This window comes from Colossoma macropomum, unplaced genomic scaffold (assembly GCF_904425465.1).
Source record: "Colossoma macropomum unplaced genomic scaffold, Colossoma_macropomum, whole genome shotgun sequence".
Taxonomy (NCBI): domain Eukaryota; kingdom Metazoa; phylum Chordata; class Actinopteri; order Characiformes; family Serrasalmidae; genus Colossoma; species Colossoma macropomum.
This window is the reverse complement of record NW_023494802.1, coordinates 2268221-2340309: the sequence shown is the minus strand read 5'-3', so window position 1 is coordinate 2340309 and position 72089 is coordinate 2268221. Positions and strand designations below refer to the sequence as shown.

The following is a 72089-nucleotide window of genomic DNA, read 5'->3' as shown; positions in this document are numbered from 1 at the left end:
CCAGAGCACTGTCCAGTGTGGTCTGTTAGAGGTATCACTTTAAAAGCCATTTAAAAGCTGTATTTGAACAATAGGACAACAAGTGTGTTTTCTGTTGTAGCAACATACAGCTGGTCTTCAGCCTGCACTACTACTGATATAAAATGCGTTAGTGACATGAAAAAAAAATAGTTCCCTTAACTTAGACAGCCCTATTTTACATATTTCAAAGATTTTATTCATGTGAAAATAATGTACATGTTTGAATTAAGTAAATTCAATGCACATAGCATGTTTCCCCATTTCGCACAGAGAGACAGAGAGAGAGAGAGAGAGAGAGAGAGAGAGAGAGCAGAGCAGTCTCTCTAATGGTGATTCATGCTCTCCGTCAGCTCCCTTGGCAGGCCCGGTTCGATCCTGTGCTCACTGCGCTGTAACACGATCCCCGCCAACATCATCATAACTGCATGTTGGTGGTGTTTGGGCACTGACTTATTGATTTGCCTGCTTTTCACCTACGAGCCGTGATGGATAGATCAGACTCGCTGCTCCAACTCCGAAAAAACAGAGAGGGGGGAAGAGCTGGAATGCATTTCTGCATTTCTGAAGGGGAGAGCGGTCAAAGGTCAACCCTCCTGTTTGTGCGGCACCATCACTAATAGATTTCGACACAGGACACACACTGCGCTGGACAGAGTTATGTAGAGTTCCGACACTGACTTCTCACTCATCAGCCTGAGGAAGCAGTGTTGAGTAATGGTGAATACAGCAAGTCCTCAGGACATTCACTGCACATAGTCTAATTCCTCCAGGACACAGATTCCCAGGCCAGATTTTGTTGTTTTCCCTACTCTAACACATCTGATCCAGCTCATCAGCTTATTAACCCCTCAGGCTCAAGACTTATTATCCATGAAGGGCAAAAAAAATGTGAATTTGCAGATCAAAATTAGATCTCATCATGGATCTTCAAATCAAATATGAAAATCAGGTCTCAACAACAATTATTATTATGGATGTTAAAGTCAGACCTCCTTATGCATCTCAGAATATTAAGGATCTGAAAAATGGATCTTATTATGGTTCCCACATTAGGATCTTATTGTGCACCACAAAGTCAGACCTCATTGTCATTCAGCATCTCAAAACTGGATCTTATCAGATCTCATTATGCATCTCTAAATCAGGCCTTACAAAAAATCTCATAATGCATTTTTCATTTGGAGTAGCATTATGTTTCTCAATATCGGATCTGATTATGTATTTCAAAACATTGATTCTTGTTATGGACCCTAAAATCAAATCTCACTCCAGATCTCAAAAGCAGATCTCATTATTGATCTCAAAATGGGATTTTCTTGTAGATCTCAAAATCAAATCTCATTATGGATCTCAACATGGGAACTTATTGCAGATCTCAAAATCAGATCTCATTATGGATCTCAAAAAGGGATCTTTTTCAGACATCAAAATCAGATCTCATGATGGATCTCAAAATGGGATCTTATCGCAGATCTCAAAATCAGATCTCATTATACATTTAAAAATTAAATCTCATTTCAAATCTCAAAATCAGATTTCATTACTGAAAATATCTCTTTAATTCAATATCTCAAAAATAAAAGATCTTAAATTTGGTTCTCTTCAAGGATTTTAAACTCTGATTACATTACAAACCTCACAACTTCATAATAAAATCTCATTAATGGATCTCAAAATCATTAATTACAGATCGCACACTCAGATCTCATTACTGACCTCATTACAAATCTCAAAATCTAATTTTAATATAGTCGTACGGCAACATATGAGATATGTGATCTGATCTCGGAGCACGTCAAAGTGGTTCAAATCTGTTTGGAAAGCATCTTTCATGTTTTTTGTCACATTTAGCCCCCAAAAAATTTGGGCCATGTGATTGCAGTCAGTCGAAAAAATGTAGGGAATTTAGGATGATCCAGTTAGCTCCTCTGTCGTCGGACAGGACTGGGATGTTTATAACGTCCCCCAGCCCTGCCCGTCCCACACTGCTGTCCTGAGGGGTTAGACAGAATCATGGCAGCGCATGCAGGAAGCTCCAGCAGGTCTCTCCGGCTCGCAGAGGAAGCAGCAGCGGCTGGCAGGGGAAGATGGCGCTGTATTGTTCTGCCAGCTGCCTGACAGGAAGTGATTTAGCACCGACGAGGCCTGGGGGGTTGGGGTCAGGAACGTAGCGACATGGCCCAGGCCTGCAGCTCCACGGCCGTAAGATGGCAGCATGAATCATGCCTGACCCAAACCTGACCTGAGGCCTAGTACCATCTCAGCCTCATCTACACCGCCCCTCCCACCCAAGCCCCTACTGCCGACACTAACATGACAAATCTGGTGTTTATTTACTCAAAAAAAAGGAGAAGGATAAAAAAGAGCAGCAGGGCGAAAGAGAAAATGTCGAGAAAATCAATAGTGGAGTTACACAGGCTTGGCCCCCAATCAGAGTTTTTCCACACAGGCTTTTGTGGGCGGCAACCAAACACTTTTTACACTACATATAGAGGGGTTGCTGTAGAGGCTTTAACTTTAAAATTATAATAACAAAGTGCAGATTTAATCAACTACATGTTAAATAATATAGCACTGCTGTTGAAACAAAACCTTGTATCTCCAACATGATAACTTTACAGGAGAAGGAAAACACCTTCTTTACTTTTAATGTAAGTCAATGGAGCCAGACTTTTTTCCAAGTCATTTTTGGGCTGTTTCTTTTGGTCCTTTCATATGAAATTTGCACACAATGTAAAGGGCAACAGGCTTTTTGAAATTATGCCAAAAACTGAAAAATGGAAATATGAGGTTTTGTCCCAACAGCTTACATATAAAGATATATAATATTATGATTTTAATTAGATGAAAAGATACTGGCGTGCCTTGTTTTGTGGGATAAAAACTTTTTTTGCCATGTTTTTATCATTTCTTGACATCAAAATAAACATAATAATGTCGAAACTGTCAATATAGAATGTAAATCCAATGTAAGTGTTAGTTACGTGATGAATTACAATGTAATAATGTATGTAATTACAAAGCTATGTTCAAACAGTAGAGTAAAATGGCCAAAATAACTCTGGGAAGCAATGTTGCAAAAGTAATACAGTTTAAAATTGAATGTAAAAAAAAGTGTACAGTCAGCAACAAACTTATTTACATTAACTACAATGTAATTAAGTTGTAATTACATAATTATGTCAAATTAGTAGAGCAAACCAGTAACAATTACTCTGGACATCTAAGCTGCAGATAGAAGAAGTTGAAAGAAAACTTGCCAAGGATGCCACTAATTACGGAGATGATTGTATATTCACTTTCTTGTAACTCTAATATGTAAATACAGATTAATTACACTGCTAGGTAATAAAATTCAGTGTGGTGCTGACTGAACATTTTTATTGCCTTGATTGTTTGGTTTGGCTCAACCTCAAAGGTTCCATTGTTAAAAAAAAGAATACTTTGAATATCCATAGAGTGACACTTTATGTAAAGGCAGGACAGTCGGCATGAATGGACGATGGGGTTACTATTGATTGGCCCAGATTTTGACGGACAGCAGTGAAAGAAATCCATAGAGGCCACCTAACCCTCAAAAGCCTTCACAGTCCCACGCAAAATCGACAAATCAACACATAAGGCCTTGCTTCAGGCTGACAGAGATGAAAACATGCCCTAAAAGAACACAGCCATCAAGGTTCCTGTCATATCTTACATCATCCCGCCAGCCGCCAGTCAAAAGAGGAAAAAAATAACCAACAACAACCAAACAAAAAAAAAAAGTCAAAGCCTTGGCCGGAGGATGAAAGTGTGAGAAAATGGGAAGTAATTCTAAACCATTTTCTGCCCAGGAGCACCTTCTACACATACGCACTCCTCCAGCCTTAGGAAGACAAATGGTCCAGAGCCAATGACGGAGTGGCTGGCCCACAAATCACCCGCACTGGCCGGTCCAAACCGCCCCCCCGCCGGCCCCCTCCATTAGTCATCAGCACGCAGGGAGCAGGCCCGCCGCCGTAATTAGACAAGGACAAATGTGCAGCCGCGGACACCGGTGGCTCCGGCCGCTAAATAAGGGGCCTGTTACCATCCCGGCCGGTGGGCGGAGGGGTAGGGGGGGTGAGGATTCCTCCGGACCATGGCGGGACCCACTCGTTTGTTATTCGGTGACCTGAACACCAACGAAAGCCAAAAGCAACACCCTAATACGCTGGTTTAGACCCTGACCCTCAACCACCCGATGGCTGGCCAGGGTAGAGGGTCAGATCCAGGACTGAACAAGAACAAGAAACGTGTGAATGGGAATACAGTCGTGTGCAAAAGTTTTGGCGCCCCTGGTTGATTTTGTCAGTGACAGGGAACACACTTTAACACACTGGGAAAAAAATGGAAATAAAACATAAAATATGGCTGTAGCCTGTGCAAAGGTTTTTTTTCCAGTATGATAAACTCAGCTAATAAAAACTGTGCTGTAAAATTTAAACAATTATGACCCATTTAAGTGTGTTCTCTGTAGAGGATGTGAACTTACTAAAAAACATTTCATTTGATGAGGGATATTCAAACTTTCTCCTACGACTGTACAACTGATGCCTTTGCTAAAGAGCCAACTTTTGAAGAGTGCTAAAGGTTCTACACATTGAAGGTTTTCTTTCTAAACTGTCAAATTACGTGGGTGTTCTTTCAACTTTTAAAGGTTTTTGACACATCCTTTACAAAAATAGTTCTCTGAAGAACTATCCGTTAAAAGGTTCATTAAGGAACCAAAAGTGGTTATGCCATGGTATCATGCAAAAATCTTTTCTGATATCTTTATTTTTAAGGGTGTGGAGCAGAACAATATTGTGTGGTGTGTGGGGTCTGCGCAAGTGGGACAGAAAAATGTACTGTCATCTGAGACCAGTCATAGACTGCCTTCTTTTGACTTATGACTCAGAAGTACATTGAGCATGCAGCTAAAAGTAGATCCTCCCAGTTCGGACAGCAAGTCTGATAAACAACATTATTTACAGACAGCATGCATATATTTTCATTTAGAAAGAGGAAACTCTGCAAAGATAAAGTTTATCATAAAGTAATTCTGTGTTAATCCTTTTATGTGTATTTGTCTTCAACTTTCAGCTTCATGTTCATCAAAGTGTCTTTCTTGGTGTGAAGAGTAGACTGTAAATACTGATCTGGCAGTTTACTTATCCAAATTATGGTTGTAAGATCATATTCAAGCTCTTTTGGTCTGAAGGTGGTTCAAACACCTGAAAAGTTTAAGTGCTGACATCACAGCAAGGAGAGGAAATGAGTGGCTGTTGGCTTTATTCCCAAAGTAGAGCTTTTATCAGTGAAATTATCTTAAATCTAGTCAATGTATCCAATATTTGCTCATTATTAGACTGTTGTAAGTTTATTATTGATTTAACTTGTTTCTAGATGTTTTCTACTTGAGTAATGTTCAAGTAAAATGACTATATTGGCAGATAATTTAGCTTCTTATAAACTTATACTTGAAAAAAGACAAATGATCTGCCAATGTACTGAAATCATTTTACTTGACAAAATTACTGTAAATTAATAAATACATGTCAAGAAAAAGGTAAATAATTCTATAATAAACTTACAACAATCTCATAATGAGTAGACTTGAAGAGTTAGTATTACTGGAGCAGCCTGCTAGTTTGTGGACCTGTTAGCTACAGTTGTATGCGAAGATTTGGGCTGCTTTGACCAAATAACTTTTTTTTCTTGCAAATTATGGCATGTGCAAAAGTTTGGGCCCCCTCCAGTTTTACCATCTCAGAATTTAATTAACTCGTTAGGCCTTAATTGACTCGCCAGGACTGGTCATACATGTCAAGGACTGTCATTAGGAATTAATGAGAACTGTAGAGCATAATAAACTCTCTGACTCCTCAAACCTGCTAACACTCCACAATCATGGGGTCCTCTAAGCAGCAGAGCAGGGGTAGGCTTCTAGCCCACAATTTACACTGAGATGTAATTAAGAAATGGCAGTTAAGAAGAGCTGTGGAGGTCAAGGGGAGATCTGGAAAACTAAGAAAACTCAGATAGAACTGCTTGTACGCTCACCTGAAAGGCAAAGCAAAACCCCCATCGCAGAGCAAAGCACATTCAGGAAGGTTTGGCAGGCATAAGAGTGGGGTGCACCATTCTACTGTGCAGCATTGCTTGCATAAACATGATCTTCATGTAGAAGTCATCAGAAGCAAACTCAACCTGGGACCTCATAGCAAAAGTAGCAAGCTCTAAAAAATATGATTAGTATTATAAAAAGATTATTTGTTCTAAAAATATTTGTAAACAATTTGACGAAGTAAGAATTGTTCACAGTGGTGGTGATAGGAACAAGACCTCACAGAAAGATATTATATGAAATGGTTATGAATACACTGCCTGATGTCTGAGACATTGTTTAAGAGGCTTAAAACATATCTTTTTAAAATACATTCGTAGTAGAAGGGAACATGCAGGGCAGAAAAATAGTCACTGAGGAACACTTATTTTTTTCAGATTATTTTACCATCACCATCATTACACATAAAACGAAAAACATATGTAGGTTCACTGGTGGTTTTGGATAGTAAATAAAATGGCTATATTTGTGTCACAAACATGGTGATCCCTGGTTCCTATCACCACCACTGTAAAGACATCTTTTGATCATATTTTAACCATTAAATTGGCCAAAATTCAGAAAATTCTGCGATTCCCCATTAAATTGAAACTTGATATACTGTCTTTTAAGCTCTCTGTCCACAGCGCACTGCGGTGTAAACATCCCCCCTGACCATACGTCATCTGTTTCTCCTCAGATTTAACCAAAATAAATAAATAAAAGCAATGAATAAGTAAATTAAAGTAAAGCATAGCCAGAGCAATAAAAGGTTTCAGAGTACATTAGGGGAAACATTAGAAGGAGGGAATTAGCAGAAACGCCAGGCCCAACCGCATCGAATTACACTCCACGCTCGGCCAAACAGAAACTGCTATTCTCTGAAAAAGAGCCGAGGCCATATCCACAGAGGAGCAGTGAGTAAAGATTGTTTTGGGTGACCCATATGGGCGGGGGATCGTGGCGTTTGGGGCCGAGGGACTGGCTGGTACGCCCGCACGGCTACGCTGGAGCAAGCACTATTGATTCCCACCTAATTTCCTAATTATTTTCGTATTGGATTTCGGATTTCATAATCGTCATCAGGACACATTAAAAGAAACCCGAAACCCAAGCAGGATTTTTTCTGCCGCGGTAAACATTTTTTTTGTTAAAGTTATAAAGAAAAAAAGGAGCTGTGAAATGAAGCTGTATATTCAATTTCGCTCCCCAGCTGCTGGGCTGACCCTTCTGTTTTTTTTTTCCAAAACGCAGAAACTCCTTCGAAAGCATACGCTGCGACAAACAGTTGTGCTTAAGGAAAGAGAGAAGATGAAAAAAATGAAGATGTTGTGCTGACTGCTTTGCTAATGCATATGTTTAGCATCGCACATTTTCTGCATGATCTGCCGCTGCATACGTACATTTCTATTCCGCAAATTAGCATGCGCTGTTCTGCTAACTTTGGCATTAGGGATATGCATGGAGAGGCCTGCAGTGGAGAAAGCACAATTTTACCTCATTTACAGCTCCATATACTCAGTAGCATGGACAATTTATAAGAGACTTTGTTGCACTTCTCTGACTATTTTCAAATGCTAATACTTATTAGCACTACTAGATACTGAGCGCATTGTCCAAAATAAAGTTTCCTAAAGGGTTCTTGGCTTGGATGTGTGCTACAACAAAAAAAAGTTTAACATTGTGTGGAGTTTATAAACTTTAAAAGGGGTCTTAACACTGACACATCTCTTTTACAAAACTGCCTGTCTAAAGAACAAGAGCACCATGCTGATGATGGTAAAATAGCGATAAATCTGAAAGCCTAAGTTATCCTTGGGGACTATTTTGCCTTCTAATGCCCTGAATGTACCCCTCCACCATAAATGCACTTTAAAAATATATGTTTTAGACCAAAATCTATCTTAAACAATGTCTCAGACATCAGGCAGTGTATTTATGAACATTTCATTTTATAACTTTCTGTGAAGGGGCTTTACGAGCTGGACGTCTTGTTCCTATCACCACCACTGTGAACAATTCTGTTAGCTAAACCTTCCTGCAGGTGCTTTGCTCTGCGATACATACAAGCAGTTCTATCTGAGTTTTCTTAGTCTTCCAGATCCCTCCTTGACTTCCACGGTTCATCTTAACCGTAATTTCTTAATGACATTTCAGACAGTGGAAATTGTGAGTTAGAAGCCTTCCCCTGCTCTGCTGCTTAGAGGAGCCCGTGACTGTGGAGTGTTAGCAGGTTTGCGGAGTCACTCTACAATTCTTGTCAGTTTCTAATGACCTGTATAACCAGTCCTGGTGAGTCAATTAAGGCCTAACAAGTTAATTAAGTTCTGAGATGTTACAATTGGAAGGGGGCCCAAATCTTGCTGCACATGTTGTGTTTCTTTTTTACTTCTAATAATCATATGTAATGTGGTAAAAGCAGCCCAAATCTTTGCATACAACAGTGAATGTGCACCACCATTAGCTTGGTGTTAACATAACTTTGCAAATATCATAGGGGCGGAGCTGGAATTAGCAAAACTTCAGTAATGGCAATTGACCTGTTCAATTGCACTGACCTGTCTTGCTTCTATGTTATAAATTAAATGCATGTTTACTGGACTAAGATACTTTGTTGATCTATGGCGTTATTACGAATCTATATGATATGTAAAACATGTACCAGGGCATTTACAGGATGCATGTGTATCTGATTAGTCAGACCAAGTATACACCCATGAGTCATTTTCCTATTGCAGTGGCATTACATTTACTTACTTTCAGTATGGCTTTAGCCTCCACTATCGCCGGACGTGCTTGGGGTCATGCTCAGCTGTCCTGACAAACATGATACAGGAGAACTGTTGGGAAACTGAAGGTGTGACTGGGTGTTGCAACTGGAATTTAGTCACCATTTAGCTTACACCCTTCCACAGAACTCCGACAAGCCACTTCCTCTTACAGAGGAAACGAAAGGCCGAGTGTTCCTCAGTTTCGAACATGCAGACATCATGCTGACAGGCTGTATCACTCATACAGCTTTCATTTCCAAGAAAAACACTGTTGATATCAGACAGTTCTGTGTTTTCGTGTGCAAATACGAAAGACATTTCTGCAGAACAAAGAATGAAAGAACTAGACTGTGATGTTGAGCTACAGCCAGAGTTGGGCAGAATACTTTGTAGTGATAGCTGAATACTGAATATTCTATGCTGCATGTATTCAGTAATGTATTCCATTGCTATACATAAAAAGTAATGCATTCAGAATACAATTAGGATGCATTTAGTATATGAATTCATAAGACACATTTGAAAAAATCCTGTTGTTATTTCATTCACACTGTTTGGTTTTCTTCATGTAATTTTTCTATTAAAATGTTTCATGAAAAATTCACTCATTGAAAGAGGTTACAAAATCCTCCATGTTATTTTGGCTCTTATCACCTGCTTCACTTCACTGAATTTATTTTTCCACACTTCCAAAGAAGTTCCACTTCTTAGAAGTTGGTTGCATTTCTGCTTTTTATGACACATAATTCCAGCACCATGTATAACTGATGATATCCTGCACATCAAGGCCCAATCTCATTTCTTATACCTTATAACCAACAACCTGTTTTCGAGTGTTCCCTTGCTCCTTGGAAATACAAGGGGTAGTGGTTGGAATCTTCCCCTATGAAATGGGGCAACCCTTAACATTGTTGGTTGAGCGTCACATGCAGGATGGAGAGACAGTCATGCCGAACCAGCGGGCTGAGTAGCTGATAAGATAAGATTCACCAACCATCAATCGATCAAACAAGTGACCAAATAACAATTAACGCAAATAAAAAAGAGCATTACTTCATTTACAGGCTGCTGGCAGTGCTCTGTAGACGACACAGCCAGTCTGGAGTGATAGCAAAGAAGGATAAAGTTCAGCAACCTCACTGCTGGGCTTAGGCTAAATTTTTAGGCATCATATTTTTTTCAAAAGTTGGGTGGGGGTGGGGGTCTAATGTGGTATGAAAACATGTAAAAATGAGGGATTGTCATTTACAAATCAGCAATAACAGTGTAAATTAGCTAGCTAGCTACTGAGACATCAGCACACTACTAGCAATTTTTTATTGTTATGAAGCATAATACATAATTCAGTGAAACCAAATAAGTTGATGTGAACTCAATCGACCAATCGCTGTTGTCTCTGGAAGCGGCACGGTGACAGCCAAGCTCAGCTCGTTATCCTCTGCTACATCGCATCTCATTGTTAAGAGTTTAAAAAGTGAAAGAATTACACTGACAGTCCAAAAACAACACAGTGTATCCCCAAAGACACCTGCTCTCTTCCGGAGAACAGTCGCAGGATGCTGTGTTTCCAGGACTAAAGGACAGACGGGCGTCTGGGGAAAAGAACGCTGGGAAACAGAGTCCAGCTGTGGTTCAGAATGAGGATGAGGGAAGTGAAAGCAACGGAGCATCCAACCACAGAACAGCTGAGAGAGAAGCTTCACAACTATTTACAAGGCTAGTTGGTGACATGGTGAGTCAGATGCAGAGAAATATGCAGAAGAAGGAACAGAACTGGGTGTGAAAACATGTCAGAGTAACAAGAAACAAATAAAGCATAAACAAACATCAGCCACTCAGAAACTCATCCCTAGTAGTCCACCTTGCTGGTGTACAGACCTGAACAACAGCAGTCTCATAAAGTGGTCAGTGAGTGGAAGTACAGGTAGATCTTTCTAATAAAGTGGCCAGTTAGTGGAAGTACAAGGTTGGTGTTTCTAATAAAGTGGCCAGTTAGTGGAAGTACAAGGTTGGTGTTTCTAATAAAGTAGCCAGTGAGTGTAAGTATGAGGTAGGTGTTTCTAATAATGTCAGAGGTTAAAAATATGTGTATATGTACAGTGTTAGGATGGACATCGGTCCAGATTACAGTCTTTAGTTACAGTATTGTGGCTCAGTGGTTTGGGTGAGTATTTTTGGGCCGACTGCAGTAGAGCATATGAAAGCTGTGTGTAATTACCCTGAGTGCACGTCTCGGGCCTTTTCCCAGCACGGCTCGCCTGACGTTTACCATTTCCCCATCTCCGCCTTTCTGAGAATCACTCATACATCAGCTATGCTTTTGACACCAGCCTCGCACGCCCAAAAAAATTATAGGACAGACGGATGGATATATGGATAAAGAGAGAGAGAGGAGCTGAACGTGACCAAAGTGAATGAGTGTTGTTGATTCCTCTGTGCCTTTACTTAGCATTTAAAAGTCTTAATTATTGCTGACTGAATGATGTAAATTAATGTGAATTATTTCTCACTTGTAGTTTAATGAAACCAGCAGAGAATTTTTATTCTAGAGATTCTAAACTTTCGGTTTATACCACATTATTGTTTGTAAGCAAGAGAAGGACCAATAGAAATGGTCCAGGGTTAGTTGCAAAAAACATGTTCCATTAACTTCCATTCAAAGTTAAGATTTTTCCCTGTAAAAATACTATTTTGGAGACTCAACAGCAACGAAATGTAAATCATTCTGAAAATGGAAGCTAAGATCACACTTAATTGTAGTCCATGGAAAAAGTACACTCCTAAAAAGGATGGTTCAAGGGTTCTTTAGTAAAGAAAACAGTTCTGTATGAAACCATGAACACTGAAAGAACCATTTGCATGTTAAAAGGGTTCTTTTCAACATGAAAGAGTTCTTCAGATTGATGGAGAATGTGCTTAAGATGGTTCTATGTAGCACCTTACTAAAACCCTTACTAAAAAGGGTTCTATTTAGCATCAAAAAGGTTTGTACTATGATTACAATGTCAAGCTTGTAACAAAAAACCCTTTTTGTTGCTATATAAAACCCTCTTCAAAAAGGTGCTATGCAGAACCATTTTCTTTACTAAAGAACACTTGAAGAACAGTCTTTTTTAAGTACGTAGTCATTAATGTAAATAGCAACTTTAACTTTTATTTAAGCTGCAAACTAGTTTCAAGTTCTGTTGCTTATTTATTCATTATACATCTGACATCATAACAACAAAGGTATAAAATGTGTGGCTTTTGGCTTCATTCCCATAGAAACTATAGAAGAACCACTTTGGGTTCCCTAAAGAACCATTAAAAATGAGATTTGTGAGTGTGAAAGTGTGACGAAAGGTTTAAACCTTTTAAAGGTTTATCCTTAAGAATAGTAAACCCCCTTTTTGGTACTCTAAAGAACCATGCATTAAGGAATCATATACAACACTGTGGAAAGAAGTTGTCATGGTTCTATATATGTATAGAACTGCTGCCTTTACTAAAGCACTATGGAAGAACTTTTTTTTGATTCGGTGGTGAAGCTTCTACACCAATTAAAGAGTTCTCAAACTTTGGATGGGCAGACTGGAAATGAACTGAAAATCTCCTCAGATGACCACTTAAGTCCCTTATAGTCACACTGCCATTGTGCCAGTGCTCTACTTTCAGCTGGTTTGACCTTATTATTTGCTCATTGACACATGTTAAGCCATCGAGAGGTTCCCCTCTCCCTCTGAGTTCAACTCGCTTGCTGATTTAAAACGTGCCCCCGAAACAAGCTACAACAGCCATAAAGCATTTTTAAAACTAGCGTGGAGTGAAGCAGTAAATGAACCCATTAAATCACAGCACAGGAGCACTTAAGTAATGAAGGGTTGCAGAGTCGAACAGGAAAACTCAGTGGGGTCCGTAGGAGTAAAGACTGGGGTTCCCTTTCTTATCAGAGACCCTTTTACTGCTGTTTTTTAAGTAAGTAAATCTGTATTTATAAGCACTGCCTGTCGTCTAGCATTTCAAAGTGTGTTAAACACAAATGGTCCAGTTTCCTTTTTCAGTTTGCAATAACTCACCATATTAAAGCCCAATCAGAGTCGGATTCACGAAAGCTTTCTTAAGAAAATCTTGCGGAGGTTCTTAATACCAACATTAAAAAGTTCATAAAAATGGGCCTCAATTTTAATATCTTCCTAAATTTGTTCTTAAATGTGCTCTTGAGAAAGGTCCTAACAAAAAGTCTCCATCAGATTCATGACATGTTCTTAAACTACAGAACTGTTCACAGCTTTGTGCTCTTGAGTGTGTGTAGATTCTGTTCTTACCTAAGAACAAATCAGAATAAGAAAACACTGGTGATGAAAGAATCTTCATGAAAACTGCTTAAATGGGTTTTAAGAAAAACTTCTCAAATATTCTCTTAAGATAATCTTAATTATTTTCATATTTTCTTGAGAAAACCTTCATTGTTTTCTAATGTAGGCTTTGTTGCATTTTAGCACATACCATAAACGATGCATTTTGACTTTGTATTAACTGTTATTTACATTCTTTAGTTTAATCTGCTCAGAGGAGCAAAATGGAGGACAAACAGCAAACCATGTGTTTAAAAAACTTAGCAAACAAGATCTAGACATGATGGTGGAAAAACAGCCAACAGGAAAAAAAATCCTCATTGGAAAATGTATAATTGTGGGGTGACGGACGAGTACGAGGAGCAGCAGAGGCAGCGTCCATGATCAATTTAGATGCTGACCTCATCAACGCTTACAGCCTGAGATGAGGGTGAGTCTGTCGTAAGGTTAAGAAAACATTTAAGAACATAATATTGTCAAGAATACCATTTGTTCTTAGAATCATTCTTAATAAAATAGTTAAGAAAATACGATAATTCTTAAGTTGTTTGAAAAAAAACCATTTCTCTTAACTTTTTTCTTAAGACACTTTTGTGAATCAAGCCACAGGTTCACTAAGAGGAAAACAATATTCTATGTGTAAACATTAGTGACAGCCTTATCTTGACAGGAAACCCAAAAGCCACCCATTTTATCTCTTTGTTGTGACATCAGCACTCAGTCAGCTGTTGAAGGCACCTTTGGGCTGGAAGAAGTTTCAATGTTAATTTCTAACGAAAGTTCGGAAAAGACAATTGTGAGATCACTTTTTAGAAAAGATAAGTGTCTTATCAATATGTATTAACATGGGCGCATTCCATCTCAAAACCATTTTGCTATGGTTCCTAGGTTATACATGTTTTGTTGAAACAGTTCAAAACTGTGTAACAGGCCTTGAGGTATGTTTTCTGTTGTTTCATGGGTGTTTGAGGTGATCAATCAGCAGCGACGTGTATATAAACCCCACCGTATTAAAATGCAGTACACACAATCAGATCTAATAAAGTCATCTACAAATGCAGGTGCTGCAGCAACATGTACACAACTAAAATATAATGGATTTTTGAAGTATTATACATGTATTTAAACACTTTTCATCAGGCTCTTCAGAAAGAGCGCTGAGAAAAAAGGTCTTTTCAGCTGCCATAGTTGCAACGCTTGCATAACACAAGAGTGTTCAACGTACCACCGTTTCCATGTAAATAAAGGTTTTGCTACGTTTTGTCGGAACTGAACATGACCCAGATGCGCAGATTGGCTTTGGTTACATTGCGTCAGCCAATTGGAGCTTCTGAATTGGAAGAAGTCATAGTGGGAGTGTCTTTCAGGAACTTTGGCAGAGCAAAGAGCAAGACAAGCAACCCCAAAATCAAAAATGAAAAATATGGCTAAAAATGTAAATATGGCTAAGAGGACGTTTTCTACAGCTGAGGCTCTAGAACTGCTGTTCCAGCACAGAACGATGCACAGTATGACAGCGCTTCAGATGCTAAATCAGGTTATTCAGAAGACGTGAGTGATTCGGCATCATGATGCAGATGATGTAGACTGTGTAAAGAAATACCAAAACATGATCCTTTTCTTGTGTGAAGTTTGAAAAGGGCACTTTTGTAACTGTGGACAGAAACTGCCAACAGAACATTTAATATATATGCAGTGTTCCATAAAAAGTCAGAGTAAACAAAAAAAAGAAGTAAAAACTTCAAACAACCAGGGTTTTTGTGTAGTTTTTGTGTTAAAAGTTTTTTGTGTTATGATTTGTAGGTAAAAATAAAACAATCCTCCTTTGCAGTAAAATAAAGCTCTGCTGATCATTCTAATACACTTTTAACAATAAATGGTCTTAAACGCTGGAGTTAACATATAACTGCTAATTCACTGTACATCGATAATTTGGAGAGGAATGACCTGTTATAATCACTCCAGTTGGTTTCCTTATATGTTTAATTTGCAAAAAGAAACTGTCAAACACTAAAAAGTCGCGAAGCCGAAGTCAGCTTCTTGTTAGAATCGTCCTGATCCAACTGGTACAGCAGTTACCTTCTGGCGCCTCAGGCACCATTTAAGGTGCAGCGGGAAAATTTGAACAAGAAGCTGCCAAATGAGAAGCTGACTAAAGCATCATAAAAAGTCAAACATTTAGAAACATTTTACAAGAAACTGTTCTACTTCGGAGGAAAAGTTTCCTGCCGGACATGTGAGAAAAGTGGCTATAGCTGAGCTAAAGCTAAAAGCAGAGCAAATTAAGGCTGTGTTTGGTTTCATTTATATTATATTTTTATCCTATACTAGTACATTCGCACATACTGAGACATTTTTACAGCCAAGATGGTAAAATGGACATATAATATTGTGGCTCTCAGGGTGGTTTGATTTTTGTTGAAAGGACAAAATGGCTCTTTTAACTTTTGATTTGCGACCCCTAGTTCAAGGGTTTTTGTGCTAAAAAACCAAAGGAAATTGCAAAAACAAAAAGTATGCACATGTGAAAGTGTGTAAGTCTTAAAGGGTTAATGAGAGTAACAGTAGAACGCATCCGATTTATGACTTGTGTTCCTATTCATGTGTTTTCTTGTGTAGAAAGCGTAGTTTGTGACCCAAACTATATAAAAATAAACACAGTTTTAGCTTTGTTGGATCACATTATGCAATACATATCAAACAAATGCAGAAAAAGCCATTAGAAATCACATGATAAACAGAGAAGAGCAGATTAAATGTCAGAAATATTCAGGTTTTCGCACTGTGAGTATCTACACTATCCAAATAAAACGTTACCGAAAATCATCGCAACCCAGTCCAGGCAGTAACCCCCCCTGATTCCTGGGAAGTATTACACATACGGGTAGGGCTTTTGGTATTCTGGACATTCCTGGCCATTAGCCTGTTTTTCAGCTGAGGGAAAGTGGACAGGAAGTGGTCAAGCACATCCGAGAGCGACAGAGGGAGGTAAGAGGGATCACTGTACTCCATCCAAGCTGCGTAACGGACCATGTGTGAGCGTGGGGTCAGAGCAGCAGGGTTTAAATGGCAGTGAAGATGTTTTTGGCCTTGATCACCGCACAGATCGATCTGCGGCCGATTCCGCTCTCAGATACGTCTTATTTTATTAGTGGCCTCGGCCTTCCTCCGCCCCATTCGCGCGTGATCAATACGACAGGCCAGACGGCCCGTATTTTTCTCACTTTTAGTGCCTTAACGCTATTTAACCGTGTCGTCTGATAAACGAGGGTTTCTCCCAAAACGCTGATATCCTATCGATTTCTCCCTCAGTCCCTCCTTCTCCCAGCCCGTCACTCCGCCACTGTTTTTATGTACAGTTATCTCCCCACATTCCTCCACTTTTACAGAGACTACGCTGACCAATATGTTTTACATGGAACACAGTTTTGTGTCTGGCGGTGGTCCCTCAGAGGTGGTCCCTCAGAGTAGATTCCTGGCGGCTACGGAAGAGAGCTTTGAATCTATACATACAAAATGGCTGCTAATTAGATTCAACTGGTCTGTTTGGTAACACTATTTTGAGAGTCCACTGTAGATGGTCAGCCTGACTTGAACTAACACTTTGTTATCTATTAAATGTAACTGCCCTCTATATTAAATGTAATAGATTCTACAAAATCTAACCTTTATTCTACCCCTAAATCGATTAGCCTATGATTACTTATGATAAGTTAGCCTGTGGTTAGCATTAATATGCCTGTGACTAGCATATGATTAGTTAGCTTATAATTAGGTAGCCTATGATTGGAATATGAATATTTAGTCTATGATAAGTTACCCTATTATTAGTGTGTGATAAGTTAGCCTATGATTGGTGTGATTATACCTTATGACAGGAGTAAACAGTTAGCTTATGTTAAGTTAGCCTATTATTTGCGTGTGATTAGTTAGCCCATAATTAGTTTGACTAATTAGCCTATGATAAGGTAGCCTATGATTAGTGTGTGATTAGTTAGCCTATGATTGGAGTATGATTAGTGAACTTAAGGTAGCCTATGATTAGTGTGTGATTAGTTAGCCTATCATTGGAGTATGATTAGTGAAATTTAAGGTAGCCTATGATTAGTGTGTGATTAGTTAGCCTATGATTGGAGTATGATTAGTGAACCTAAGGTAGCCTATGATTAGTGTGTGATTAGTTAGCCTATGATTGGAGTATGATTAGTGAACCTAAGGTAGCCTATGATTAGTGTGTGATTAGTTAGTCTATGATAAGGTAGCCTATGATTACTGTGTGATTAGTTAGTCTATGATAAGGTAGCCTATGATTACTATGTGATTAGTTAGTCTATGAAAGGGTAGCCTATGATTAGTATGTGATTATTTAGCTTATGATAAGATAGGCTATGATTAGTGTGTGATTAGTTAGCTTATGATATGGTAGCACATGATTGCTGTGTGATTAGTTAGCCTATGATTAGAGTATGAATAGTGAACTTAAGGTAGCCTATGATTACTGTGTGATTAGTTAGCTTATGATAAGGTAGCCTATGATTAGTGTGTGATTAGTTAGCTTTTGATAAGGTAGCCTATGATTAGTGTGTGATAAGTTAGCCTATGCTAAGGTAGCCTATGATTACTGTGTGATTAAGGAGCTTATGATACAGTAGCCTATTATTATATAACTTGATCAGCTGCAAAAGAGACCATAATTTCATTTCTGTATGTTTAAAGAAGAGTGGTGCACAGATCACACCAGAGCTGGCTTTGGAAAGTTGCTCATTTCACAGTGGATGGAGATGGAGCATAGCCTCAGTGGTTGAGATTAGGATGGAGTTTTGGCTGTTTTGATGTGTTGATATCACAGTGTAAAGGATCCTAAAGGTTTAACAGGTAACCAATGGCTGATTCCAAATTCATTTGATCATGAATCATGGAAGTGTGCCCACGTTCAGTCCACACAGCACGTGCCGTAACCCAAAACAAGCCCAACTCATTACATTTGGCCCACGTTTGGCCCACACAACACGTGCCGCAACCCAAAATATGGATAGACTCAGTCTAAACCACTGTCTATGCTGATTCCAAATTCATTTGATGATGTCCTAATGTGATCTAAAGGTGTTCTACAGGAAACTAGTGGTCTTTATTGGAAACTATTAAGCCAGTTCCCACTAGAAAGCAAAACCATCAGGTTTTAATCCTAATGGTTTCTAATAGTCCTTTTTCAGCAGGGCAGAAACAGAAAACTAGCCTAAAGAGGAACATGTTGCCTTACTTTATGTATGGGGGTTATAAATTCTTTAAAATCAAACATGCATCTTTTATATTAAACATTTGTGTAGTACTGAAATCTGTATGAAAGAACACAACGGCTACTGTTAGGCCTTGTTTTTAAAGAGTTAACAGGACAGTTGTAGATGTGTTATTGTAGATATGTTACCTGTGGGAATGAGAAGGATGCTGTACGCAGCCACATGGATGTCCGGATGTATTACACTGAAGCCTGCCTGAAGCATCCCTTTAGGGGCTCTGTAGTGACCTTGACACAGTAAAGAAGAGACTCAAATAGAAAAAGAAAGCATCTTTGAGGTTTTCCAAAGACGTAACATGTCCTGGGAAATCAGGCATTCTGTCTATGACGTTGTTTAATGGCCTTAGTTGGTCAGTGTGTGCATCCTGTCAGCTGATTACGATGAAATGTAGTTTACTTTTCATAATCTGGATGTAGCTGCTTTTTCAGTGTCTTCTGTCAGATTTACAGCAGTGCTGCATTTAAAAGGTGAAAAGCCGTCAATACAATTTCAAAAAAATGAAAACAGGACATTTTGGGCAGAAAACCATAGGCTGCATGCAGTGTATGCATGCAGACTTGTTTCTATGTTTTGCTATACATTTCTCCAGTAGCTCTCCTTTATTATCATCTGTACTAAGTAAAGGAATATGAGAGTATCTGCTACCCAACAGTACAGAAAAGTTTTATTGCCTGATACAAACCATGGCCTTGAAGCTTTTTACCCACATTATTGACCAAATAATTGTTTGTGAAAACCTAAAATCAGACTTATGACCATTCTGCTAAAAACTGATGGTTGTTCAGGGGTTCTTTAGTAAAGAAAATGGTTCTATGTAGAACCATGAACACCCACAGAACCCTTTGCATGATTAAAGCGTTCTTTGCATCATGAAAGAGTTCTTCAGATTGATGGAGAATGTGCTGTAGATGTTTCTTTATGGAAACATTTTGAAAAGGGTCCTATATAGCAACAAAAAGAGTTCTTCAAGACTACAAGACCTGTGTCCGAGTCAAGACTGATATCGGGACACACTGAGTCCGAGTCAAGACTGACACCAGGGCACACTGAGTCTGAGTCAAGACCAAGAGGTTTAGTAGTCGAGTTTGAGTCAAGACTGACATCGGGACACACTGAGTCCAAGTCAAAATTAACACTGGGACACACTGAGTCCGAGTCAAGACCAAGACTTTTAGTAGTCAAGTCTGAGTCAAGACTGACACTGGGACACTCTGAGTCAGTGTCAAAACCAAGAGTTTCAGTAGTCAAGTCTGAATCAAGACTGACACCAGCACATACTGAGTCAGAGTCAAGACCAAGACTTTTTGTAGTCGAGTCTGAGACAAGACTGACATCGCGACACAATGAGTCCGAGTCAAGACTGACACTGGGATACAGTGAGTCTGAGTCAAGACCAAGATGTTCAGTGGTCAAGTCCGAGTTAAGACTGACACCAGGACACAACGTGTCTGAGTCAAGACCAAGACTTTTTGTAGTCGAGTCCAAGTCAAGATTGACACTGCGACACACTGCGTCCGAGTCAACACTGACCCTGGGACACACTGAGTCCAAGTCAAGACCAAGACTTTTAGTAGTCAAGTCCGAATCAAGACTCACATCGGGACACACTGAGTGCAAGTCAAAACCAAGACTTTTTGTAGTCGAGTCTGAGTTGAGACTGACACCAGGAAACAACAAGTCCGAGTCAAGACCAATACTTTTAGTAGTCGAGTCCAATACAAGACTGACACTGGGACACACTGAGTCTAAGTCAAGACCAAGATTTTAGTGATCAAGTCCGAGTTAAGACTGACACCGGAACACAATGAGTCCAAGTCAAGACCGACACTGGGACACACGGAGTCCAAGTCAAAACCAAGACTTTTAGTAGTTGAGTCTGAATCAAGACTCACATCAGGACACAATGAGTCCGAGTCAACATTAACACTGGGACACAGTGAGTCTGAGTCAAGACCAAGACTTTTAGTAGTTGAGTCCGAATCAAGACTAACATCAGGACACACTGAGTGCAAGTCAAGACTGACCCTGGGACACACTGAGTCCAAGTCAAGACCAAGACTTTTAGTAGTTGAGTCCGAATCAAGACTCACATCGGGACACACTGAGTCAGAGTCAAGACTAACATCAGGACACACTGAGTGCAAGTCAAGACTGACACTGGGACACACTGAGTCCAAGTCAAGATCAAGACTTTAAGTAGTCGAGTCCGAGTCAAGACTGACACTGGGACACACTGAGCCCGAGTCAAGACTAAGACATTTTGTAGTCGAGTCCAAATCAAGACTGACACTGGGACACACTGCGTCTGAGTCAAGACCAAGACTTTTAGTAGTCGAGTACAATACAAGACTGACACTGGGACACACTGAGTCTAAGTCAAGACCAAGATTTTAGTGATCAAGTCCGAGTTAAGACTGACACCGGAACACAATGAGTCCAAGTCAAGACCAAGACTTTTAGTAGTCGAGTCTGAATCAAGACTCACATCAGGACACATCAGGACGCTACAAACCAGTCCTTCCCTCTGTCATCATGGGGAACATGAGATCTCTTCTGAATAAGATGGATGAGTTAGCGGCGCTGACCCGGCACGAGAGGGAATTCCGTGAGTGTAGCGTCATGCTGTTTATGGAGACCTGGCTAACTATGCTAACTCCGGATACACTCGTCTCTCTGGATGGCTTTCACCTCGTACGGGCGGACAGGACAGCGGAGAGCGGTAAGAGGAAAGGAGGAGGTCTGGCAGTATTTGTGAATGATAGATGGTGTAATTCTGGACACATCTCTATTAAAGAGCAAATCTGCTGTAAGGACATTGAACTGTTAGCCGTTAGCATGAGACCTTACTATCTGCCACGGGAATTCTCGCATGCTATCGCGATAGCTGCGTACGTTCCTCCGTCTGCTAACGCTGACACTGCCTGTGACGTCCTGCACTCAGCTGTGAGCAGGATTCTGACCCAGCACCCACAGGCCCTCCTCCTGATCTCTGGGGACTTTAACCATTCTTCTCCATCTTCAACACTGTCTACCTTCACCCAGTATGTCACCTGCCACACCAGAGACAATAAAATACTGGACTTGTTTTATGCCAATACACAGGAGGCATATAACTCCCTACCCCTCCCTCCCCTGAGAAGATCAGATCACAACCTGGTTCATCTCCTGCCTGTGTACAAACCACTTGTACACAGAGAACCAACCATCACTCGCACAGTGAAGAAATGGACTGCAGAGTCTGAAGAGGCTTTGAAAGACTGTTTCAGCACAACACTGTGGGAGGAGATGTGTGATCCTTATGCGGAAGATATTGATGGCCTCACACACTTCATAACGGACTATGTCAACTTCTGTGTGGAGAATACCGTACCCACCAAGACCATTCGGTGTTTCTCCAACAACAAACCCTGGATTAAACCTGATATAAAGGCCCTCCTGAAGGAGAAGAAGAGGTCTTTTAAATCAGATGACAAGGAGGAGATGAGATCTGTGCAGAGGGAGCTGAGAAGGAAGATCCGGGAGGGGAAAGCCAGCTACAGGAGAAAGATGAAGGCCCAGCTGCAGCAGAATAATGTCAGTGGAGTCTGGAATAGCCTCAAAACTATTTCTGGACACAAGAAGCCCGACTCCCGGGCTGTGGGGGACCACAAGTGGGTGAATGAACTCAATCTATTCTTTAATAGGTTTGATCACTCGCCTGCTCCCCCCACCACAGGCACATCACTGCTGAATTCTCCCTGTCTGGCACTACCAGCATTTGGCCCTCCCCCCTCTCCTGCACCCACCCCCCTTCATCTCAACACACAGCCACCATCAGACGGCTCTCCTGCTGACATACATCCCAGCACTGTTCTCCCTTACTCCAGCCTCACATTCACAACATCCCACGTGAGAAGTGAGCTCAGGAGGATGAAGATCAGGAAGGCTGCAGGTCCAGATGCCATCAGCTCAAGGCTTCTCAAGACCTGTGCGAACGAGCTGTGTGACGTGGTCGGGTACATCTTTAACCTCAGCTTGAGGTTAGGGAAAGTCCCACAGCTGTGGAAAACATCCTGTATGGTGCCAGTGCCAAAGACCCCACACCCCAAAGACCTCAACAGCTATAGGCCGGTGGCGCTGACATCTCACCTGATGAAGACCCTGGAGAGACTGCTTCTTGTCCACCTGCGCCCCCTGGTGAGCTCTTCAATGGACCCACTGCAGTTTGCCTACCAACCTGGCATTGGAGTGGAGGATGCCATCATCCACCTCTCTCACCTGGAGAATGCTGGGAGCACTGTGAGAATCATGTTTTTTGATTTCTCCAGTGCTTTCAATACCATCAAACCCACACTGCTGAAGGACAAGCTGGAGTGCACGGGCCTGGACCATCACCTCACCACCTGGATCCTGGACTACCTCACTAACCGACCGCAATATGTGAGGACCCAGGGCTGTCAGTCGGACACGGTGGTCTGCAGCACGGGGGCTCCACAGGGAACTGTCCTCGCTCCCTTTCTCTTCACCCTCTACACTGCGGACTTCAAGTACAGCTCTGCCAGTTGTCACCTGCAAAAGTTCTCTGACGACTCTGCTATCGTCGGCCTCATCACAGACGGAGATGACAGGGAGTACAGAGAACTGACGCAGGACTTTGTGGAATGGTGCCAGAGAAACTGCCTGCAGATCAACGCAGGAAAAACCAAGGAGCTGGTGGTGGACTTCCGCAAGTCCAAACATTCTCCTCCGGTGCCTGTGAACATCCAGGGAATGGACATTGAGATTGTGAAGTCCTATAAGTACCTGGGTGTTCACCTCAACAACAAGCTGGACTGGACTGACAACACAGCTGCCCTCTACAGGAAAGGCCAGAGCAGGCTACATCTCCTGAGGAAACTCAGGTCCTTTGGCGTGCAGGGGGCACTTCTCAGGACCTTCTTCGACGCTGTGGTGGCATCAGCCATTTTTTATGGAGTGGTGTGCTGGGGCAGCAGCATCTCCATTGCTGACAGGAAGAGACTGAATAAGATCATCAGGAAGTCCAGCTCTGTCCTGGGATGTCCTCTTGACCCAGTGGAGGTGGTGGGGGACAGGAGAATGAGGACTAAGCTAACAAACATGCTGAAGAACCTGTCCCACCCCATGCACCGCTCTCTGACAGCACTGAGCAGCTCCTTCAGTGCCCGGCTGCGGCACCCGCAGTGCGTGAAGGAGAGATACCGCAGGTCCTTCCTCCCAGCCGCTGTCAGACTCTACAACAGTCACGGCACTCAGTAGACAGTAGTTTACAATTACTTTCCATGTGCAAGAACTCTCAACATCACTGCCACAGCACTTTACTGTGTGCAATATCTCAATCCACCATGCGTAGTATATTCACTGTGGATCATTGTCAACATGTTTACCACCATTATGTGCAATTATGTCAAGTGCAATATTTCTCCATTTATTTACTGTTTATTTATTTGCTATTTTATTCACTGTGCAATACTCACTACAATACATACATTTCTACATTTCTAAATTTAAATTTAATACTTTATATATTTTTCTTATAATCTTTGTACATATACATATATATCTTTATACTTTTATTGTTTATTCTATTTAAATATTGTTTGTATATTTCCTGCTGCTCTGTCTTCTGTGCTGCTGTAACACTGCAAATTTCCCCGTTGTGGGATTAATAAAGGATTATCTTATCTTATCTTATCTTACACACTGAGTCAGAGTCAAGACTAACATCGGGACACACTGAGTTTTTTAGTGCACAATTTCTATTTATTTGCCAAATTTAACATATTAAAAAAGAATAAAACACAAAAATATATAAACACTCTATAACTATTGCACAGGTCACATTTTCTTATTTTTTCCCTAATATGTTAAATTCAGCAATTAAACAATGATTGTGCATTAAATTATGCAGAAGTGTGCCCTCTGTAGAGGATGTAACTTATTTTCACTTAGAAAAACAAGAAAACATGTCATTTGACTAGGGTGCCCAAACTTTTTGCACAGGACTGTACATGTCTCATGACTAAACGCATTAGTTTCAATGTAAAAACACTCAAGCGCAGCGATCTGCACACTGATAAGCTGTTCAGAAGCATCTCTCCATGCTTTGCTGCTCGAGTCCTCTGGGCTGCCACTATAAACAGCCACGTGAGAAATTTTGCTTTGCTAAATAAATTCATACCGAGCTGTCTTGAGGTATTTATTGCATGTCAAACAAGTGAGATATGAGGTTATGTGCCAAACTGTCAGAGCTGTCCTTTGAAAAATATACATAAAAAAATGAATATAAATATAAAACCGTCCCTACAGAGTCATGTGTCAATGCATAAAACCATATGTACCTTTTCACTGCTATATATAACCAGGTTCACTAGTTCACTATTGTCATCTTCTAGTATTTGGACTTTCCTCTGTTCAGCACTGCTGAGAATAAAATAAATCTGTTTGTCCTTTAATGCAGAGACAGAAATGCATAACCATATTATTTGTAAATATGACAAAACGACAGTTAAACTCATTCATATCAACCTCTTCCTTAACCTCAGCATGTGTATATATATATATATATATATACATATATATATATATATATATATATATATATATATATATATACAACCCCATTCCCATTTTCTGAGCTCAGGCCCAGAGAAAGTTACAGCATTTCTGGATCCTGTTTACATACGGTTTCTTCTTTGTGTTTTAGAGTTTAAACTTGCATTTGTGGATGCAGTGATGAACTGTTTTCACAGACAGTGTTTTTCAGAAGTGTTTCTGAGCCCATGCAGTGATTTCCACTAGAGAATCATGTCTGTTTTTAATGCAGTGCCACCTGAGGGCCCAAAGATCATGGCCAGCAAATACTGTTTTTTGGCCTTGTCCCTTATGTACAGAGATTTCTCCAGATCTCTGAATCTTTTAATGTTATTATGTACTGTAGATGATGAAAAGCAAAAGTTCTTTGTTATTTAACATTAAAATGTTATTCTTGAATTATTGCACTATTTGCTCATACAGTCTTTCACAGAGTGGTGAACTCATTTACATTTACATTTACATCATTTAGCAGACGCTCTTATCCAGAGCGACTTACAAAAAGTGCTTTGTCTATCCAGAGAAAGAATCTTCGCTAGCTACCGATAGGTTAGAGAGAAAGTCAGTCCTAAGCTCAGATACTGGTAGAATCAGAAGGTCATTGACACCTAGTGAAAAAGGGACAGAGTTAAACACAGAGCAGTGCAATACGATAAAATACATAAGTGCTGTACAATACATTACAATCAATACTTAATTTAGTGCTCATTTAAGTGCTGAATAAACAGGTGTGTCTTCAGTCTGCGTTTGAAGACAGCGAGAGACTCTGCTGTACGGACAGCCAGTGGGAGTTCGTTCCACCACCTGGGTGCCAGCACAGAGAACAGTCTAGTTGCTTGCCTTCCACGCGCCTTGAAGGATGGCGGGTCAAGCCGAGCTGTACTCGAAGCTCGAAGGGCTCGTGGTACAGTTCGAGATTTGACCATTGCCATCAAGTAGGGAGGGGCTGGTCCATTTTTGGCCTTGTAGGCAAGCATAAGGGTTTTAAATCTGATGCGTGCAGCTACAGGAAGCCAGTGAAGGGAGCGCAGCAGTGGGGTGACGTGGCTGAACTTTGGGAGATTGAAGATGAGTCTTGCTGCTGCATTCTGGATGAGTTGCAGAGGCCTGATGGCCTGCATCGGAAGACCAGCCAAGAGCGAGTTGCAGTAGTCAAGCCTTGAGATGACAAAAGACTGCACTAGCACCTGAGTGGCCTCTCTTGAGAGAAAGGGTCGGATCCTCCGGATGTTGAACAGCAGAAATCTGCATGACCGAGTTAGGTTCACAATGTGAGTCGAGAACGATAACTGGCCATCCAAAACCACACCAAGACTTCTTGCCTCTGCTGACGGGACAATCAGAGAGTTCTCGAATGAGATGGCAAGATCTTGATGAGGACCTGTAGTTGCAGGGATGAACAGTAGCTCAGTCTTGCTAGGATTGAGCTTCAGGTGGTGAGCTGCCATCCATGAAGAGATGTCAGACAGACATGCCGAGATCCGACTGGAAACCTGTGTGTCCGAGGGTGAGAAAGAAAGCATTAGTTGAGTGTCATCAGCATAACAGTGATAAGAGAAGCCATGAGATGATATTACATTGCCAAGAGAGCTAGTGTAAAGAGAAAAGAGAAGAGGACCTAGCACCGAGCCTTGTGGGACACCAGTGGAGAGCCTGCATGGAGAGGATATGGACCCTCTCCATGTTACCTGATAAGAGCGATCCTCCAGATAGGACTTGAACCACTTCCACGCAGAGCCAGTGATTCCAAGGTTGGTGAGGACATCCAGAAGGATTGTTTGGTTGACCGTGTCAAAAGCTGCTGAGAGGTCAAGAAGAATCAGGACAGATGACATACTGGCTGATCTTGCTGACTGGAGCTTCTCTGTCACTGCTATAAGAGCAGTTTCTGTTGAGTGCGCTGGTTTGAAGCCAGACTGGTTGGGGTCCTGGAGCTGGTTCTGCGTGAGAAAGAGAGACAGTTGATTATAGACTGCACGTTCAAGAATTTTTGAAAGGAAAGAAAGGAGTGATACCGGTCTGTAGTTGTTGACATCAGAGCTGTCAAGCGAGGGCTTCTTCAGGATGGGAAGTACTCTTGCAGTCTTCAAAGTTGATGGTACTTCACCTGATGACAAGGACTTGTTAATGAGAAAAGTGATGAAGGGCAGTAGATCCTTGGAGATTGACTGGAACAATGCAGATGGAATGGGATCCAGTGGGCAGGTGGTTGGGTTACTGGATTTGATCAGTTGAAGGACAGCGTCTGTGGAAAGAGAAGAAAAACAGTTTAAGGGATTGAGAACGAGAGAAGGAGGTCTAGTGAAAGGAGTGGGGACAGAGGGAAAAGACTGGCGGATTCTATCGACCTTCTCCTCAAAGAAGGTGACAAAATCCTCAGGAGTGAGAGAAGAGGGTGGAGGGGGAGGAGGAGGGTTGAGGAGAGAGGAGAAAATGCTGAAAAGCTTGCGTGGATCAGATGCTGATGCTTCCAGTTTCCCTCTGTAGAAGGATGACTTTGCAGCAGTAACTTCGAGTGAGAACTTGGGAAGTAGAGATTGGTAGGAGTGAAGATCCGAGTCGAGCTGGGATTTCCGCCACCTTCTCTCAGCCTTCCTTAGTTCTTGCCGGTTGCTGCGCAGGACACCTGTCAGCCAGGGGGCAGGTGGGGAAGATCTTGCTGGCCTGGAGGAGAGAGGACACAGAAAATTAATTGCAGATGAGAGTGAAGAAAGGAAAGCATCTGTAGCTGTGTCCAGTGAGAAAGAAGAAAATGAATCAGGATGGGGAAGAGTGGTCAGGATAGTTGAGACGAAAGAGGAGGGAGGAGTGGAGTGCAGGTTGCGTCGAGAGGAGCGTGAAGGAGTGGAATGGACAGGAGCAGCAGGTAGGAGAAGTGAGAAAGATAGGAAGTGGTGATCAGAGCAGTGAAGGGGAGTTACTGTGACATCCAGCGTGGAGGTAGGTCTGGTGAAAATCAGGTCCAAAGTGTTGCCTGCTCTGTGCGTCGGAGAAGTCTGGTTGAGGGAGAGGTCGAAGGATGACAGCAGTGGTAACAGGCCGGATGACTGCAGTTTGTCCGATGGCAGGTTGAAGTCACCCAAGAGTATGAGTGGGGTTCCGTCGATGGGGAAGAGACTCAGAAGAGTGTCTAACTCATCAACGAAGTAGCCTAGAGGAGAAGGAGGACGATAAAGGACAATGATGTGGAGTTTAGTGGGGAAGGATACAGTGACAGCATGGTACTCAAAGGAGGAAATTGAAAGATGAGAAAAAGCAAGTGGAGTGAAACGCCACTTTCTGGATAAAAGCAAACTCCTTTTGCTTTTGAACTCCTCCCCATCTTTACTCTGAAAGACTCAGCCTCTCTGAAATGCTCATTTCATACCTAATCATGTTATTGACCTGTTGCCAATCAACCACCAGGTGTTTTTTTTAGAATTACACAACTTTACCAGCCTTTTGTTGCCCCGTCCCAACTATTTTGGAACGTGGCATCAAATTCAAAATGGGCAAATATTTAAAAAAAACAATAAAATTTCTCTGTTTCAACATTTGATATGTTGTTTTTGTACAATTTTCAGCAAAATATAGGGTTCAAATGATCTGCACATCATTGCATTTTGTTTTTATTTACCGTTCTTACAGCGACCCAACTTTTTTGGAAATGGGACTGTATACATACACACACTCACACACACACACACACTCACATAGATCTGAGTAAACAGCATCTTTATAATTATGCAACAGTAATAATGAGTAAATAGTTACATACACATTACTAAATACCTTGAATTATTAACTATTAACTAAATAAAACACAAATAATCACTACTTATTTCCAGTTGTAGAAATCTAATCATTCATTAAAGCTTGTTAAAAATGAGTTATTTTACACTCAGAACTCAGAGTGTAAAATTTGAAATGTTAAGCATTTACTTCGCTGCATAAATACAACGAATAAGCAAGAATTAATCATCTACATTCTTTTTTATCTGTTTTAAATGGTTACACATTGCTGCTACTGTGTGATGTATAAACTTTTCCTTAATGGTTAGGTAAATATTATTAATAATTTAAGTGGTTAATATTGTATATCGCAGCTGTCGGAGCAAAACCTTGTTTCTCCATTTTTGTTGTTATTTAGTTTTTGACATAATATGAAAATGCCTGTTGTCCTTTACATTGTGTGTAAATTTCATGAAGAATGGACCAAAAGAAACAGTTCAACATCACTTGGAAAGTCTAGTTCCTTTGACTTACGTTAAAAGTTACCATTTTAGAGGTAGGAGGTTTTGTTCCGACAGCAGCGATGTACATTTGTAAACAATAATGACCATTAATTGGGCCTCCATTGTAAAGATGTGGCATGTGTGTGTGTGTGTGTGTGTGTGTGTATATATATATATATATATATATATTTATTTATCCCTATGGTTTTACTACAAAGTCCGTCCTGAAAATGTATGAAAACAAACACAGACACATGTCCCACTCTGCCACTCTGCAATATTTATGCAAAATTAAACCAGTCAGTGTCTCCAGGCTAAGGCGCTGAGGCCCGTATTGATCCTCTCATTTCTAAAGCACTCACTCATTTCCGCTTTCCTTCTTCCACACTCAGGCTGAGCGGATCTTAGGACAACACGTGTGTGTGTACGTGTGTGTGTGTGTGTGTGTGTTTAGATGCCATGGGGTCAAAGACCAAAGAAGCATGGCCCGGTCTAAAGACTTTTCCTACAGTAAATGAGGAAAGTTCACATCCAGGCTTATTACTCAGTTATTAATCATAAGGCTAATGTGCAACTTCTGCAGTTCTGAGAGTGAGGAACTGTTGTGTAAACTGTTGTGTAAACTCAAAGTCTGAAAAACATGTTCACAATTAAATCAGCCCAAAAATTATACACATCTTTTATTCTGTAGCTAAATATTTACATTTGATGGCTAAATTTACTTCACCCACCAGACACTGCAGCTGGTCACTCAACGTAACTTTAGCTCAGGCTGGTGCTTATGTTGAAGAACTGCAATTTAGCTAGTTATTATTCTAATTTATACTGATAGTTAAATCTGCCTTTGTGAATTAATTCATGACACAGTATAAGATTCAGCATGACAGAATTAAAAAGTGACTGTAATTATCAAACAGTCTCACTCGGAGCACAGAATTAACTGCCCTCCATTGCATTTCACTCACATAACTTACCAGCAGGAACATAATCCTAATTCTACTGTTTAATATGAGTTCACTTGATTTAATTCAACACTAGAATGTTTATTCAACACAAGCAAAGGGCAATATGACAATATTTAATATTCTCATGATAACTTTTGTCACAATACACTTTTCTGAATATATTGTGGATAATGTCTGTATTTAAAGAAAACTGACTAACTAATGTTTCATTATGAAGTGAGCATAATTAGGCCTGTTTAGTTTAGAAAACTGCAGTTGTAGGTTTATTATCATATCATTAGCCATATCATCCACCCCATTCGACACTATATATATATATATATATATATATATATATATATATATATATATATATATATATATATATGGTCTACTATACATTGTACTAATAATAATGTTTCTTGCTGCAGCAGAATAGTTCATAATGAGTCTATATGTGTGTAGTTTTTTCCCTGCATTTTCTTCACCTAGTGCCCCCCCACCCCCATGGAGAAGACCACCTGGCTAGTGGCCTCCATGTAATTTGAGTTTAAGATGCCTGATTTAAAACCATTTTCTTTGCAATAACAGTGTTTTTGTTCATAAATCCACCGAATATCATTGGAGTACATGCAAACAAACATAAATTAGGTAAAGTAATGAGAATATCTTATTTTCAAAGAAGTAGCTGAGCTGTTTGAAGAACCAAGTTTGGTTCCAGATGTTTCCTGGACATCCTTAACCATTCAACAGATCTGTTCAATTCCATTACCAGCACAGCTGATCTAATTTAATGCAGCACTGATTAGACAAACTAGGCACTGGATGGCACCTACAATTAATTCCTTGAAGAGAGGTCTGGAAACAGATACTTACTGCCCAGATAAATAGCTTTTCTCAGGTGTCTAAAACTTTTGCACAGTGCTGCAGAGGCTCTTACACTTTAAGAGGTTTAAGGTGATGAAAAGACTGAGGTGTAAAAATAACCAAAAGCATTTCCATAATGAAGGGCCGGTTATAAACATACTGTAAAGACAGAACTATTTCATAGCCGTACCTTAGCTTTCACAAGTAGGCCCTGAATACCAAAGCTAAGCTGTAAACATCAGTTATACAGTCGGGTAATGCCGCCTCACTGGAGTTTTATTAGACCTTTCAACCCTTTTACAATGGGTTAAGTGATAAACTGACATTTACTGCCCGCTACACTAGAGCAGCATTCTGAGAAATACGCCATGAAACGAATAAGGAGGGGGCAGATCTTTTATTAACGTCCACCTGGATGTGAAAGGGAGGACTGGTTTTAAAGGAATAGTTCAGCAAAAAATCATATTTTAACCCTTATTGCAAAGATCTGTTTGCCATCCTTAAAAGGGAATTCCACAGATATTTTAAAAATGTATATAACTTCACATGGCTAAGATTAACAAAGTCATTCAGAGTGGTTTGGTGTGAAATGCTCCATTCTAGATAAGTCAGAATTGTTCACAGTGGTGGTGATAGGAACCAGACGTCCACCTCTAAAAGCTCCCTCACAGAAAGTGAGTACATGAAATGTTAATGAATATGCTGCCTGATTTTATGACAGTTTTGAGCCTAAAACATTTTCTTAAATTTGTGGCAAAGAGGTACATGCAGGCAAAATAGTCCCCAAACAAAACTCAATTTTCCACAGTTTTCATCATCATTACATTTAAAGACGTGTGGGTTCAGTGGTGGTTTTGCATAGTAAATAAAATGGCTATATTTGTGTTGTAGTCTTGGTGACCCCTGGTTACTATCACCACCACTGTAAAGAAACCTGAGTCTCTACAATCAATCATTTCACACTAAACTAATGACCTTCTTTGTTATTCTCAATGTTTCAATTTGGCAGAAATTTTGAAAAAAATAGTGGAATTCCCCTTTGAGGTTGCTTCTTTAGTTTTGTGCTGGAGCTACTGCTGTGCCTTTAAGACTAACATATATAAATGAGCTCTGTTCTGAAACTGCGCTTACATAGAGTCGTGTGCAAAAGTTTGCACACTCCTGGTCAATGACATTGATTTTGTAAGAGAAAATAATTAAACGCATCCTCTGAGAACACACTTCCGCACATTGTAACGCACAATTACTCTTTATTTTCTGAATTCAACACTTTGGAAGAAAAACATAAAAGGTTTGACAAAAAAATGTGGCTTAGTTATAGCACATTTAATATCTAACCCTTTACAATCCCAGACTTATTACATACTAAGGTTTATTATTCAGTAACTACAGGGACTTCAATGCAGACTGGCTGAGCTTGTGAGCCCTCTCCACTCCCAATCAAACCTGTAATCTAAAATAAGGTTTTATCATGGGTTTAAAAGGGGAGAAAAAGCTTAATGTAAAAAGCTTATAGAAGTGTGTGATAAAACCCCATTTAAGGTGTTAATGTTTTATTTTTGCAATATGTTACGCTTAATAGTGTACTAAAATTGGCAGAAGGGGTTCAAACATTTGCATACAACTGTACTACAGCAAACTCTTATTTAAAAACAAATTCAGGACAATGTTTTTTTTTTTCAATTATATGGGTCCTTTAAGTAATCACAAATAGACTTCTGACACTGTGTGACATACGGTTATATATAAAAATGCCCTAAAAAGCCCTGAACGGCAACAAACAGTAGCAAGAAGTCTGAACTGTGTCCACGCTTTTGCCCATTTCTGTACACTTCAAATGGAGCAAGAGACCAAACTGTGATTTTAGGCCAAACTACTCCTTTAAAAGAGCATCGAAAAGAGCCGTGGATTATGAGCGCCACCTTGTGGCTCCTTAGCTCCAAGCCAGCCCCCTACTTTTTTTTTGGCCCCATGTCGCCCACAGCCCTGTGGGTATTAATCATAGGCAGGAGAGTGTAAAATTCAATCGCCTCCCTCCATCCATTTGAGGAGTAGCAGCCTGAAGGCCGGCCTTGTACCTCGCCCGGGAGAGAGGAAGAGAGAGGAGAAGAGAGAAGAGAGAGGGGGAAGGAAATAAATAAATAAGTAAATAAATAAATAAATAAATAAAAAAGGGAGCCCTCTCCCTACACTTCATCAGAGCCCCCTAGTTCATAACAAATGGTGTGTCTGCGCGGTGGATTTGTGCCATCAGAAACTCGCCCTCTCTCTATTCATTTAATTCCAGCGGCGGAGGAAGGGGTCATGGTGGGAGCGGCGGGCCGCGCTGAAGCTCCGAGCCCGCTGCTTCCCTCACTCACGCTCCAAACTACCTTTTAGGAATTGTTTCTCAATAAGAAATGATCAGTCCATTTGTCTGCGGCGGACGGCGCCGTCTACCCACTCGGACCTCCAATATTTTTCGTTTGACCTGATCAGGGCAATAAACTAGACTGAGACACTTTCAATTTGTCACCGGAGCTCCGCAGCCCGGGAGGTTCAACGACTGATTACATCCCCTCCACACACACCTACACACTCTCACACATGCTCAGGTTTGTATTCCTGCCTTTGTCGGACACTACCGTTCACTGCCACTGTGTGACTGGAGCTAAAGGCTGCTGTGCTATGCTAACTCAAAGCTAACTTTAAAGGTAAGTTTTCAAAATGTCTGCATAATGTAAAAAAGTGATTCAGAGTGGTTTGATGTGAAATGGTTCACTCAGATTTGTTGACAGTGGTGGTGATGGGAACCAGGGGTCGCCATGACCACAACACAAATATAGCAATTTTATTTAATATCCAAAACCATCAGTGAACCTACACGTGTCTGTTGAGTCTTTATATGAAATGTTGGTGATGGTCAAATAGTGAACAAAACTACTTTTCTTTGGGGCCTATTTTGCCTCACAACATCCTGCATGCACCCCTTCACCATGAATGGTTATATTTTTTTTTTTCACAAAACGATCATAAAACGATGTCTCAGACATCAGGCAGTGTATTCATAACCAATTCATTTAATAACTTTCTGTGAGGAAGCCTTTAGAGGTGGACGTCTGGTTCCTATCACCACCACTGTGAACAATTCTGACTCAGTAAGTTTCTCTATAATGGAGCGTTTCACACCAAACCACTCTGAATGACTCTGTTTACATCCTAACCATTTAATTATGCAGAAACTTTAAAGATGTGGTGTAATTCCCCTTTAACCCATTTTACACTATTCAAATGTAAATACCTAATTGCAGTACTGTGCAAAAGACCAGGTCCACAAACCTTAACCCAAAACATTAACCCAACCCCCACCCTGGTCCAAATCCTAACCCTAACCAGACCCACTGTCTAAAATGAACAGTTTCAACAGATAGTTTGTTAACAATTTGAACATCTGTAGATAATCTATAGGGGTTTAGAGTGGACTATCCAAAAAAATGAGACCGAAAAGCCAGCATGACCCATGATGGGAGGCCAGCTAAGGCAGCACCAGACCAGCACATGACCAGTACCTGTACCTGAGCTAGTCCCCACAAAGCACTAAATACATACACACACACAGGCACAGGTAAAAATTCCTCCCTCTGCGAGTCTCTCCAGCCCACACCATCCTGCTGTCATTTCCTGGCTGTTAAACATTCAGCTATTCAGATTCACACTGAATGCAATGATGAATTAAATACGTTTCCCCTCTACAGTAGTTAACATAATGCGCACAAATCGCGGCTCCGCTGAATGAAATGCAGTTGAGGATTTCAGACAGTAAGATGGAGTGGCCCACCACCAGCTGTATGTGAGTCATCCAGTGGGAAATCGGCATTAATACGCAAATATTAAGCCTGAAGAAAGAAGCATCATTCGCGCCTTTGTTACTAGAGGACACTCACAGTCAGAATTGGGAAACTACGATTGTTTACGTTTTCCTCCAGAACTACACTTACACTAGTCATGTTTTGATTCGGCCAAGATTGGAACAAGCAATCGAGCTTCTAACAAGATATCGGCTTATTATTTTGATTTCGGTTGATTTCGGACACTTTCTATTGTAGTTTTATGAGGTAAACAATGTGACACAGGTAAGAGCACCAGAACCAAAATGTCATAGCTTTTATTCCGCTGCTAGAAAACTGTATCAACCAAATAATCGGCTGCTAGAATACTGTATAAACCAAATAATCCTCTGCTAGAATACTGTATAAACCAAATAATCCTCTGCTAGAATACTGTATCAATGAAATTATCGGCTGCTAGATTAATGTATCAACTAAATAATCGGCTGCTAGAATACTGTATACACCAAATAATCCACTGCTAGAATACTGTATACACCAAATAATCCACTGCTAGAATACTGTATCAATCAAATTATCGGCTGCTAGAATAATGTATCAACTAAATAATCGGCTGCTAGAATACTGTATACACCAAATAATCCACAGCTAGAATACGGTATCAACCAAATTATCAGCTGCTAGAATACTGTATAAACCAAATAATTGGTTGATGCAGTACTCTAGCAACCGATAATTTGGTTTATTCTAGCAGCAGATTATTTGCTGTATACACTATTCTAGCAGCTGATAATTTGGTTTATACAGTACTCTACAGTATTCTAGCAGCCGATAATTTGGCTGAAATGGTATTCTAGTACCCGATTATTTGGTGTATACAATATTCTAGCAGCAGATTATTTGGTGTATACAGTATTTTACCACATCATTGTTACTGCAGTGCTCCGCCACCCAAATAGTACCTGCTCTGTGAGGATCCATGGGGGTCCTGACCACTGAAGAACAGGGCAGTATGCAGAGAAACAGATGGACTACAGTCTGTAATTGTAGAACTACAAAGTGCACCTATATAGTAAGTGGAGCTGATAAAATGGACAATGAGCGTAGAAACAGGAGGTGGTCTTAATGTTATGCCTGATCGGTGTATATAGCTGAAATATAGTTGAAAAACAAATAAAGCCTCTTGAACTTTGACACACATGGCCTATTGTGCTAAGCAGCCAGTCACCTCTTAATTTTGATTGATTTTTAACATGCCAGTTTGACAAAGAGAAAATAACATATTTATATTACGATTTTGGCACTAAGTGACAGAAAAGTGCTAATGTGTAATGTGTCTAATAAAAATCATCCCACCTGTATTTGGATTGTGAGAAGCAGAAATTTAAACCAACTTCCAAGAACTTCCAAGAACTTTCAAGGTGCGGATATATGCACCTGACCACCCCAGAGTCCAGACCTCAACATCACTGAATGTGTTTGATTACTTCAGAAGATGATCAACCAATTTCTAAGACTGAACTTTGGAGGTGTGTCTGCAGATTTCTTTGAGAAACTGAAAGTGAGTCTCCAGAAAAGAATGGAAGCTGTAATCAAGGTAACGAGTGGACAGACTGAACACTGAAATATATATGCATGTATTTAGTTGTTGAGGCTTCTGTGCAATTTTCAGCTAAATATATTTTCTGCTTTTTTCCTGACATTGAAAAATGAATAACTTGCAATTAAATGACCATTTAGACAGGAAAAACATAAGCTGGCATTACTCATAAGATACATAAGCTTCTTAGCTCCAGTGCAAAACTAAAGCAGAACATATGGACTTAACTCTTGACCAACCCAAAGCTAAATATTAACTCAGCTGTTTTTCTCCATAACATTTCTAAACTTTGAACAAGGCTAATTACGGAATGCACATGACTGTAGATGTTGCCAAAAGAGTGTTAAAGATTTACCCAAGACAAGAACAACAACTAAAACCCTGCAAATGGTCCTGGGAAGCTGTGTACAACACGGTGGGCAGCTGGTCATTACGGCCTCATCAGTGAAGCAACTCTCTGTCACTGATTGCCGTGACGGACGATCTTCAGCCTCAGAGCGTAAGTCAGCCGAGCCTGACCGAAAAACAGGACCTGACGGTCTTGTGACATCTGAGCGTCATGAATTTTACAGAACCTGCAAATCAATAGCAGCCATTATTACACAATTACAGAAGAGCACAACAGCACAGACTGTAGATATGATAAAATACTAAAAGAGAAGTGGGGAAAAAAGCGGGAAATTACTTTAGCATTGATTAAAACACATTTAAACTAATAGGAGTAAATTTATGGGTAGGTTTTGGGTTTTTGTAATCATGGAGATGATAACATTTATGAAACTCAACTAAGGGAAAAAGGAAAAATGACTTTACTATTGATATAAACTGCATTAAACTAATAAGAGTAAACATATGCTTTTTTGTTGGGTTTTTAAACATAACATAACATGAAGAGATGATGAAAATGGTTGTGAGTGCCACTTTTGCTTTTGGGCCAAAAGATGAAAAAACAACAGATTAAATAGGTCTACAATGAAGCGTCAAAAGCTAACACTTAATAATCTGAATGATGATGAAAAAAAGCACAGACGCATTCAAAGAGCAGCGGCAGATTAACAGTGAAACTCAATCTCATTCGGTCTTTAACTTACATTCAGTGGACACACTGAACAATGAAAAATATCTATTTAGTTGTGAAATTTTCTGTTAAATATACATTTTCTTATATTTTTCTTAAACGTAATGTTTATTTTGAGTGCAGATCAAATAAATAAAGGGTGACTGACAGATTGACAGGTTGGAAAGACCATGAAAATGAAAACACAATCTGGTTGAATGCATTTGCAAAGGTATTTTGACACAGAATGACTGCAGCAGGTGAGACTATGTAATTGTGAAGAGGAAAGGCACTGTGTTATATTTACGTATGAATTTTGCCCTCTTTCTAGCTTGGTGTTCTTTCAGATAACGCAATTTAAATGCATTATTAGAGAGTGAAAATACACATAAGATAAATGATCATTTTGACCCAAGTATTCAATGATCACATTAAGCATAAACATGCAGTTCTGGAAATACACTTTAATTTGAATAAAGCTTCATTTGTGCAAATGAAATGGCAAATCGCTGTATTGAATTTTGATTTTGAGCTCAACACTGCATGTATGAGTGGGAAATTTAAATGCAAACACAAATTCATTGCCATTTATATATTACATTTTCATTTTAATTTTGATACTATGCTTCATACAAATCCTCCAGTTTGATGAAGACATGAGTGTTTAGTGGCTGGTGGCTGGGGTTAAGGTTAGGGTAGTGTTTTTTTTTACCGTGGTAAAGACTCAGTGGAGGAACTCAAGCTCAAGCATGCGCATCCCACTCGTCCTCACTCACTCTGTCCGTCTCTGGAGAGCGCCGAGCCCCTGCTGTAGAGTGATTGGGGGGTAAAGCGATGCAGCCAGGCACACGCTTTCATTCTGCCAGCTAAAGAGAGAACATTTACATTTCTATCCCGCCTGCATTAAATACAGCATTTGAACCAGCACTAAACTGTTAAACCAGCCCAGCATTTTCCACACAAACACGACTCAATGTGTCTCAGATTCATCCTCATTACTTCCGATTAATCACATATTTACATGCTGATCATGTCTTTACGATCTACATTCACCTGCACTATGATATACTACTGTTACAGTTTACAGACACATTAATCTGAGCTGTAAATACAAATAAACCACACATTCTGAGTGTTCTGTGTGAGTAAAGGGGAATTCCGATTTTTCAAAATTTCACATCTTTTTTTTAATACTGTGTATACGTTTTATGTACGTTAGTTTATTATTTGTTTTTATTAACTATATTATTAAATTATTAAAATTAAGCTACATTTAACATTTATTTTTAAATAAATACATTTTTAAAAAACGGAATTATGTTCTTCAGGTGATGCTTTAGAAGAACCACTTTTGATTCCTTAAAGAACCTTGTTTGAAAAAGATTTGTGAATGTGAAGAATCTTTTAAAAGCTTAAAGAACCATAAGACAAAGGTTCTATACTGCTTTAATGGTTCTTCCCAGAACCTTTCCATTAAGTGCAGGTTCTATAAACTTTAAAAAAAAAGTTTCACACATCTCCCTAGTAAAAAAGGTTCTCTAAGGAACCATCCATATAGAACCGTATACAACCCCAGTTTATGGGGTAGAATAGTGAGATAGATAGTCATCACTTGGCCTACTTCAGACAGTCTGTAAGCTAACAGCTAACAGTGATATACGCACGGTGTATAACGACGACTAATTTATTTCACTCACAAACGTTTCTTACCTTGATTCCAGTTTCTGTGGGTATAAATCTGCAGCTCTATGATTTTTACAAAAAAAATTTACATATACTGTTTATTGTTGCAAGCACTCGGCTGTATACATTTAAAAAGATGGTTCTTCAAGGGTTCTTCAGTCAGGAAAATGGTTCTATATAGAACCATGAATATTCAAAGAACTCTTGCATGATTAAACGGGTTGTTTGCATCATGAAATCGTTCTTCAGATTGATGGAAAATGTGCTGTAGATGGTTCTATAGCCTTTATTATATGTATAACCTTTTTGAAAAGGGTTTTATGTAGCACCAAAAAGAGTTCCTCTATTGTTACCATGTCAGGCTTGTTATAATAGAAGAATCCCTTGCTATATAGAACCCTTTTCAAAAAGGCTCTATACAGAACCATCTACAGCAAATTCTCCATCAATCTGAAGCACCATTTCATGAGGCAAAGAAGCCTTTAATCGTGCAAAGGGTTCTTTAATCGTTCATGGTTCTATACAGACCCTTGAAGAGCCTTTTTTTTTAGTGTGTTTTTACTGTACAGAAGAGCTTGTACAGTTTGGCTGTATTCACAGTATTTATCGTCCTTCTGCTGCTGTTCTATGTTAAATCTAGCACCATGTCCTGGAGAATCATCATCTGTGATAAAAAGAAGTAATAATCAAGCTGACTTTGACTCTGAACTTCACTCCAAACAACACATTCTTGTTCTGTTCTACTGTGTTTATGTTTAATTCCATTTATTCTAGTGTTATACAGCATTTTAAAGGCAAAAACTCACTTACTGTCCAGATAAACAGTCTAAACGAGGTTCTTGGCTGCCTAAGACTTTAGCACAGCACTGTATCAAACAACCCCTACAGTTAACTTTACTAATGCATCCTTAGTGCTGCTTGTTTTGGGCTGTTTTGCTCTATTTTTGTCTCTTAAAACATCACCAATGGGAACAGTATTGTATACGTTAACTTGTCAGAGAGCACATTTATAGATAAGAAAGCTACTTCCTTTGTTTTATGTCATTTTCATCTGTTATTCAGGTCTATCAAAACCCCCAACACCCCTAAAACTAAGCTCTATCGTCATGTTTCGCAATCACAGAGATGTTTTCTCAAGCATAAAACACCTGTGCTGTTAGAACTACACACTTAAAAAGTGTTCATCAAGGGTTCTTTAGTAAAGAAAATGCTTCTACATAGAACCATAGGCACTCAAAGAACCCTTTGCACGATTGAAGTGTTATTTGCATCATAAAGGGTTTTTTCAGATTGATGGAGAATGTGTACTAATCTGCTGTAGATGGTTCTATACAGAACCTTTTTGGAAAGGGTTTTATGTCGCACCGAAAAGGGTTCTTCTGTTGTTACGATGTCAGGCTTGTTATAATAGAAGAACCCTTTTGGGTGCTATATAGAACCATTTTCAAATACAGAAACATGTACAGAAACATGTACAGCACATTCTCCATCAACCTGAAGAACGCTTTCATGATGCAAAGAAGCCTTTAACCATGCAAAGGGTTCTTTGAGTTGGTTCTAAATAGAACCATTTTCTTTACTAAAGATCCCTTGAAGAACCATGTTTTTTTTAAGTGCGATATCAGGCTTGTTACAATAGAAGAACTTTTTTTGGTGCTATATTTCAAAATGGTTCCCTTTAGAACATCTACAGCATGTTCTCCATCAATCGGGAGAACTTTTCATGATGCAAAGAGCCCTTTAATCATGGAAGGGGTTCTTTGAGTGTTCATGGTTCTATGTAGAAACATTTTCTTTATTAAAGAACTCTTGAAGAACCATCAGTTTTTAAGTGTGATGTCAGGCTTTTTAGAACAGAAGAACGTTTTTGGTACTATATAGAACCCTTTTCAAAAAGGTTCTATACAGAACCATTCTCCATCAATCTGAAGCACCATTCATGATGCAAAGAAGCCTTTAATGACGCAAAGCGTTCTTTGAGTTCTATATAGAACCATTTTCTTAAAGAGCCATCTTTAGTGTGTATTAAAGAAGGATGTTATGCATCTCAAAGACAGTCTGTGACTGAATTTTACGCTCAGTGCTCAGACGCGTGTATGAAGGCCAACACTGACACCTTCTGGTGGAGTTCAGAATTCAGAATTCAGCAGTTCAGCTCATTTTCACTGAACTCAGAAACATGACCTGTGCTTTCTGACAGCAGCAGCACAGATTTACACTGAGAACGTATTTAAAAACCAAACAGCTCCTGAGGATTTTAACGCTAACAACGCGGCCTAAACTTAAAGCACACCTTCTGTTTATAAGCTGAATAGAGGCAATGTTTTTAATAATAACACCATATTTGTCATAGAATTCAGTTCATACAAAACTGAACTAAACTGAACACAGTTTTAAGCACCCAGAGGATGTTTTGTTTGTTTTGCTTTGTTTTCCTGGCTTGTCTGTATTTTGCTAAATGTTTCTTATAACATTTTATAACGTTTTGATTATTCTTAAAATTTTATCACTGGAAATAATATTATCATTGTAAACAATAATATTGATTATTTTTGTTGTATTTTATGTTTATTACTTTTTATATTACTAAAGGTATTATTACAATTATGCTAAATTGTTATTTTTCACATCTTTATTACTAATATTGTATCTACATTTTATATAGGTTTGTTTATTTTTTGTTTTTATTAACTATATTGTTAAAATTATGCTACATTTTAACATAATTTTTTTTAAAGACTGATAAAAAAAATGCAATAATTCCATTTTAATTTAAGCAAAAGGTTCTGTAAGTGATGCAGTAGAAGAACCACTTTCGGATTCCCTAAAGAACCTTGTTTGAAAAAGATTTGTGAATGTGAAGAATCTTTTAAAAGCTTAAAGAACCTAAAAAAACTTTTAATACAAAGCTTCTATACTAATTTAATGGTTCTTCCTAGAACATTTCCTAAGTAGAGGTTCTATAAACTGTAAAAAAATGTTCTTTATTAAAGAACCATCCATACAGAACCATTATCAAAAAGGTTCTATACAGAACCATATACAACACATTCTCCATCAATTTGAAAAACCATTTTACCTTGAAAAAGATCCATTTACGCATTAAATGGTTCTATAGAGAACTCATGGTTCTAAACAGAACCATTCACTTCACTAAAAAACCCTTGCAGAACCAGCCTTTTTTTTTTAGACTGTGGAGGTTCGATAAACTTTAGAAAGATTTTTCACACTCACATATCTGCCTAACAAAAATGGTTTTCTAAAGAACCATCCATTGGAAGGTTCTTTAGGGAACCAAAAATGGTTCTTTTAAGGCAAAAAAACAATTCAAGGGTTCTTTCTAAACCTTTATATTAAGTGGTTCTAAAAACTAAAAGTTCTTCACTTATGCACCTCCCTAACAAAACTGGTTCTCTAAAGGCCTATCCATATAGAACCATTATCAAAAAGGTTCTACACAGAACCATATACAACACATTCTCCATCAATCTGAAGAACGATTTCACCATGCAAAGATCCATTTAAGCATGAAATGCTTCTATATAGAACTCATGGTTCTAAACAGAACCATTCACTTCACTAAATAATCCATGAAGAACCAACTTCAAGAGTGCAGAGGTTCTATAAACCTTAGAGAGATTATTCACACTTACATATATCCCTAACAAAAAAGGTTCTCTAAAGAACCATCCATTGGAAGATTATTTAGGGAACCAAAAAACGGTTTTACAAAGGCAACATACAGGTTCTTTACCAATTCAAAGGTTCTTTTCACAACCTTTACATGAAGTTTAGGTCCTATAAACTTTAAAAAAAGGTTCTTCACACTCTCTAAAGATTCTCTAAAGAACAACCCACTGAAAGGTTCTTTAGGGATCCAAAAGTGATTCTTCTAGAGCATTGCACAAAGAACCCTTTCTGGCATCTTTATGTACTGCACAGACTGAATTATGACAAATTCAATTAATGTTGCATAACTGCTCCATGAAATCCTGCTAAAGTAAAAATCACAACCTGCTCCATCAAAACCCAGTAAAATGAAACGGAAACATTTCACAGCTCTTCACACATGAGAACCAAAAGCTGATCACACCAAAAATGACAATTTACATGTTTTTTTACATCGTATTTCACAATAAAATCAACAGAAATGACACCATGTTGTTGCAGTTTGACTGTACAGATTTATTCTTTGCGGCTGTGGAGCTCACAGGTGGACGGAAGTCTGGAAGAAGTTCCAATCTGAGTACATCATCTTGCTCTACGAATAATCACGCAGGATCACTTCTGCGATTAACTACATTAACGTAGCACTACGAGGGATTTTCACAGTGTTCCAGGGTTTAACTGAACATGCAAGAAGGGTTAAATTGATTTTGAGTGTGATTAATCTGACTGCACTCAGCAGCGCTGAGCAGCTACACCTACTCTACTGGAGCTTTTCATTATTATTATTATTGTTATTATTATTATTATTATTATTATTATGTTGGTATATTATCATGTATATCACCATGCAGACATTAGCAATAACGTTATAGGAGTAACCTTACTGAAATGAAAGCAGGTGTGGATGCTAAAATGCCAACCACTCACTTTTTTTGTGCTTGCTTTCACCAATTTAGTTGCACTTTTTAAACTACTGAGGGCTGTAATGGAGCGATGGAGATAAAGGAACGTAGAACAATGAAGAAAAATGCTATTTTGGGAAGTTAAAGCATCTTAAATGTAGTTCATATATCTTACGTTTCTCATAACCAGAATGTTGTAAGACTAGAGGTGAGTGGGGCACAAACTAACACAGGATTAAACGTCCCATAGATGTTTTATGTGCACACTTAAAAGATTTCAAGGATTCTTTAGTTAAGAAAATGGTTCTATAAAGAATCATGAACACTCAAAGAACTCTTTGGACGACTAAGAAATTAATAATCTTAAGAATGTGCTGTAGAGGGTTCTATATAGAACCTTTTTGAAAATGTTTCTATAAAGCACCCAAAAGGGTTCTTCTATTATAACAAGCCTGATGTCGTAACAATACAAGAACCCTTTTTTGTGCTACATAGAACGCTTTTTGAAAAAGGTTCTATGTAGAACCATATACAGCACATTCATGCACATTTTCAATCAGTCTGAAGAACCCATACCTAGGCTTATATAGAACCATGAATACTCAAAGAACCCTTTGCACGATTAAAGGGCTCTTTGCATCATGAAAGGATTTTGTCAGATTGATGGAGAATGTGCTGTAGATGGTTCTGTATAGAACCTTTTTGAAAATGGTTCTATACAGCAGCCAAAAGGGTTCTTCTATTGTTACGGTGTGAAGCCTGGAACAATAGAAGAACGCTTTTATATGCTACATAGAACCCTTTTCAAAAAGGTTCTATATAGAACAGCCTATAGCACATTCAGGCACACTTTTGATCAATCCGAAGACCCGTTTCATGATGCAAAGAACCGTTTAAACATGCAAAGGGTTGTTTGAGTGTTCATGATTCTATATAGAATCATTTTCTTTAAGAAAGAACCCTTGAAGACCCATCATTTTTAAGAGTAAAGCCTGGAGAAATGAGTTCAGACATCTCATGGTTCTTTGATCTGAGTATGACGTTAGTCGGAAGCTTATTTGTATATTAAAAGATTTTTTAACCTTTAATTTAGTGAAACTTCCAACATGTCAGGCTCCAGTCCTCATGGGTCAAACACTGCGGACTTCAGTAAACACTGCCTCATTAAACACACCTGATTCAGCTCATCAGCTAATTAGCAAGGCCTTCCTGAACTGAATTCAGGGTAAACACTAATCTCCGAAGAACTTTGGCCCGGAAGGTCCCCAGTTTGTTATTCCAGGTTTAGTCCAAGGAAGGAAGCATAAAAAATGTTTGCACCAAAAATAGCAATCTTTCTCAAACACTTTATATTTGGCTAAAAATAAAAAATGTTAAGATTGTGCCGCACTCTTTCCAACTGTAAGATAAATTATATGATTATAAGGTTATTCAACCTATTTGATAAAGAAATATTTTTCCTTAAGCACCTTAATGAAGTGAAATTGTGTCACTATATCAGATCAATACTGAAAAAAATAAAAGCATTTCTTTTATTTCGTTGATACTAGGAAAGTTATCTGCCACTGCCAGCATTTACAAACAGGTATTCTTATATTATCTCATAATGAGTAATTTTAGCTATATCGCCTACATTTAAGATGCTTTTCAATGCTAAAATATGATTGGTTTTGCAGTGCAATGGGACTCCTATACAGAAACAACAGGAGAACAAACACATTTCTAACAAATTTATGGTGAATTTCAGAAAATCTGTGATATTTCAGCAGATATGAGCAATGTTACGTAATAAACAGTATATGAGTGATGAATCAACACCCCAAAGGTTGAAATTTGAGGCTGTTATTCTACCTGTATGAATTAGTGCTGTAAGTAGACAGAGAATGGACGCTCATTTTTAAGCACCGGTATAAAAATGGCACTTCCCTTTGGGTTTAACAGCTAACTAACAATGCTTTTATTTTCTATATACCATAAACCATGAAATATTACACAAGATTGCACTATATTTGGCACAAAATGGTGAAAAAGGCCACTAAATCTCATCTACACAGTATTTGCTTGGTGAGGATTTCATTTTTGTCATTAAAAATAGTCATCTGATGGTCACTTCAGGGCTCATGCAATGCAGAAAAGCAGCACAATCACTCTAAAATCATTTACCCTCATACATTTCTTAACAAAACTATGTTAATCACATCTCATCTCCACTCTCCTCGCTCTGTTACTACAAAGCCATGCAAGAACACAAAAAAGCAGTACAAAAATAAAAAAAAAAAGAAGCTTCTGACCCCATAAAATCTCCAGTTCTGAGGATAGAAGCTTGCTCTGCTTATGTTCATGTGCTGGTGGAGGTACTGACATGAAGAAATAAATATATAATACAACTATGTACAAAGTAAGATGAGACACAGTGCTTTTCTTTTAAAGCGAAAAGTTCCTCTGCCCTGCGGCCTTAGAAAATGCTCTGTCTGTAAGTGAGTAAGTGTGTAAGTGTGCGCTCAAGTGTTGTAGGATCATCAGTTCACCGGCCAGTTGTGACGATGGCTAATGCCACTAGGGGGCAGTGTGGGGGATTGTTTCAGCTCAGAAAACTTTGGTCCGTTTGCTTCCCAGAGAGCCATGCTGTGAAGGGAGGGAAAAAGAGGAACAGCGAAAAAAGTGAAAGAAGTTGTAAATAAGAACAAACACTCAGTTTAATCAGTTGTCATATTAACTGGGTACCACTTAACTGGCTACCTACACAGGGACTTAACAGGACATGCATAAGCTTTAGGCTACATTAGCTGCAGATCATTGTTCGACCTCTTTCAGTGTCCCCAAAAGGTAGGTTTTTAAAACTGCCTATTTGTTTGAACCTGACACCAAGGGTTTTTTTGTGTAACCGCTGACCAATAGATTGCTGTTGGAGAAAAGGGGCTAGAATGCACATTATGTTGCAGTGCATGCTGGGGACTATAGTGCAGCTCAGGCTGATAATAATAGAAAAGTAATATAATTTTCGAGGCCAAACAGGGTTGTGCCACAGGCCTGACTTGGCCTGTGTGCCGTGAGTTTGACACATGGGCCTTAGATGTTCCATTATTTGGGAATAATGCTTCTTAACAGTGTTTATAAATGGAACAAACGTCTGTCACTATAGCCACTTTTGTCATTTTGCACTCAGTGGCATAAGCTGTTAATAAATACTCAAGTACTGCTTTGTAAATATGTTATTCAGTGCTTACCCATGTGTTATAAAGTAGGTGGCCTTCAAACAAAGTGCTACCAATAACCGTTATTTAATAATAACTTATACAGTGTAGATTTAAATAAACCAGACACCAAAACATAAATCGATGGTTAATTCACAATTTAAATTATTTATAAATAAAGGCAAATGTTACTAAATTCTTGTCATGAAATTTGCCATCAACAGCTATTTGATCAACGCAATTTAGTCACTGCTTTTCGAATATATATGGCATATATAGATATTCGTTTTATTATATGTTTATTCCCAATGCCATTCGGCTTTCTCAATTACTATGGAATGTTCTACAGCTCTGCTCATCACTGAAAACATTTTCATTTTTACAGCTTCCAAAAACTTTGAAATCTACAGAATATTAATAACATATTACAATCATTTTATACATGTACTTCAAACAAATAACATAAATAATTTCAATAATAAAACTTCTACTGAGGTTTAATTGAGAGGAAAGGAATCTACTTTTTTCTCGGATCCATTTTAGTAGTTCACATTTAGTTTCTAATTATCTTTTTCTGCGTTTAATTTAATTCTTGTGTGTTGGATCAGCTCCTGTTCTGCCTGTTCACTTCTCTCAGTTCGGAGCTTTTGCATTTTATTTTAGAGCAAAAAGATCCAATAAGAGAAGAACAAAGTCTAAAAAATTTCACTGCATATCTAAAGGGAACTCAGCACTGCAGGCGTTCTTAGACCTCAAACTCTTTCACTCAGGCTGGCTTTTACTGGGTTAGTTTGACTTCTGCTCGAGTCACTAACTAACTGAAGTAACAATACCTTTTCCTGGAGTACAGGTTTAGATCTATCTACCCACATCTGCCCGACTTAATGCCTGAAAACATACGTCTAAAGTGAAGCTATCAAATCAGATTAATTGAACTCTGCACTATGGTGGAGCAGAGCAAGACACCAAAACATCTATAACAAAACATAGTTGAGTAAACTCGAGAGTAGTAAAGATCTGATGGGAAGTGATTCCCAATCAGCTGGTCAACCACAGAGGAGCTTAATGTATTTGGGTTCTCAGTGGGGTTTTGTACTCCTACCTTGGCCTGTTTATAAAAATGGGGCGCCAGTTCCACCAGCCAGGCAGATTCCACCGCCGTCACGTCCCGCATGAAATACTTGGAGGTTTGAACCACCTCATTGAAGACCACCCTAAAATTAAATGGAAAAGATGGTTGAAATGAGCTGTGAAATTATGAAGAAACACTTCTTGGTCATCCACAGATATTTATAACTGAATTTCAGAGGGTCTCCGCGAGGGATGTGTTGATACAGATACTTCTGTCAGGTATAGGGTTGATACTGTGCTCATTTATTTGTAAAATTCACCAATACCAGCTTTTGACACCTGCTGATACCGTGTGACGTAAGCTGAGTGTCACTGCCGTGACTCAAGCTGGCAGTGAAGGAGGCTCAGCTCACACAGAGAAGTGGTACTGACTCTGTGTAGCTGGTCACATATCCCCTTTAGAGTTAAGAAACGCAGGCCAGAAAAACAGATGAAGAAGTCGCCATTTGCTAAGTCCATCCATGTCAACTTTACTCTGTTATGACTAAAGAAAACGGTGAGTGAGCCGTGCACCTGTCCCCCCGACCCCAATGATGGCAGGAAGGCAGGGCCCGAACCCCAAGCAAGGATGTAACTTCGAGAGGACAGCGCCTCCTGTTCCACAGCGAGGCCGCTAAACTATACCTCACATTCGACCCGGGCTGCCGAGATGTGGAGCGGGGGCGGTGATGGGGAGACAGAGCAACAAGCTCTCAGTTCCTCTCAGCTCAGGAGGTCAGGCTGCCCTTAATGAGAACCAGCTGATGCTGTTTTTTTTGTCCCCGTTCGCCAGCTTAGCCGCCTGGGTCAAATGTGAGGTGTAGTCTATCAGCCTCACTGCAGAACAGAAGGCGCTGCCCAGGATGCAGGGCTCGGAACTCGCGCGCCGTTCACCAATCCCTCTCAGTTCTCCTTCTCTCCCCGCCGTCATAGCAGGGTTTAGTCCTCGCTCGGGGTTCAGGCCCCGCCTTTCTGCCAGCTCTCGCAGCTGTCATCAGGGCCTGGGGGACAGGCACACAGCATAGTGAGATATAAACATTAATACAGTGATTTTTTTCTGTAAGATAGGCTGTAGAGAGACCGTACTGTCCTACCATGTATACCACCACCTGGATTTAGTTTCTGTGCACTGCGTTAGCAGCACTGCTCAGTTTCTCTTTGCTCAGCATGTTGGTTTGAACAACACAGCTTTATTGACAATTGTCTGTAGACAGAGCTGTCTGTAGAGGCAGTGTTTCACATAGCATGGATGGAGTTTTCAAAGTACTTATTAGCATTTTGCCAATAGTGACTCGAATAGAGTTTACATACCATTTTGGTGGCTTCTCCCCATAAAGCACCGAGTTAGGATGGATGTGTAGCTCCCTGTCATCCCGTAAAGTTCTGAGAATAAAATAAAAATATATATATATTATATAACAATATATTGTTATATCAAAATCTTGTGAACCTATATATACACTTTTGCTTTTTACATTATCTGAAAACATCAGCTGCCCTTTACACTGTGTGAACATTTCATGACAAACAGACCACCAGAAAAGGCCTAAAACAATATTAAGCCTCATTACATTAAATCACATTAACAGCTGGGATTTATGTCTCATAAAATGAGCATTTAATAAATAAAAGCTTTTGACAGTAACAATATGTAAATCGATGGTTTATTCACAATTAAAAGTATTAATAAATAAAAGCAAATGTTACTACATTCTTGTCAGGAAACAGCTATTTGATTAGCACAATTTGGTTAGATATTGATTAGATATTAATTAGATATTAAGTTTATTACTAACGCCTTTCAGCTTTCTCAATTACTATGGAATGATTACAGCTCTGCTCATCACTGAAAACATTTTAATTTTCAAAGCTTCTAACAAATTGTTCAAAATCTACAGAATAATAACACCATATAACAATCGTTTCATACATGTACTTCAAATAGTTCTATTCCATTTTAGCAAGTCACATTATTTTTTAATTCTCTGTTGAGTTGGATCAGTGAGTTGGTTTTGACAGTAACAATAAGCAATATCAATAGATAAGCAAAGACGAAAGGATCCTGCAACACAGTTATGACCAGAAGACTTGTATGAATCTCATCTGCAGTACGAAAAATTTTTTACAATACTGTAAAGGTGCTCATGCCACTAAAAAGTCATACCTATAAGATCCAGAGTGGTGCAGACGGGCGGCATTAGCAAAGAAACCAGAAACTATACACCTGAGAATTACATCCGGGTCACCTGAAGAGGAAACCAAGACAGAGTTACACTATAATGGTAATAATTTATGCAATTTCAAAAAAATTTCTCTGAGAACTACTTTGCCTCACAACACCCTGCACATACCCCTCCGTCATGCAGAAATTTAAAAAATATATGGTTTAACCCAAAACTTTAACTTAAAACTACCAGAAAAATAATATCTTAGACATCAGGCAGCATATTCATAAAAAAAAAATGTATGTAATAACTTTCAGAGAGGCATTTTTTTGGCCTCAAACTCTTTAGACGTCTGATTCCCATCACCTCTACCTTTGTTTAAAACAAAACAAATTGAAATCTTGCTAGAGTTAGTTTATACTAAGCATGATGCTAGATGGTGGGGTGTATGCTGCCATTACTTGTTAGCTTCATTAGTCACGTAGTAAGAAGCTCTAGGCACAAAATATGGCTTACAACATGGGTAAATGGTGTGTGTGTGGGGGGGGGGGTCATTTAACATGTTTCCCTCAAAACCATGCACTGAAAACATTGTTAAAAAATAAGGAGTACAAATTCAATTTTCAAAAGGAAAATCATCTGACCTTCGCTGGACGTTCGAGGCACCTTAAACTTGTTCAGCAGGCGGCGCAGCTGCTCTCGGACCGTCATGGCGCGTACCAGACCCTTATAGTTGAGGAAATGTTCCTGACACCACTGAGAACTCTTCTGATGCTGCAGCAAACAAATAAACACATTCATGTCTGAGGAACTGTGCAGAGACACAGTCTTCGATGTATGACGTTATCTATATAGGCTATCTTAATGATTCAACTGCAGTAAAGATCATTTAAACACTGCTGGAAAAATTCAGGTGACTGAAGAGGTTTGACACTCATGCTATATAATGTTTTAGCTAAAGGCTTCAGAATGTTTGCAGGTAATTCAGACTGCTGTGACTGTGATAAGTGTAGAAAGTAACGCACAGCACAATTCAGTGATACATCAGTCATTTTGCCTTAGCTGTTTGATACAGATATGTTAAAAGACCATGGTAGACCATTCATTTTAATTTTGTGCCAAAAGTATAAACTCAAAAAAATGAATTTATTTTTTTTTTAGATTTTTCTTTTGTTGTTTTGCTGACACCTTTTTGCTTAAAAATTCTCAATGAAAATCTTTGCTTCAGTGGGGTCCGAACATCTGAGACCACGCAGAAAATCTGGGATCTTCTTTTATTTAACCTTTTAACGGTCATCACATTTTTTGCCTGAAACAGCATACCCAAAGTAAAAGAAGCGCTGTTCTCACATACTTCGGGCTACAGTCTTGGGCTGATTTGAAAGGTATCACTCTCAGATCTTTGGACCACAATGAGTATCCTGCTGTATTCTCTGAACAATAAACAGCGCTATCTGGTTTGGAAATGAAAAACCTAATTGCTTCTAACAAATGATTCACCTCCATTATCCTCTCACAGGTCAAAAGTTGTGTTTCATCACAGCAGTGACTGAAAATCTGCCACACAGACGCCCAAAACTCAGAACTGGTCCAAAACTTGAGCTTCTCCAAACCATGTCATAACACTTACCTTAACGAAAGCCTCGTAAATGTTCAGCATGGTCAGATGATCTCCTTCAGCCACGGCAAACTTCCTGTGCTCACGAGCCTGACGTTTAACAAGACAGACAGACCAACTGAAACATTCAGCCAACTCAGAAATACAAGATACTAAAGGTGTTCTTCATAATAAAACAGTGTCTTAAGCACGACAACAAGACAGTCCTTCTAATGAGTGATTTTAGCTACTTTAAGGTCAGCCACTGCTGAGACACAGCTTGTATAGTCTCTGTAGAAAAGCACTGACCAATAGAATAGTGTGGGCTAGAGGGGTATAAAGCCCCCCAGCATTGAGCTGTGGAGAGTAAAACTAAGTTCTCTGAAGTGATGGAGCTCCATCCAATACCTTCGGGATGAGCTGGAGTGATCCAGTACTGACCATACAACATCAGTACCTGACCTCAATAATGCTCTTGTAGCTGCAATCAAATCCTCACAGCAATGTTCTAATGTTGTGAAGCCTTCCAGGAAAGTAGAGGGGGGACAAAGAAATGCTGGAGGAGCAGGTTGTCTACAAACTTTTGGACAGGTAGTTTATTTATCTATTTCCAATTGATGCAACTGTCACAGTAAACGTCACTGTCAGATGTTTGATAAAGTTCATCATGATGACAATATAAGAAGCTTTAAATTATAATTCATTAATAATCCATTAATGGTTGAAGCAGAATGCTGTGTAGTCTTAGCCTTCAGCAAATTCCCAAAAAAACCAACATTACAAAAGTCCCATTTATTAGTGTGCAAATTGCAAAATAAAAAAACAAATATATTGATAGTTATTTACATCACAACACCGAGCACGTCCTTTGCACACAGCAAGGCAGCTAGAAAAACGGCCTGTTCTAAATAGGCATAGGCAGTTAAAAAAAAATTTAAATGAAATATTCTGACTTTAGATATTTATAAGGACTATGTTATGATCTATTTAAACCCAACGCTTTAATGGAGATAGGAATAAGCTAAATATATTTTAAAAATGATCATTTTTAGGGTACTTTCTATTGGAAACCTCAAACCCTAAATTTACACTTGACACGTGACACTTGACACTTGACTTCACTCTACATGTGAAAACAATACTTTCCATTTTCTCTCATTTTTCGGTTCTTTTTGATTCCTTTAGAATTAAAGTTGAAAGATTTCAATTTATCACAAGTTTAATTTTTAAATGCAAAAATGTATCCAAAAAACTTCAATACTGAAACACAGAATTTTCGTCCATAGGTGGAGCCTTATTTAAGCCACGCCCCTGCATTTTGGTTCAGGAAATGAGACTGCAGAAGAACATACAGAAGAACAATGACAGATGGAACAGCTGAAAGGGCAGTGAAGGAAACTCACGGCTGCTTTCTTCTGGTCCGACGGCACCACAAAGATGTTCTGGATCTGCATCATGGCTGCTATGGTGACGATCTCCTTGGAGCAGCCAAAGTTGCCGGACTCCAGCAGCATCTTTGCAAACATGGGGCTGAGGGGGAACTCGGCCATGCGCACGCCCATCGGCTCCGTCAGACGCCCGTACTGATCCAAACCTGCACAAGGACATTGTCTGTTGGTTATAATATAATTTATTGGTTTATAGAAGTCCCATGACTTTTCCTTGTTTTTACATTACGCAAAAAAATTGTTCATTGTTTCTTTTCATCTGTCTGAAAGTATTAAGACAGCTCTTCTAATGAACACTCTTTGTTTCCGAAGAGATGCTGATGTCGCCATCCATTCATCCATCCATCCATCCATCCACTGTCTTAGTATTTCTGTAGTCAAACACAATGAGAGACTCAACTTACCACCAAGAGCGTAGAGCAGCTCCAAAGCCTGCACCATAGACTGAGCTGGTGGTGGCTGCAGCAAAAAATATACAACAAAATACTTAAAATCAGTTGCTGTTTTCATGGTTTTCACTGCTTGCTATTTAAATCACTCTAGCAGCTGCTGGACCTTTCTATCAACTTTAAGCCACAGACCACAGTTTAGAACAGACGGACTGTTTCCATTAATGTTAAATCAATGTGAATGATGAACAGAACCATAAAAGACTCTAAAAAGACTAGAAAGAAAATAACCAGAGTGAGGCTTTAATAAAATGTAAAATGTATTAAAAAGTGGACAGACAGATACATTCATATGCAAAATACAGATATAACATTATGATCACCTCCTTGTTTCTCCATTGTCCATTTTATCAGCTCCACTTACTATATAGGTGCACTTCATAGTTCTACAGTTACAGACTGTAGTCCATCTGTTTCTCTGCATACTTTGTTAGCCCCCTTTTACCCTGTTCTTCAGCGGTCAGGACCCCCATGGACCCTCACAGAGCAGGTACTGTTGGGGTGGTAGTAGCACTGTAGTGACACTGACGTGGTGGTGGTGTGTTAGTCTGTGTTGCGCTAGTCTGTGTTGCGCTGGTTTGAGTGGATCAGACACAGCAGTGCTGCTGGGTTTTTTTTTTTGTTTTTTTTTTAACCCAATTTTCTCCGCAAATTTAGTCATCTCCAATTCCACCCGCTAGTTAGGACTCCCCCGATACCACACGAATCACACCGAATCACACAATACCATCAACACTAGGAGGGTGAAGGCTAACACAGGCTTCCTCCGAGACCTGTGAAACCAGCCACCACATCTTTTCGAACTGCCGCTGACGCAACGTCATTGGACAGCTGAACGCGCTCAGAGGAAAGCGCCAACCGCCAGATCTGCTACGTCAGCTAACAGACGCCTGCACTGACTAGCATCTCTTTAAGTGATGGGGGGAGAAGGAGGGGCCATCCTACCCACCCAGAGAGAGCAAGGCCAATTGTGCTCTCTTGGACTCCCGGCAAAGGGTGGCTGTAGCATCACCAGGGATCGAACTCGCGATCTCCTGATGATAGGGCCAACGCTTAGGCGGTTGCGCCACTCGGGAGCCCGCTGCTGGAGTTTTTAAACACCTCAGTGTCACTGCTGGACTGAGAATAGTCCACCAACCAAAAATATCCAGCCAACAGTGTCCTGTGGGCTGCGTCCTGTGACCACTGATGAAGGATTAGAGGATGACCAACACAAACTGTGCAGCAGCAGATGAGCTATCGTCTCTGACTTTACATCTACAAGGTGGACTGACAAGGTAGGAGTGTGTAATAGAGTGGACAGTGAGTGGACACAGTGTTTAAAATCTCCAGAAGCACTGCTGTGTCTGATCCACTCAAGGAGGTAGTCATAATGTTATGCCTGATTGGTGTAAGTTAACACACCCACTACACTGTATCTTATTATTTCCCCAATATGTTAAATTTAGCAAATAAACAGTAACTGTGCATGAAAATGTGCAGAAGTGTGTGCTCTGCAGCGGATGTGTTCACTTATTTTCACTTATCATTGTAATTTGACCAGGGTGCATAAACTTTTGCACTTATAGGTAGGTAGGCAGGCAGGTAGGTAGATAGAAACCTAAAAAATAAATAAATAACTAAATAATACAACTATTATGAATATGATGTCATTAACACTCACAGACAGGAAGCTGAAGCGGAGAACATTGTCGATGCCCAGAGCTTTCAGCTGGAGGATGACCGGGGCCAGGTTACTGCGCTGCATCTCCGGCACAGTGGACTCCGGAAGCTTCTCAAAGTCTTCCTCTGAGAGAAGCACACAGAGCAAATAGTAAAATTAGTAATAAAGCTTCAGAATGTTTCAAAATCATAACTTTAAAGAGGAACTGCACTGTTTTTTTTTCCACGATTGTCTACACACCTACATGGATAAGATGTAAACAAAGTCATTCAGAGTGGTTTGGTGTGAAACACTCTGTTCTAGAGAAACTTACTGACTCAGGTTTCTTTACAGTGGTGATGATGGGAACCAGACGTCTGAAAAGTTTTTCCACTTACAAAAACTTTCTCACAGAAAGTTATTAAATGAAATGGTTATGAATAAACTGCCAAATGTTTGAGATATTGTTTTATGATAGTTTGTGTTGTAGTCATGGTAACGCCGGGTTCCTATAACCACCACTGTAAAGACGAGTCTCTACAGTCATTTCTCATCAAACCTATATAAATAATTACACCTCAGTGATTAATTAGTGATTAATTACACAGAAACGTAAACAAATCAGTGGAATTCACCTTAAATCTGAGTGAAATGATGGCAATAATCAGTTTGTGGTGGTTTTTTTTTCTGTTTCACAAGATAAAAATGTACAATAAACTGCTTTGTCATTACCTGTATAAAGTCTGAAGCATTTTCCGGGCCTGTTGCGTCCGGCTCTGCCTGCCCGCTGAGCAGCGGAGGCTTTAGAGATGGGCGTGACCACCAGAGACTCGATGGCTGTGCGAGGGTTATACGCTCGGAGCTTCACAAACGCACAGTCTATCACAAACACGATGCCATTTATGGTGATGGAGGTTTCAGCGATGTTAGTAGCCACCACCACCTGAAGGACCAGAGAAATAATTTGTTTATTTACACAGGAGCAGCGTGACCAATGTTAAAGCGACAGCTCAGCCTGACAGCAATAGTTCAGCAAGCCAAATCTTGTACATCAGACATGTTTGGTGTCTAAAGTTCACTTCTTTAGTTCTGCACAGGTGCTACGAGCTTAATGTGAATAACAAATAATAAAAACTTATGCCTCACCACTCAGCATGGTGCTGACAGCACGGCTAAATCAGAATTTTCAAATACTCATGAAAAATGGAACCGTAAATAAAGTTTTTTGATATGCAAAGTAGCTTTTTTCTAACAGTTTACATTCTCATACTGAAGAACCATGTGATGATTGAACTCTACTCTCCACCAGAGGGCGGTGTAGAGCCAGCATTTTGCACACTGTTCAGCATTTCTGATCTGTTTAGCCCAAAGAAGGAAACAAACAGAAAGACTGCTGCAGCCTTCTAAATGTCAGATACTATATAAAGAATAAAGAATATTTTTATTATAAATATTATCATAAAATCATCTCCATATCATCAGTTGATTATGACCAATGAAAAGCCTCAAAGCCAGATTAATTAGTCGATGATAAAGTAATTGGTAATCGTGTCATGAATGCAGTTTAGTGCACTCAAGTATATACACTCAAATCAACAGAAATTCAAATTAAATTATTTACAAATTAAATATATATAAATTAAATATATATATATACACTATTAGTGCACTTCTTTCTAACAATACAGCAACTGTTAGGGCGTTATAACAAAAGATATTAGAGAGAGAACTCAGTGGCCCTTAGTCATGATGGTTGCATTAAAAAAAGAGCGCAGATTTGACCGCCTTTGATGACGTACAAACTACTCTGCACCTGCTTCATTAACGTTTCGTACGAAGTGGAAATGAGTGGAGATTTGAATGCAGTCAGCTTCGGTTCGTGAAATCAAGTGCTAGTCTTCCAGCACCTCATTTACATATCATTTACATGAAGCATTTACATGTTTTCACTTTATCGTGTTAAATTACAACTGGAAAGAATAAAACATGAAATAAGTGAAACATTCGTTTGTTAAGATGGTAGAATGATGTGTTTTAGTGTGAAATAACATTTATATGCTGTATTATTGCAGTCTATGAGACGCTTCTACACTAGATGTGTTTTGGATTGTTTATTTTGTGGGCAGAGTTGTATAAAACAAGCACAGTGTAATACATCTCTAAATGGAACACAGAATAGCTGCAGCATTTGTTTATAACAATCTAAAGTAAGCACATCGACTTCTGTGCTGGATTGCCATGAGCACATGATTGTTAATTTCTGTCATTTGAGCTACAGATTAGTGCTACAGATAAAACTAAATAACCAAAACTATTTTCAATCACAAATCAGGCATTTTTTCAGGTTCTTCATGTTTACGCTCAAGTTTACAAGCACTCCTACCAGACGTGAGTTTGACTGTACAGATACGCCAAAGATGAAACTAATAAATGACAAAACTGTTAGAGAATCATTCTGCAATCAGATTCTACGGTACACAACTTTGATGAATAAGGGCTGATATCTGTATGGGCTAACTAGTTTCACCTTTCGTACAGTAGGGGGCATCCTCTCAAACACTTTCATCTGCTCAGTGTAGGGCAGTCCAGCGTACATGGGGAGTACGCGCAGATGCTTCTTAAGGCCGTAACGAGAAAGAGTGCGAGCCTGGTCCTGCAGCATAGAAACCACCTTCTCCACCTCCTCCTGCGAACACAAACACAACCATCATCGCAGACCCAACCGGTAAAGGACAAACGCTGACGTTGGTCTGTAACCAGGGCTACATATCATACATGAAATATGCTAATCTGGCACTTTATTTTTGTGCAGTTAGAAACTGTCATCTATTGATGCACGTTTTAGCTACAGATGAGCCACAGTAAATGTACACCTACATAGTGGAGCTATAAGTAGATGTTTCTAATAAAGCCAGTTAGTGGAAGTAGATAGTAGGTGTTTCTCATAAAGTGGCCAGTTAGTGGAAGTAGAAGGTAGGTGTTTCTCATAAAGTGGCCAGTTAGTGGAAGTAGAAGGTAGGTGTTTCTAATAAAGTGGCCAGTGAACAGAAGCACAAGGTAGATGTTTCTAGTAAAGTATGTTAATTGCTATTAAGTTCCAAACAAAAGCAGCCAGTAATATTTTGTAACAAACCTCAAACTGTACTTCAGTTACATTACAGAGGTAAATGCATGTTACCTTCACACTACATCCACATACACGCACTCACCTGTCCAGTGAGGAAGGCCAGGACATCTCCATCCTCCTCAGCCTCATGAATCTTCATCACAGTTTCCACAGTGGCCTTTACGTAGTCCGGCACTGGACTGCAGAGACAAACACACAGCTTCTGACAAACACATCCAGTCCGATAATGAAAAAATACTCGGAAGATTATTATTAGAGTACAAAACCGTTTAATAACATCTTGCTGTTCTCGAAATACTTTATATTAAAAAAAGAAAACACATCTGAAATACCCCTTAGTGTCTTTCTTATTATTTAAATATACATTGTATATGCCACTATTGAACAAAGTAGGATAAAATAATAATATAGCTTCCAGAAGTTTCAGTGGTAGCATATTGTGGCATGTGCCCATCCCCTGGGCCCCGATGACGGCCGTGAGAGAGAAAGGGATGAGGCAGCAGCAGAAGAAGAAAAGACTGGGGAGCTGAAAAGCTTAGTTTGGAGAAAAGGACCGAAAAGTCTCGCTTTGGAGCCACTGAAAAGTGGCCGTCATAAGTTTTGGTTTTGTTTGCTTTGTTTGTGTTTGGTCCTTCTTGAGCCCAGGGCAGCACAGGCCATGCTACAGTGGTGCCGAAACCTGGGATTGAACATGAGGCAAATTAAAGCGGCCTCGCCACGGGACCAAAGGCAGTGCCTAGCAGTTTTTCATCTGGGCTCAAAGCTCAGGCCCCGCCTTCCTGCCGGCTCTCGTGGCCGTCATCGGGACCCGGGGGACGGGCGAATGCCGCATGTACATAATAAAAAGTTCTATTTTCAATAGCAGCGAAGATATGCAAACGGATAACCCCATGTGCAACAAACATCAGAGTCACCCGACTCACCTGACGGTATAGAAAACATCCACAGGGAAAGTTCGGCCCTCCACAGTCAGAATCCCACACGTGTCCTTACTGGGGTCTCCAGATTCATTCAGGTTGAAAAAGTCTTGAAATTTCTATAAGAGCAAACAAGGCAATGTAGCAAATCCCTTTTGACCTGTATTTAATTCAATTCAACTAATCAACTAATTAACTTTACTGTTTTTTGTATATATGCACTAATGCTAAATCTGATGCCAGTAATATGTTCCAAAAAGTTCAGTAATCGGTCAGAAACTGAGGACACCAATTGTTATAGGTGTGAAGATTTTTTTTCCTCATTCTTGCTTGATATAGCACTTCAGCTGCTCAACAGTCTGGGGTCTCCGTTGTTGTATATTGCGCTTCATAACGCGCCACATGTCCCTGAAAAAGACGTCGCCTAGATGGCAGTGTAAGTGGCTCCTAAATGCATATGTACCCCTCAGCATTAATGGCACACACCAATGCCTCTGTCCCAACTTTTTGGAATATGTTGCCGGCATTACCCCGCGACCCAGAAGGATAAGCGGCTTAGAAGATGGCAGGACAGTCTATCACCCACACTTTCTCATCACACAGTTTTGGAGAGTTTCTCGGTGCGGTCATGTTGAAACCATCATCAACGACCCTGAGAAAGACGCCATCTAAAAGGCAGCATATGTTGCTCCAAAATGTGTTCACTGTTAATAGTGCTTTACCCACTAATCCCCAGCTGGTATCAGTGGTGCTGGCTATTGAACTTTATGCTGGTAACAATCCACATAGTCCTTTTGTTTTTTGGCCCAGCTCAACATACTTCAGCAATAAAATGGTATTACAGTAGTTTTGAGGTTTTATCCAGAGAGCCACTGACCGAATTCCCAACTTAAAAACCATATCAATACCTACAACACTTACTTTGTCATGTTAAAAGTTCATTTGCTAATATTTAAAATAAAGATACTGGAATACCATTTACATACAATCTCTTACAATACAATTCATTTCAAAAGGTATCAAACAGTAAAGTGCATTAGACAGGATTTTGGCCAATTTCAAAAATTTACATACATTTATGTTTGTATGGTACATTTTTATGTGCAGAATTTCCCCAAACATTTTCAAATAAAGATATTTTTATTTCATAATTTTTATATTTTGGCAATATATACTGAAATATATTTTAGTGTTTCAAATGTATCTTAGCATGGACTGCAATGTATTTGAAATGCATATTTAAAATATATAAAAATACATGTCCATACATCTTTTTTTTTCATATGGGTAAGGTCACAGATTCAGTCACAGCAGGGTTTGGGTTTAGTTTTTTTCATTTATGACATTGGTTGGGTCTTTATATACGTGCATACCCAGTATCTGGTGAATAAACTAAGGTTTGATTGATTTAAGGTTGATGCTGATTTAAAAGATGAAACTCTGAAACTATGACATGGTCTGAAAGTTAAAAAAGGGAAAATGTAGTTTAGGATGGAAAGTGCAGTCAGTGCAGTTTCCACACCTGCACCTTTTCCAGAAATTCTCTTTAATCCACTCTGGAGGAAATCTCAACACAGTGCCCCTTTCTCCCCACACTCACCTCTCAATCTCACACACTAAATCACCCCCTGCACTTCTCACATACTCTCTCACTCACTCCCTCATGCACACGCTGAATCACCTTTGCATCCAGCGTAGCAGACGCTACGATCAACCTCAAATCTCTCCTCTTCCTCTGAATCTGAGAGAGAGAGAGAGAGAGAGAGAGAGAGAGAGAGAGAGAGAGAGAGAGAGAGAGAGAGAGAGAGAGAGAGAGTTATATAAAGAGGAAAAAACAAGAGAGATGAGAGAGAAGAAAAGAAAGAGAAATAGAGATGGAAAGACAAAAGAAATATATATACAGACAAAAAAAATGACAGTGAAAAAAGAAGAAAATGAAAGAGAGTAAGCAAGATGGAGAAAATAGAAAGAGAAGGGGAAAGAGAAAGAAAGAAGGAAGGAAGGAAAGAAAAAAGAAGAGAGAGACAGAGAGAGGAATAAGAGAAATATATAGAGAGGACAAGAAAGCACAAGAAGCAGAAAACATTAAAATTGCAGCTCTTACAATTTGAAAATTTCACTCTCTCAAGTTGCGATTCACATATGAAAACGATTAATCTTTCAGACCAACTTTTAGCCCAAATATTCTTTTTAACACCTAAAAGGTTTGACTGCTGACATCACAGCAAGGGGATATAACAGGAGATTTGTGGTTTATTCCCAAAGTAGAGCTCTAAATGCTGCTTAATCAGTTTTGCAAGACCAACAGAAACAGCTTTAAACGACGCTTTAATCTGTATTAAAAACCTTTGTAAAAGTTAAAAGCTCTGACGGCGTAATACTGCAGGAGGGTAAAGGACAGCGGAGTCACCTTCTTCAGAAGGCCAATGGCAATGTCAGTGTAGAGTGTTCTCTCATGAGCCTCGTCCAGCATGAGGACACTGCAGGACACACAGATATAAAACAGCTGAATGTCCACTCAAAACCACTAAACAGAGCCTTTCCGACCACAAACTCTGACAGAGGACACACCTGTACTTTTTCAGGAGCGGGTCAGCCATCATCTCCCTCACCAGCATCCCGTCTGTGAGGAACTGTAGGAGGAATCAGCATGGAGATCAAACTGACCACAGGAGACTTAAAGGGAGAGTTCAGTAAAAATCTAATTTACATCAAATGTAATCAAAGACATGTTTGGTGTCTGAAAGAGAGGAAGAGAGAGTGAAACAAGAGAGAGGGGGAGGGAGAGAATGAGAGTGCAAAAGAGAGAGAAAGAAAACGAGAGAGAGAGACAGTAGAGAGAATGAGTGCGAAAGAAAAAGAGAGAGAAATAGAGAATGAAAGAGCAAAAGAGAGAGAGCGAGAGGAAGAGTGAAACAGAGTAGAGAGAGAATGAGTGTGAAAGAGAGAATTAGAGGGGGAGCAGAGAGAGGATGAGCGAGAGAAGGAGAAAGAGATTGAGAGTAGAGAGAATGAGAGAGAGAGCAAAAAAAAGAAAAAGTGGGAGTAGAGAACGAGAGAGAGCGCGCAAGAGAGGATAGAGAAAGCAGAGAGAGATAGAGAGATTGTGCAAAAGAGAGAGGACAGAGTAGAGAGAGAATAAGAGAGAAAAAGAGTAGAGACAGACAGCGAAAGAGAGGAGAAAGAGAATAGATGATGCGGGAGTGACTTTATACCACACCAATCAGTGTGTATCATATACTATCTTTATAATCTATAAACAAGGTGCAGTCTTTATTATTTTATCTCACTGTTTATTTTTATCTTTTCCTTTTTAAACCTTTATCTTTTAAATTTTAAACCTTTTATTTTGTATCATTGTTGTTTTCATCTTCATTACCTTGTTTTTCTATGTATTTTATTTAAAATTGTAAATTTGTCTTGACAAGAGCAAAATAAAGCCTATTATTATTATTATATATTTTTTTATTATTATTACAGATACACCTCCTCAAACCCAGAGCAGTGAGTCAGAATGAACACAGCATGAGTTCATACCTTTATGCGAGTAGCATGAGGATCTGAGCAGTCATCAAAGCGGATGGTATATCCGACCTCGTGGCCCAGCAGCGCTCCTCGCTCTTCAGCTACACGATTGGCCACCTAGAAAACAGACACACACAGTCAGTCCTTAACATCTCTTTCTGAAGTATGTACACTTAAATAAACTGAATTACATCATCATCATCCCCTTTAAACCGCTTAATCCAGCAAGGGTTGCAGTAGCAGTTGGGAGAGCAGAGAATCCCAGATGACCCTGTCCCCCCGCAACTTCCTCCAGCTCATTCTGGGGGACCCCGAGCCGCTCCCAGGCCAACTTGGAAATATAATCCCTCCAGCGGGAGATACTTAAACTCGTCCACCTGGGGCATGTACCTCCCCATTACCTGGAGTGGGCATTTACTTTACTTTAATGTACTTAAAGTAAGAGTCAGAATATGTGATAATAACCCTCCACTGCTTCTCTTCTTCTTCAGCAGCTCAGGCCATGAGTGTGCTGCGGCTAATAGGTGGCACTAGACCTTGCACAAGACAAATGAGATCAATATAGATAGAGCTGGCCAGTTCCATCAATGCCCATACAAATTTAATCAGACATTTTCACAGCAACAAAACAAATAATGAAAGTGCAAATTAAACGGATTGGCAATAGAGAGGAATAAAATAGCATTTCAGAGGTGTAAATGAGTCGAAAAGTATGTTTTCTCTCTTGTATTCACTTTGAATAATATCTGACTGAAGCACAGATCTTCCAAAATAATACTTTAAGCAGCATTATGTAATATTTTTTGTTAAAACTGAAAGAAGTAGCATTACTGAGTGAGGAGAAATAAAGAACATTAAATACGGTGAGCATGTGCCGCTGTGAGTCGCCCTGCAAAACCTGAAATAATCGATTAAAAGTCAGAGACGCAGGGTCGAATTTCCGAATCCTACATAGTGTTGCTTTAAATGTAGAAACGACACAGAAGTGTTTTTCACTCCTGCTCATACACAGAGGGATCATGATATCAGAGACCAAAATGATCATGTTTTCGGTTTTATCAAGATATTGTTTGAATATTGTGACAGTGTTTAAAAGGACTAATACACTTTATAATCATTTCATAGCTATTATATAGACAGTCTCACAGTGCTATACCTGATTTCATAATGAGAACACAAGTCTAGGGTTAAACTTCTGGTGCGGGGCTGTCACTAACAAGACTACACCCCCTCTAAACCCTGTTCTTAAAATCTCTCTAGTTCTTTCAACATCTGGAATACAATGATGACACTAAGCCAAAAAGCTAGCTGGCAAATCACTTAACTAAGTGATTTAAGCAAATCCTTAGCTAAAGAACTGGTTTTCTCTCAGCAGACTCAGACATGCTTAATAAGAGTTTTCACAAGACATTTGGAGTGGTTTAAATCAGGGGTGTCCAAACTTTTTTTAGAGCGTATCTACAGAATTTGCTCTGATAAACCCCCACAAAAACAAAAATTGATATAATTATGAAGCTCTACTGTTTTCTGTTTAGGTTGTAACTGTAAACATGTGTTGAAGAGAGACTTTAGCAGCAGGCTGTTTACCTCCACTGCATTTTTCAGACTCACATACTTACACATACACACACACACACACACACACTCATCAAAAGCCTTTAGTGCAGCTTCAGTACAAAAAAGAGTGTCAAACATGAACAAAAAGATAAAAGACCCGAGTGGATGACACGTACCGAAGTAGCCGCCACCCTCCTGGGCTGAGTCACACCAATCACCTTCCCCTCTGCAGCCCAGCCGGCCTCCAGCAGATACTGTAAAACGCACACATTTCATTCACAAGGCCACAAGATACAGCATGACACTGCAGCATTCAGCTTAAGGTAAACTGTGTCCTGTTACCGAGAGAGAAATCTGAATATTGCAGAAATGCACATTTCACTCCAGCACGTCCTTCAAGTAAGCTCATTACAAGCATTGCTGTCATAAGAAAACCTTATAGCTCCATTTCTTTTTTACAGTAGGGCTGCATAATATACTACCAAATCAGTTAGTAAAGCACTGTTTAACTGAAATTAATGGAGTATAACACTAAAATTTAAAATATACAATACGGTGTAAAAAGACCACACTGAAAAGCTGTTTCATTTTTACATGGATTTTTGAATTTCGAAAGATCACAAACAAAAAAACATCACAATAGGTAAAATACTGAAGATTCTGCACTCTAGGTCACTACTTACAATCAAGCAAATCTGAGACACTGACCATGTGAAGGCCTTTGTAGATAAAGATCAGATTTGCTTTTAATCTTATCTCTTCCTTTGAAGCCCGTTTTCAGGTTGATGTACTGATCAGAGACTTGTGGAGCTCACTGCCAGCTCAAACGCATGCTCTCATTTAAAGTATAAAGATGTGTTAACTTATTTTCACTGAGAAAATCAACAAAAAAACAATTTGACCAGTGGCGGCAAATCTTTTTGACTGCAGCAATATAATCATTTTATGGCATTTCTGTGCAGCCTTAAGGCCAATTTACAGTCCTGGCAACACGTTGCACGAGAAAAAAAAAAAATGACGTAATAGACACAATGTAAAGTTGATGTTTAAAGAAAAAAGCTGCGGCATGAAGTTTGAGTTTTATATCACGTTTACGTCACGTCTTCTTATGTGAGTTTATTGGCTGACTGCAAAGCAGAAATCTGATTACTGTCTGACTCATGTAAACACAGACTTTCCCATTATCTGATTACCCAAGTGTATGTAAACACGCTGATCAGATTACTGACAAAATCTGATTTTCTGCTGTTATCGGAACTCGCGAATGAAACATGTATGGAAAACATGCAGTAGTTCTGGTTGCTGTAGTGACCATGCAGCTTTAAATCCTACTGTTAATGCAGTTTCATTGTAGCAGCTGTTTCCAGACTGTTCTGTGCAGTTTTACCGTTTCATTAGCTGTACTGTCATACACGTTTTCACAGAAACTACGTCAATGTTCTATTCCGACGTTTTGTCACCGGCACAGTGAACAGACCTACATAATTTTTTAACAAAATCTTTCAAGTCACTTTTTGAGATGTTAAAAACGTTTCTTCTTGTCCTAGGAAGTCAGCATTTCTGAGATACAGGGCTTTAAGAGATATGAAAAAGTAGATCTGAAGCTAATTTGAAGGAGAAATGAATCAAAGTCATAATTTACTGATTTTAGAGCTTGAGTCTAACTGCTACAGAGATTATAAAGGCTCATCCGTGAAGGTTGTTCAGCTTCACCTGAGGAATCTGCGTGCTCTTCCCACAGCCAGTCTCTCCAACTATCACCACCGTCTGAAAGCTCTCCACCAGATACAGGATGTTGTTCCTATGCTGTGAAATAACAAGAAATGTCATCATGCAAAAGGAGAAAGCAGCATTTAAACCAACATGAATAGCTTTTTTGCAGTTTTGTTTCATATACACTATATGGCCAAAAGTATGTGAACACCATCCTAATTACTGAGTTCAGGTGTTTTAGCCATACTCATTGCTAAGAGTTGCATAAAATCAAGCACACAGCCATGGAGTCTCCATAGACACACACTTGGCAGTAGAACGGGTCGTACTGAAGAGCTCAGTGACTTTAAACATGGCACTGTCACAGGATGCCACGTCTGCCACAAGTCAGTATGTGTAAATTTCTGCTTTGCTAGACTACAGAGTTACAAATTACCTCTGGAAGTAACATCAGGACAAGAACTGTGCATCAGGATCTTCATGAAATGAGTTTCTTCAGTCAAGCAGCTGAACTCATGCCTAAGATCACTATGCGCAATGCGAAGTGTCGGCTGGAGTGGTGTAAAGCACACCACCACTGGATTCTGGAGCAGGGGAAACATGTTCACTGGAGTGATGAATCACGCTTCACTACCTGGCAGCCTGATGAATGAGTCTGGGTTTGGTGGATGCCAGGAGAACGCTACCTACAGGAATGAGTGCCAACAGTAAAGTTTGGTGGAGGAGGGATAATGAGCTGGGGCTGTTTTGAAGGATAATGTTAATGCTGCAGCTTACAAAGACATTATATGTTTCCAACTTTGTGGCAGCAGTTTGGGGAAGACCCTTTCCTGGTCCAGCATGACTGTGCCCGTTTACAAAGCGAGCTCTATAAAGACATGGTTTGAAGAGTTTAATGTAGAGGAACTCCAGTGGCCTGCACGGAGCCTTGACCTCAACCCCACTGAACACCTTTGGCCTTCTCTTCCAACATCAGTGACTGACCTCACAAATGCTCTTTTGACTGAACTGGTACAAATTCCCACAGATGCACTCCAAAATGTTGTGAAAAACTTCCCAGAAGAGTGGAGGCTGTTATAGCTGCAAAAAAAGGGGCCACTCCATGGTTTCAGAATGGGATGTCCAGCAAGCTCATATAGGTATGATGGTCAAGTGTCCACATACTTGCACTGTAAATACTGTATGGACTGGGGGGTGAACAGCATGATTTGAAACTTTAACAATGTATGTTACCTTAAATACGGGCAGTTTCTGCCTCTGTTTCTCCACAGACAGGGTGCTGTGTGGGTTGTAGATGAGTACAGGCCCGCTGGGCTCCGTCACCAGCTCTCTCTCCTCAGACACTCCGGGCCCCTCACACCCTGCAAAAACAGCTCAGGTCATTTTTGGAAAAATCAGACAAGCTTTACGCACAGCTTATTTACAAATGTGCATATCATTAAGAAACTATCAGGTAAAAAAAGTTAACTATTAGAGTTAAAAGGGGAAGTCCACAGATTTTTCTGAATTGCTGCATAAGCGTGACTACTTTCAAACCTCTCCTTATCCCTTATAATTTTACAGACATGGTTACATGGTTTTCGTACTACACCTTCAAGACTGATATGTGTAAATGAGCTCTGTTCTGACTGGCTGCCCTGTATTCTGCCTCATTCAAAAATCAGTCTGGGCTGAAACACTCCCTAAAACTTCAGTGTAAATGGAGGGGGGTGGTGGGTAAACTGCTGAAGTCTCTCTATCATGAACCATTTCACATTTAAACACTCTGAATGACTTTGTTAACATCTTAGTGTTTTACTTATGCATTTTTTTTAATTAGTCAAATTTCCCTTTAAGGTTAGGGCTTGAACCAGCATTAAGCACTGAATGCTAAAGGGAAGGATCATCTACACTGTAGTCCAATATCTACAGTACTATATGGAAAATCACACAGATTAAAACTAAATGCACACACACTCAAAGTACGCTTCCACCATTTTTCAAAAATTCTGCAAAGTTCTGTCTTTAAGATGTAAACAGAGTCATGCAGAGTGCGTTGATGTGAAATGGTTCATTTAATTACTTTTTTTTTTTTTACAGTGGTGGTGATAGGAACCAGGTGTCACAAAGTCTACAACACAAATATAACCATTTTATTTACTCTCCCAAACCACCAGCGAACCTATAAATGTCTTCTGAGTTTATATATGCAACATCGATGATAGTAAAACTGGAAAAAACAAGTTTTTTTTTAATTAATGGGGACTATTTTGCCTCACAACATCACAACATCCTGCATGTTCCTCTCTACCACAATGAACCTTGGGAAAAAAAACAGCCAAAACTTAAAACTATCATATTTGTAACCGTTTAGGGTATTTGTGTAATAATAACACTCTTCAGACGTCTGGTTCCTGTCACCACCACTGTGAGCAATTCTTACCCAGTACGTTTCTCAAGAATGCAGCATTTCACACCAGCCAGTCTTTACGACTTTGCTTACATCTAAACGATTAAATTATGCAGCATTTAAAAAAAAAAAACAGTTAACTTCCCTTTTAATTAATCTGCTTTAATCCTTCCGTGCTTGTGTCTGAGGCTCTGTGACTCTGTGATGCCCACTAATGCAGTATGGACAGTCTGGACAGTAAACATTAGCTTTATGAATAACCAGCACGGTTGAGTTAGGACTGAGCTACTGAAGGCAGAAGAGAGAGAGCAGGTAAAGAAATGCAGCTGTGAAGGAATGATGTGGTCAGGTCTGTGTGGGTCAGTGCAGCAGCAGCAGCAGCGCTGCAGAGGGACACAGACGCACTGGGCCACAAACACACACGTACAGCCTCCCACCCACTAAAACACACACACACAGACACTAACACACACTAACGCTCAGCTAAAACACAGCAGGCTTCACTGGTCCAGAACACAAATCATTTCTTACCGGGCTTCCAAAACCGCATCGTGGAGTGGGGGGCCGCCATCTTACAGTACTACGTCATTTATTTCCCTAAAAAAACTTTACTGAGCGTCAGGGGGCGCCACCGAGTCTATGGAGAATAAATAAAAAAATAAACTACTGTGAGGTTTCTGTGAGCTATTCTGACTCATAATAAAAGTCCTGCTTCGTCAATATTTTGGAAGGACTTCTATGTTTTTGTACGTAACCACTTGCTAGAGATTTTTTCTTTACTATACGAATTATACACATATATGCATATACGTATTTATATATATAATATATATATATAACCGTGTGGTATGTAATATATTGGATTTCATGTTCTGTATTATATTCCTGCCATTTTTTGTGAATTAAATAAATATAATAACAAATAAACAAAATAAAAGTCCTGTTTGAGGGATATACAACTGACCGGTGCCCATGTAGAAATCTCATACAGACGCCCATATATGCACATATATCAAAATGGGTCAGGTATATATTTTAAAATATACAGACATATATGTTGTGTACATATATGCATAATATATGGACTATACATATATGTCTGATGCTTACACCACTGTACAGTTGTGATAGTTTTTGTGTAATCTGTTTGTCATATTTAAATGCGTCAGGCAACAAATTTTATTTATTTAATGTTTTAATGATTTAGGGTGTAATTATCTAGCTGTTATACTCATTTTCACTTCAGAAGAAAAAAGAAGCATAAAAACCTAATATTCTTTAACATCATCCTTGCATATATGAGTAATACACTGATCAGGCATAACATTATGACCACCTCTTTGTTTCTGCGCACATTGTCAATTTATCAGTTTAATATACTTACTATATACAACTTACTTTATAGGAGCACATTGTAGTTCTACAATTACAGACTGTAGTCCATCTGTTTCTCTGCATACTTTGTTAGCCCCCTTTTACCCTGTTCTTCAGTGGTCAGGACCCCCATGGACCCTCACAGAGCAGGTACTATTTGTGTGGTGGATCATTCTCAGCACTGCAGTAACACTGATGTGGTGGTGGTGTGTTAGTGTGTGTTGCGCTGGTCTGAGTGGATTAGACACAGCAGTGCTGCTGGAGTTTTTAAACACCTCAGTGTCACTGCTGGACTGAGAATAGTCCACCAATCAAAAATATCCACCCAACAGCATCCTGTGGGCTGCGTCCTGTGACCACTGATGAAGGACTAGAGGATGACCAACACAAACTGTGCAGAAGCAGATGAGCTATCGTCTCTGACTTTACATCTACAAGGTGGACTGACAAGTTAGGACTGTCTAATAGAGTGGACAGTGAGTGGACAAGGTGTTTAAAAGCTCCAGCAGCACTGCGGTGTCTGATACACTCATACCAGCACAACACACACTAACACACCACCACCACATCAGCGTTACTGCGACGCTGAGAATGATCCACCACCCAAATAGTACATGCTCTGTGAGGGGGGTCCTGGGGGTCCTGACCACTGAAGAACAGGGTAAAAGGGGGCTAACAAAGTATGCAGAGAAACAGATGGACTACAGTCTGTAATTGTAGAACTACAAAGTGCACCTATATAGTAAGTGGAGCTGATAAAATGGACAATGAGCGTAGAAACAAGGAGGTGTTCATAATGTTACACCTGATTGGTATGTATGCCAACCATATGTGAATGTTTTCTATCATATATTGTTTAATACGTGTTACACATATAAGTTTGTGTGTTATATTACATATATGATAATATATGACTAAAATATATTCCCCATATTTGAAAATGGCCAGTTTCAAATAAGTATAGATTACATATATGTCCATATGTGACTAATATAAGTTGGATATAAGGGACGTCCGTATATGCTAATATATACCATAGGTTTAAAGTCCACATATTGCAAAATATCAGATTTTCATATGGGTGGTCACTTGCACAAAACACCTTCAGTGAAAATTGGTTTTAAGTGTTTTTTCCTCTTTTACCTAAATTTAGTTGCATAAAATCTTGTCAGGGAGACGTTTAGGTGGAAAGTGAAAAAGATCCATAATATAAAGGGCAATTCCACTTATTTAAAAAAAAAAATCTGCATAATTCATAGGTGGAGATGTAAGTCATTCAGAGTGGTTTGGTGTGAAATGGTTGATTGTAGAGACTCTGATTTCTTTACAGTGGTGGTGATAGGAACCAGGGGTCGCCATGACTACAACACAACTATAGCCATTTTATTTACCATCTAAAACCACCTGTGAAAAAACATTTTCTCTGGGGACTATTTTGCGTCACAACACCCTGCATGTACCCCTCCACCATGAATGGACTACAAAATCATATTTCAGGCCTAAACCTTCTCAAAACTGTCAAAAAACAATGCCTCAGACATCAGGCAGTGTATTCATAACCATTGCATGTAATAACTTTTAGAGGTGGATGTCTGGTTCCTATCACCATCACTGTGAACAATTCTGACTCTGGTAAGTTTCTCTAGAACAAAGCATTTCACACCAAACCACTCTGAATGACTCTGTTTAGGTCTTAACCATTTAGTTATGCAGAAACATGCAGAATTCCCCTTTAAGCATTGACCTTAAAATAAGTACTTAAGATGTTCTATGCAATCAGTCACAGGCCATTGGGGTACACTGCCCAGGGGCTTCTGACTACAAGGATATGGGTCAATATATTTGGGACAACACACTGCAGATGCAAACATTATAGCACTTGGAGACCTTGGCAGTATAATGATATTTTACTGTTATCATGATAAATTATGTCACAATATGCTTTTTGAGCATAGCATGACTATCGTCAGTACTTAAAGAACACTGACTGACTACGTGC

At 39.5% G+C, this 72089-nt stretch overlaps 1 protein-coding gene across 1 annotated transcript; it reads right to left on the bottom strand.

Moving 5' to 3' along the window:
• Positions 1–45810: 45810 nt before the first annotated feature.
• zgc:158828 (probable ATP-dependent RNA helicase DHX35) lies at positions 45811–69306 on the bottom strand. The gene is made up of 21 exons (XM_036592155.1): positions 69248–69306; positions 67561–67688; positions 66328–66420; positions 64791–64868; positions 63070–63174; positions 62104–62165; positions 61943–62012; positions 61214–61273; positions 59539–59651; positions 58698–58794; positions 58016–58174; positions 56221–56431; positions 55510–55634; positions 53802–53856; positions 53353–53543; positions 51983–52060; positions 50997–51126; positions 50352–50433; positions 49499–49570; positions 48180–48291; positions 45811–46508 (listed from the first exon to the last, which is right to left on the bottom strand). Exons 1-21 carry the CDS (start codon positions 69285–69287, stop codon positions 46470–46472), a joined length of 2100 nt encoding a protein of 699 aa, XP_036448048.1. The 5' UTR covers positions 69288–69306; the 3' UTR covers positions 45811–46469.
• Positions 69307–72089: the final 2783 nt, after the last annotated feature.

Excerpts from the sequence above, each read along its gene's own strand:
- zgc:158828 (XM_036592155.1), bottom strand. The coding sequence starts at position 69,287 with ATGGCGGCCCCCCACTCCACGATGCGGTTTTGGAAGCCCG. Across the intron at positions 55,635-56,220 it reads ATGCTTCAGACTTTATACAG|AGGAAGACTTTGAGAAGCTT; the intron begins GTAATGACAAAG and ends TGCTTCTCTCAG. Across the intron at positions 52,061-53,352 it reads CGGACCAGAAGAAAGCAGCC|GCTCGTGAGCACAGGAAGTT; the intron begins GTGAGTTTCCTT and ends GTTAAACGTCAG.